This window comes from Mytilus californianus, unplaced genomic scaffold (genome assembly GCF_021869535.1).
Source record: "Mytilus californianus isolate M0D057914Y unplaced genomic scaffold, xbMytCali1.0.p SCAF_4, whole genome shotgun sequence".
Taxonomy (NCBI): Eukaryota; Metazoa; Mollusca; class Bivalvia; order Mytilida; family Mytilidae; genus Mytilus; species Mytilus californianus.
The window spans coordinates 73,908,637-73,974,753 of record NW_026262690.1 but is presented as its reverse complement, the minus strand read 5'-3'; the positions used below and the strand labels follow the sequence as shown (position 1 = coordinate 73,974,753).

Here is a 66,117-nt window from a genome sequence, read left to right as displayed (position 1 = left end):
CTCTCCCGAAACTACAAGGTAAATGTTTTTTTTAATGACTATTGGCCTCAGGGGGGGGGGGATTCCTATAACCAATGTGATAGGACGTGCCACTGGAATAAGACACATTTTCCAACTTGAAAATATTTGAATAGGTGTAATATTTGATACTCCACTTTTCCAACACACCACACGAAACCCAACCAATATGCGAAAAGGTTACATTTTACCTACTCAATATATCAAAAGGCTGGGGTAAAAGAACCCCAGGACACCTCCAATCAATTAAATATTGAAGTGGCCCCCCGAGATTGGCAGACCTTAATTTTATGCTGATTGAATAGAACAACAAGGTGGCAATGATGCCACATAGGTTTCAATTGATTCAAACTGTATTACCAACCTACATATTCATCTTTTCCTCAGGAATGGCTATGCCAAAGCAAATCAAGGAATAATATATATGTAAGATGAAAATATATGGCTGCCAGAGGCAATTTGTATTCAAATTAATAAATTTTTCCTCTTCATCTGGAGCTTAAACTCTAAATCCTTCTAAACATGACAACCTATTGCATGGAAAGTTTGAAGCCAGATACATTAATTCCAAATGAGTCATATGGGAAATCTTTAAAACACACCTTCAGTTTAAATGAATTTACAATGAGATACATGACACTCTCACCATAGCCAAGGGTATTTCTTAATTCTAATCAGCTAACAATGCAAAGAAATCAAAACTAAAACAATCCTGTAAAGATCCAAGCTAAATGGTGCTTAACCTACTGAGATTGTAAAATTCGATTAGTTTAGGAATGGGCATTGATGAAGTTTGTCATAGGTCTAGATAAGAGATACAATTTTTATATAATGTCTAGTTTCGTCAGTGGTTAAGTAATTATTTTGCATACTTTAAAGTCCTATCTAACACGACTGTTTTGTTATTGAAGATAAAGCTTTATTTTACGAGCTAGCATTCTTTCTTTAGCAAATTGTTGACAAACAGTTTTTTTATAATTATTATTAAAGTGCAGTATTTAATAAATGCTAGATACATAGTAATTATGTTTTTGTTAATTGTATGACTATCTCATTGAATGAAAATCAGTATAGATGACTTAGAAAGTTTTTTGAACGAACATAAATGAAAGTAATCAAATGCGTATTTGTTAAAAGTGAAATTATTGTTCCTACTGCTTTTTGTCTTGCCCCAACGAAGTCAATTTAGCGAGATTTATGTGTGCTGTTACAAGCAGCTGCGGTGCCAGCGTCAACAGTGCTTTAGTTTGTGATTAAGTCACAGGGGTTCAAATTTACGTTAGGCAATGGAAGGTCCAGGACCTTTGACCAAAAATACTAAAAGGTCCTTCTTTATACGTAGAAGTTACATTTTTAGTACTGTTGTGCTATTTTGTGGCGGTCAGTTGTTATTGGTGGAAAAAGCAAGAGAGCCTGTTGAGAACCACTGACCTTTAATTTGGTAGGAAACCTGACAATCCTAGTCAATTAAGATTGGAGTCGAGGGCACGTGCCACGTGAAAATGACATATATTCATCTTGTTCTAATTGATGCTGTTCCGTAGGCCTGTTAACATGTCTTTTTATGATTTTTGTAAACAAATGTAATATTATTTCACAGTATTTATGACTGTCTTAATATTAAATTCTGTCCTTCCTTATGCACATAATTTTATTTCCTTCCTTATGCATAGAATTTTATTTCCTTCCTTATGGACATAATTTTATTTCCTTCAATATGCACAAAATTTTATTGTTCTAAAACCCTGTCATGCATTTTTGAGTATGCCCAGTAAGTATCTATGAGGTAAGTCAAAGAGTTAAAAAAACAAAAACAAAAACAAACAAAAACAACACAAAATAATCACTAATGTTCATTGAAACTATTACAGGAAACTACAGTATTTCCTCGAAGAAGTAATTATTGGGCATATTTTAAAATTGATGAAGAAACAGTTTTATTCTTTGTTCCATTTGATATAGATTTCACAAAAGTTTTTCTGAGATTTGTGAATGATGGTTTTTTTTTTAGATGTGCTATTCTTTAGTATTCAATTATTTATAAAAAGTGGAACAGACTTTAATTAGCTTTAGTTTATTATTTGACTGTCCTTGTTTGCACAATTCGTTAGTACATCCTCTTGCAACAACTGAAGTTTTCAAGTATCTTTTAAGCATTTAAAAAAATATTAACCAAAATGTGTATTTTGTTCTATATTCTACGTTTCAAAATCTTCAATGCAAATGGGCTATTGTAAAAAGTTATTTGCTGTCACAAGAACCTCAATTAAAATTTAGCTTCGTCCCTTAAAGAATTCTTTTTGCATTGACACAGAACTTATCATACAAAAAGTTAATTTAACATTAAAATGCATTGGTTTTCACATGTTTTGAAACTCAGTTGCCTAGCATTTTTAAATCTGAAACTGAATTGACAGTTAACACACGATTTAAAAAAATATGTCTTCAATCTTGAGGTCTTAAAGGTATTCAGTTGTTACATCAAAATCCTGCATTAACCATATTAAATGCTGACATTGTTGATGCCGGTGAATATACTTGTTTTGTTATCAGCAGTGCAGGAACTGGACAGCTAATGTAGACACAAGAGTTACTGTTCTAGCACAGAGTAAACAATTGCACAATTTATGTTATACACATTAAAAAATACTAACTTTTTTTATAAAAATATTAAACATTGGAATCACCTTATACAATCTTACATTGTAGTGTCTGGTTTCATATAATACTTCTCCTTAAAAAACCTAGCAAAATGGCAGATCAAATTTTATAAAATTCTTTTATGAATTATGATTCTTGCCTTTATTTGCAATATTACTTATTTTTTTCTCTTAAGTTCGTAAAGATAATTAATTACCCAGTTCATTAATTAGATTTTAGTTTGGGTCAACTAAATTTATACGATATATTTGGTTTACAGTTTGATTTAGAAGAAACACCGACATAGCTAGATAATACTATTAATTATCTAATTACTACCACATTTTATATTAATTAGTATTGTAATTTTCATTGTTATTAATAAATGTTATATGAGTATTTTAAACCAAATCTTGAATTCTATCCTAATTCTCTCCTATTTTGGGGAAATTTCAGAAATTCAAATGTGACGTCACTTTTTTTGTTGCGTTGATCTCTTTGGCTAACTCGGCTGTGAATTTTTATGTGCTGGTTTATGTTGTTTTATGTATCCGTTTTTATTCTGTAGTTAGTCACCACTTCGGTGTTATCATGTATATCTATTATACAGTCATTTTTTTATAAATTTGCTGTTTGCAAAAGTATGAATTGTTCTAAATGCTAAGGATTTTCTTATCCCAGTCATATAACCTTAGCCGTATTTGGCGCAGCTTTTTGGAACTTTTGGTCCTCAGTGCTCTTCGACTTTGTGCTTGTTTTGGCTTTCGGACCTTTTTGATCTGGGCTTCACTGGTTGGTCTTCTGTGGGCAAAACGCGCGTCTTGCGTGTTTAATTTTAAACCTGGTACCTTTTGTTGGCTATTATTCTTATGTTTCTCTGTCCTGTATGTTCTCCCATTTATTTGTATTGTAGTCCTGTCATGTAATGATGTCATTTTAATGTTATATTTAACATTGCCATAAAAGCGGGAGGTTTGGCTAGCCACAAAACCAGGTTCAACCCACTATTTTTTTCTTAAAATGTCCTGTACCAAGTCAGGAAAATGGCCATTGTTATATTATAGTTCGTTTCTGTGTGTTTTACATTTTAATGTTTGTGTCGTAGTTCTCCTCTTATATTTAATGTGTTTCCCTCATTTTTAGTTTGTAACCCGGATTTGTTTTTTCTCAATCGATTTATGAATTTCGAACAGCGGTATACTACTGTTGCCTTTACTATCTCTAAGTAAAAGATACTGATAATTGTTTTTGAAAAACAATACTGTAGGTCTATTTTAACTGTTATTGTTAATTATAAAATTTGTTAATTTCAAATTATTGTCATTTCAGAAGATGTGAGTTTTACAAAAAAAATTAAAAAGATGAAAACAAATAGATTGACCAACTTTAAGTTGTTTTGCTATGTAGTATAAGAAATCCTTTCATTAAGATTCCATTTTCCTTTTAGATTATGTTTTTTTTCGATTATAAGAATACATATCCTCCCATATTTTTCCAATAAAAAGTGAACAAATAATCAATGATAGTAATGTTTTGAAAATTCCAAATTATAACTATTGTGCTGCATGGAATCAATAGACCACCAAAAGTGTCCATGGAGTTGTAAGTGTTATGAGCGATTCAAGTTTTTTTATACTTGAAAATTAAAAGTTGAAAATTTGGCTATGAAAAAGATAAATGAATTATAGTTGTATTTCCTTGATGCATCAGGCATTAACATACAACATTTAAGGAGGAATATCTTTATTTGATAAGCGTAAACACTGATGGCATATATTGTTTTTACCACTTTTCAGTAAAGAGAGATCATAATTTAAAATGTGTTCTTGTTTCCAAGTCTTAAATTCAATTACAAAAACCCAACTGTTTATGATATATACTTAAAATTATGTTAAGTCTATTCTAATACTTGCAAAATGGGAACAATTGATAATTCTTTTGATTTGAAATTCACTGAATCTTGAATGGGTCATGTATTTGACATAGTTTTTCAATTTTTGTTTCATAATTCAGAATAATGATATTTCTAGAAAAAAAAGGAAGTTTCAGATTGAGGTTACAGATTCGATATCTGTGTATTCCAATGACAAAGATATTCTCTGTTTGAAATTTATATTAAAATACCGGTAGTTACTGTTTGTCTGCTAATATCCAACGTGTTTTTAATGTCTAAAACTCAAGTTAACGAACATTCAATAGAATCACATGCCTGTGCAAGTTTAAAAGCATTAAAAAGAAAACCCAAAAAAACATTTGTTTTTAGCATTTGTGTACCATTCCTTAGATTGTACTCACATGGTCCGTTTTTAGCCTATTATTCAATGTATATTGTTTGCCTGTTGATCATCCTTTACTTTTTGAAAAATGTTTGCTTTGAATCTTCCTTAACATTTGGAAATTTGCTTGGATAAAATCCAACTTAGTGTGCACTGTTACAAACCATGATTAAAATTGCATAATTTTGATATTCTTTATGCTTTTTCAGCAAACTTACAAACATTTACTAGACCTAACCTAATCGAAAAGTATTGGTGAAATCACAATGTAGAGTCTTCAAATTACAAATGTATTCAATTCAGAGAAGATTTTTTAATCTGACTCAATCAATTTTTACATTTTTTTTAAATATTCAATATACAGAAAGGCTGTCTTAATTTTTTCATCTCCAAACAAATTGTTAAATTCTAAATGGTGAAGTTGAAATCATCCCTTCGTAAATTTTACGGACGCCATCACGATTTGGTTGACCTTTATGGAATAACCGTTTCACAGATGATATCGGATATGTTCCTTATGACGTAACTACAATACCCTTCCCTTTTCACGAATGTGACTTACCGAATTAGACTATTTACCGGATTTGTAATAACATAAGCAACACGACGGGTGCCACATGTGGAGCAGGATCTGCTTACCCTTCCGAAGCACCTGAGATCACCCCCAGTTTTTGGTGGGGTTCGTGTTGCTTAGTCTTTAGTTTTCTATGTTGTGTCATCTGTACTATTATTTGTCTGTTTGTCTTTTTATTTTTGGCCATGGCGTTGTCAGTTTGTTTTCGATCTATGAGTTTGACTGTCCCTCTGGTATCTTTCGTCCCTCTTTTCTATCCATATTTTTTTTAGTTTCAATCAAAGGTTTTCTGCTGTATAATCTTTACAAAGTAATTGAATAATAAATCCCTTATTTCTGAATAATAAAGGAGAGGAGAAAGATACCAAAGGGACATTATAACCCATAAGTCGACAATTAACTGACAACGGCATGGCTAAAAAATATCAAGACAAACAAACAAACAAACAAACAATAGTAAACAAAACACCACCTAGTTATCTGAAATTTATTGCAAAGAAAATAATGATAGGTACTACAAAAATATATTGTATTGAAAATTGCTGTAGTCAAGTTTGCCCTCTTCAGCCTATCGCAAGTCAGTAGCCATTAGTTCTGTGTTTGTCTTTGGTTCATGTCTGTCATATTTGTTTTTCGTAAATTGTTTTGTTATAAATAAGGCCGTTAGCTTTTCTCAACTGAATTGTTTCATATTTTTCATGTCAGGGCCTTTTATAGCTAACCATTCGGTAGGCTGTACGGTTGCCTATATTGCTCACATGCACTTCATTGGAACTCCTCTTGTGGGTAGTTGTTTTTATTTTACATGACATTTCAGTTTTCATCTTTCAGTCAAAGGTAGAAGATAATTTAAAATTAACATTGGTTAAAGGAAAAGATATGTGATTTGATGATCAATTATGTATTTAATGTTTCTTTTTAGCTGTACCAACAGTTCAAGTTCGACAGCCATCATATACAGTCACCACTAATAGCTCTGTGACCTTGGTGTGTACTGTGACCTCTACACTTACTGTCACCCACGTTTACTGGCAAAGATATATTAGTGGAAGTATAAAACAAATTTCAACCAACACCAACAAATATAGTGGCAGTACAATTGGCGCACCATCTCTCACCATCTATAATGCAGACCAAAGTGATGTAGGGACTTACACATGTTTTGCCACAAACAGTGTAGGAACTGGACAGAGTACAACTACTACACTGTCTGTTACTGGAAGTAAGTAATTTTGTTGCAGGATCACACAGTGATTTAACCTTACAGTGATGATGATATAACAATATTCGTATATTGTAGAAAAATATATAAGTTATTTAAAAAATCGTTAGAAGCAGAGAGAAAATCTATGTTCCTAATCTTTTCAGCTGTTTCGAGTACAAATACATTTTATATTTTCTTACAGTACTCGATGTTAACAGTGTCCAATTTTAAAAGAGGGGCGAAAGATACCAGAGGGACATTCACACTCATAAATCGAAAATAAACTGAAAACGCCATGATGGCTAAAAAAGAAAAAGACAAACAGACAAACAATAGTACACAAAACACAACATAGAAAACTAAAGACTAAACAACACAATCCCAACCAAAAACTAAGGGTGATCTCAGGTGCTCCGGAAGGATAAGCAGATCCTGCTCCACATGTGGCACCCGTCGTGTTGCTTATGTTAGTACAAACCCGGTAAATAGTCTAATTTATAGATATAAGAAGATGTGGTATGAGTGCCAATGAGACAACTCTCCATCCAAGTCACAATTTGTAAAAGTAAACCATTATAGGTCAAAGTACGGTCTTCAACGCGGAGCCTTGGCTCACACCGAACAGCAAGCTATAAAGGGCCCAAAAAATTGACTAGTGTAAAGCCATTCAAACCGGAAAACCAACGGTCTAATCTATATAAAAAAAGAGAAACAAGAAACACTTATGAACCACATCAACAAACGACAACCACCGAACATCAGGTTCCTGACTTAGGACAGGTGCAAACAAATGCAGCGGGTTTAAACGTTTTGATAGGTACCAACCTTCACCCTCACCTGAAACAATAGTGTAACTTCACAACATAGAAAGACATACTATTAAATATCTATTGAAATGGCTTAACTCAATCAAAAGACATATTAACACAAAAGTGAATATACACTGAACGAATAAATTTGATCTATGACACAATGTAAATACAAAATAAATAAAATAAGGGGTGAAATGTTAAACAATTTCAGAAAGAAAAAATAACCTTGAACAAAATGCCGCCAAATACAATAATGTACACAGGTAAATGAAAATAAGTTTGTACAGTAGTGGAGAACGGAAATATTTTTTACAAAATAAATAATTTTGTTGTTCATAGTACGAAAACAGGAGTGAAAATTTATAGTCATACCAAACAATTATCAAAGCTGGTATATTTTAAAAATAGAGAGACGAGATATAACTTTAAATGAGTAAACATTAAATAACAAAAAAGCATTACAAATTGTATCAACAGGTCAAATTAACACGAAAGTACGATTTGAGAGTACTCGCAGTTACTGAAAGCTAGTTAAAAGCCAAAAACAATTATTAATAAAAAATCATACATCAGAGACTAAAATCAACTAAACACATCCCAGGGATTTAGTATTTTAACGTCATGGATAGTCAGAGAAGACATGACTTGTGCAATGCCAAAAATAAAAGTATCGACAGGCAGTAGGATATTTAGGAGTTTACCTCTATATAAAAAATGACGTGAGTGTATATTTATACATCCCGTTTGAAAAGAATACAAAGGACAAGGGGCGATAAGGGTCATTTTTGGACCTACCCCCAAATTTCATTTAATTTGTCATGTTGTAACTCAATAACACAGACCTTCTGAAAATGATGGCATTTTGGGTCTATCTTGTATATTCTGTTGCATAGCAACCAGTGTAATGAGGGAGATAAAGTCATTAAATATGCTAAATATACAGCTTAAATCTATATATATTTAAAATCAAACCTGTTTAACATGCAGGGAATTTTACACGTATACACTGTTAAAATGTAACACAATGTAAAGCACATTTCTTGGCAAAATCATTGTTATTTCTCCCTAGCAACAAATTTTGGCCCATAGCAACGGCAATTTGTTTTTTGTTTTACAAGATTGCAACAAAAAAAATAAATCAAGATGCACAATGTAAAAAGTAACAAACTCCAAAGGAAATGGATAAGAATCAATGTTGAAATATCAACAAACAAAACTACAGACAAACAGTAGTATTTCTTCAAGAGAACGTGGTAATGAAATGCAATTCTAAAGTCCATCTGTGGTGTAAAATAGTGTACCATTGCACTTACAATGAAATTGCTGGTTATTACATTTTTTCATTTATTATTATGCATATACCTTACATATTCTTTTAATCATACCAGGTATAATTGATGACATTAACATATTTTGTCTCTAGTGCTGAGTGGAATCCTTTTAAGTTTTTAATGCCCCCGCCGTGGGGTTTCACTAATTAGCGACGGGAAGAATAATTTAGCGACAAGAAGAAAATCTTAATATTAATTATCTAAAAAGAAGAAATATAGAAACATGCATTAAAGGGTGTTTTCCTTTATATAAGTGTATCTTTATTATAGTACTTATGTAGAGTCGGCAGGGTTGACACGTAAAAGGGAGAGAACGTGAATGGGAGCGAACATGATTTTGGGCGAACGTACCCGCATTCATTACGGTTTACCCTAGTCCATCTGTACATCTCCAAATTGGTTTCCTGTCTCTAACTTTAGTTTGCCACAAGCAAATGTCCTGAAACTTATACACAATCTTTTTTATCACCAAACACAGATCAATGTAGAGTTTAGGTGGCGTTACTTTCACTGTTCTGGAGTAATGCCCCTTTATAAGTGGAAAAATTAGCAATTTTGCGGTTTCCGTTCACTTACTTTACTTTGCCACAACCAAATGTTATGAAACTTGTACTCATTATGCTTATTACCACCAAAGACATATCTACTAGTAATTAGAATTATGGTGGCATCATTTTTAAAATAAATCTCATGTTTCGTTTCTCACCAATTATGTAAAAAGCATCAAATCTTTTAAATCTCTTATCGGTATATTTTGTTTAATGGAACTCATATTCGAATAATTTATGTAGAAAAATCTACTGGGTTTAAATTTTTATTATTTTGTAAATCTGGGGCCATTTTAGGCCATTATAGCCCGTACTCCTTAAGTTATGTTTTAATTTGCTGATGACAAAATCGATATTTTTGCCAATGTAAACTATATTTAAAGTTCTAGTTACAGCATTGGTAAGATAACCTTTAATAATAAGTTTGTTTAAAGGTTCGATGAGTTTACACGGATCACATAGTGATTCCCGCGCTTTAAGTACAATATTACCGTAAAATTTAGGATGTGCAATACCGTTTTTAATAAGTTTTCTACATGTACAGCCAAATTTACTAATCAAATCTTTGTATCTATGAAAGAATTTAGTAAAAGTTTTAAGTAATTTATGGTAACGAAATTCCTGACTTAATAATTTACCAGTGATGCATTGATTACGTTCGTTAAAATCTATGACATCACTACACACATGGGCATAACGAACGAGTTGGGATATATAAACACCGTATAATGGAGCCAAAGGAACATCGCCGTCTAAAAAAGGAAAATTAACAATAGGGAATGAAAAATCGTCTCTTTTGTCGTAAATTTTAGTATGGAGTTTCCCTTTAGAAATTGAAATGTCTAGTCTAGTTTAATGTAACTGTTCGCTCAAAACAGAAGCAGGATACCAACAAAATATTAACATAGACTATACGTTTACCTGTATTTCTATTGTAGAAAGGTTGATCTTTGATGCTATCTTGTGAGTGTGTTTTGTAATCAGTTCCAATTCATTTATTTGTCCAATTCAAAGTTGTTTTTTTTTATTAAGGCCTCACTGATGAGTCTTTCTTAGACCAGACGCGCGTTTGGCGTACATAATTTTAATCCTGTTATCTATGATGGGTTTATATGGATACCATTTCAGACATATACTAGAAAAACCTTCAAAAATAATTTTGATTTTATCTGACTACAATTCTTGCTTTTTGCCACAAAATTATTTTTTTAGTGTGAATTAAGAAATGAAAACATTTGGTTCTTTTCCAAACCATCCAACATATGTTCAGTTTTTTACTGCAACTATTTCAAACATTTTTTTTTTTCAATCAGAAGTTGTTATGCCACTATTTTTCGGTATTTACTTTATAGAAGGACAGATGTTATCAAGATATTTAGTGAAAACAGAAGTTCGTTTGAAAGGCCAAACTTCAAATTGATTTCATGTCCATATTTAGATAGATACAATGCTACAATACATAAAAGAAGTAAAACAAAACATCTGAACTCCAAAGCATATTCATATAGGGAAAGTTCATTAAAACTGACAAAATCAAACGCTATTAAACAACGGAACACGTGAAAAACAACTGCCATATTCCTGACTTGGTAGAGGCATTGTCCGAAGGAAACTGTGGGTTTAACATGGTTTTACAGCTAGCTTAATATCCAACTTGTATGACAGTTGTTTATAGTTCCGTTATATTGAAAAAGAATAGTAAGCAACCCAAATAGAGATAAAAGAGAGGCGTAAGATACCAGAGGGACATTCAAACTCATTCCAAGGCTCTGTGTTGAAGGCCGTAACGCGTACTTTGACCTATAATGGTTTACTTTTTACAAATTGTGACTTGGATGGAGAGTTGTCTCATTGGCACTCATACCACATCTTTTTATATCTATCTTAAGTCGAAAATAAACTGATTACGTCTAGCTAAAAAAGAAAAGAAGACCAACAGACAAACACTAGTACACAAAACACAACATACACAACTAAAGACTGACCAACACGAACCCCACCAAAAACTGGGGGTGATCTCAGGTGTTCCGGAAAGGTAAGCATATCCTGTTCCACATGTGGCACCCGTCGTGTTTCTCATATTAGTACAAAACCGGTAATAAGTCTAATTCGGTATGTCACATTCGTGAAAAGGTCACGGGATTGTAGTTACGACATTAGGAAAATATTTGCTATCATCTGTGAAACAGTTATTCCATAACGGTTAACCAACTCGTGATGGCGTCCGTAAAATTTACGATGGAATGATTTCAAATTCATTACTTGGAACTCTTGGTTTAATGGCTTCCTTGTGAGCAGCAACCATCTATCAAGGAAATACAAGCCCTAGAATATCGTATCAACTGGGAGATATATATACTCCGTATGCAGGCGTTGCTACATAGAAATGGAAATTTCATAATTGGGAAGCTGAAATCATCCCTTTTGTCGTAAAGTTTGGTTTTCAACCGACCCTCATTGTCAATTTCTAGCTGTAAGTCAAGATATGAGGCAGACTTAACTTCATCTGTTGTATCCTTTATCTCAAGTTCGATGGGATAGACGCGTTCAACATAGTCATCAAATTTTGAATTATTTAGTGAGAGAACATTATCTATATAGCGGAAAATAAAGTTAAAGGATACTGCTAACTTCTTTTCTTTCTTTTCGTTCCTGTATGAAGTCAGCCTCATACGAATAACGGAACAAAGTCGGCAAGAAGAGGGACACAGTTGTTTACGGTGGATATGCCGATTGTTTTTATGAAAAACACGTCCTCCAAACTTAACAAATATGTTGTCAATTAAGAAATCAAGCATCTTGATATTGTCAGTTTCAGAGAATTTTTTGTTTGAATCAGAGTGATTTTTTACAAATTAGGATTTATCCCTCCCTAAGACAAGATACTTATATCTACGTTGGCCATTCCTTTTTATGAAACTAAGCAGGACCAACTCTTTCAATTTTTTTTTAGTTTGGACTGGGGCTTACTTGTGTAAAGTGTTGAAAAGTCAAATGTTTTTATACTATTACAAAATAAAAGAGTCTTAGATTGTATGTACTCTAGAAGATCTTTGGAATGTTTTAGTATCCACATCTGATTCATGCCACCTCTAGAATAGGCAGTTTCAGAATAACTTTGAAGCCCGGCTTTGCTTGCTGATGAAATTGATCTTAATAATTTAGAAAGAGTTTTCGTGAAGCACTTGGAAGACCCAGCAATTTACCGTTGTTTGTAAGGACACTTGTGTAGTTTAGGTATCAAATACATTGATGGAAGATCCATTTCTTCATCTTTTGTTGAAATTCATAGGAACATAGAACAGACCTATGATTATCCAGGATTTCCTCTTTAGTAAGTGTCGTGGGGGTATATGTTGAATTGTCATTACATTATTCATTTATCAAGCAGTTTATGTAATGTGATCTACACACAAAAAGATGTTGTTTTAGGGCTCTATCGGCGGGAAGAACAACATATTTGTCATGGAGGTAGGACAAGTTTTTTGCAACAATTGGGTCTTTAACGATGACTGTAGCATGAGTACTAATAGACCCATTCAGTTTCTTAATTCTGATTTGTATCAACGACCTAACAGCCTTAAACCATACGGCTCTATCTGCGGAGAGAACAACATATTTGTCATGGAGGTAGGACAAGTGTTTTGCAACATTCGGGTCTTTAACGATGATTTGAATGAAGCATGGGTATTAATAGACCCATTCAGTTTCTTAATTCTGATTTGTATCAACGACCTCACAGCCTTAAACCATTCGGAACGAGTATCTACGTTCTCTTTCTCACGTTAAACCATTACCTGGCATAATCCTCGACTGAATCCATCAGTATTTTGAAGATTTTTCCATGAAACATTACCATCGGCCTAATGTAAAAAAGTCTTCCAAATCTAGATCGCCCTCTTGGAGCTTTGATGACCTTCCGTCACAACTTCATCATCCGCTAGGGTTACATTACATTAGAACTATTCTTTTTGCACTGCCTGTTAATTTTCTAAAATGTTTGAGAGATTATGCACTTGACAAAGGATGCATAAATACAATTTCTCCAATATACAGACTGGTCAGTATAATTTGTGATGTAGCTCTTTTCCGTCTTTATAAACCAGTAAGGTCGGAACCTTTACACGATGAACAGAGGAAATTCCTTCCTGTTCAGTTTACCAATAAAGGAATTGATGCAATCAACATCAGCAACGTTATACATCACAAGGTAACATCTAAAATTCCATTTTATTTTCAAAATCAGTCTGTTCCTATTTTATCCTACAGTTACACAAAAACCATTGCACCTAAAGTATTTAACTATAAACAAGCATTGCAGGACCTTGATTTAGAACAATACCTAAAAAAACCTCTGACATGTGACTGTTCCCACTCGCCTTATATTTACAGCCCATCTGGCCATGTTATTACTGGGGATCTAAACATAATTCAACATGAACATCTCCGAAAGATGATATCTCATGGTCCTAAATTTAGAGAACCTCAACACCTCAATTGGAACCATAACTTCAAAATAATTATGGATTCCATTGAGGACTACGCCAGAGCTTGGGCTAAACAACAAGAAGTTGAATTGGACACTTTGTCAGATTGGGTAAAAACAATCAGGTCTCTGATAAAACGTCGAATTCATAAGTTGAAAAACTGTGGGAATGACCGACCAAAGTCCGTTTTCAGAGACAAAGAAGCTGTGAAATGTCTATCATCTCTTCACGATAAGTATGTTGTTGTTCCTGCGGACAAAGCTTCAAATGATATTGTCTTTGTATATCAATCGCACTACTACGAGTGTCTTGTAAAAGACTAAGGAATAAATGAGCACTCAGGTAATCCCACATACGAAAACATATCATTTGACAAGGATGAGATTTTGGCGAATCACAAGTCCTTCATGGCTTCAATGAACATTACATTGAACAGCAAATCGGAGGACTTACCTTGTTTATATTGGATACCTAAGCTTCACAAAATTCCGTACAAACAACGGTACATTGCCGGCTCATCTGCATGTTCGAATAAAGAATTGTCCATTTGATTGACAAAAATTCTGTCCGCAGTGAAAGAGGGTCTTCAGAAATACTGTGAAACTGTTTACTCGCGTAGTGCTATTAACCATATGTCGATTCTAAAAAAACTCTAAAGAACTTCTGGAAAATCTCGATCTTTCTCTGAAATTAGTTCTATCAAAACTTTTGATTTTTCAACCCTGTATACCAACATTCCCCATGTGAAGTTGAAAAATCGTCTAAAAGAAATAATCCAAAATGCTTTTCAACATAAAAATGGTAGCATACACTATAAATTTATTACTTTTGGATACCATACGGCATATTTTGTTAAAACTGAACAAAAAGGTAAAACAGGCTACACAGAGGAACAAGTGATAAGTATGCTGGAGTTTCTTATTGACAACATATTTGTTGAATTTGGAGGAAGACTTTTTCAACAAATTGTCGGCATTCCTATGGGAACGAACTGTGCGCCTCTCCTCGTCGACCTCTTCTTATTTTCATATGAGTCGGAGTTCCTTCAGACACTTGTCAAAAACAAGAAGATCAAAGAAGTCAGATCATTAAATTTCACATTCAGATATGTTGATGATGTTCTTTCAATTAACAATCCAAACTTTTCTGATTGGGTTCCAAAAATATAACCTCCAGAGCTATAAATTAAAGAAACAACATACACGGCTTCCACTGCCTCATTTTTAGCTCACCTTGCCCGAAGGTCCAAGTGAGCTTTTCTCATCACTTGGCGTCCGTCGTCCGTCGTTGTCCGTTGTCGTCGTCCGTCGTCGTCGTCCTTAACTTTTTACATTTTGAAGATGGCTGCCATACAAAAGTCTTCTTTTGAAGAACCACTGAATGGAATGAAACCAAACATGGCATGAATGGTCCTAATGATGTGCTGACCAAGTGTTGTTACATTGTAGCAAATCCATCAACCAAGATGGCTGCCAACAGGGGACTTAGTTTAGCAAATGACATAAGGGAAATATATACAAATGTCTTCTTCTAGAAAACCGCTTAATGGATTGAAACCAAACATGGTATGAATGTTTCTTTTGAGGTGCTGACTAAGTGTTGTTACTTTGTAGCTGATTTGTCACCCAAGATGGCTGCCAGCAGGAGGAGTAAGTTTAACATAGGACCCTATGGGAAATACATACAAATGTTTTCTTCTAGAGAACCACTGAATAGAATGAAACCAACCATAGCATGAATGTTCCTAATGAATTGCTGACCAAGTGTTGTTACTTTGTAGCCGAACCATCATCCAAGATGACCGCCAGCAGGGGACTTAATTTAACATAAAACCTTTAAGAAATACATACAAATGCTTCTTCTAGAGGAGCACTGAATGGATTGAAACCAAACATGGCATAAATGTTCCTTATGAGGTGCTGATGAAGACCTTAATACATGTATCTTTATAGATTGAGATATACTGTAATGTAAACTGCAACAATATCAAGAAAAGAAGATCTACACATAAGTCAACATGACCAAATTGTCAATTGAAATCTTGTTGGAGTTATTGTCCTTATAAAGTCATTTTCTAAAATTTCAATGAATTTATTGGTAATTTCTGTAAACTTTACAAAAGTCTTCTGCTTTTGATTAAATTACGGGCCAATATTAAACCATTTTTGGCCTCAATCATTATAAGGGTATCTGTTATGATTTTAATCTATTTTTACATGATTTCGAAAACCAAAGTAGAATCAGGTGATCGACACAGGCTCTTTAGAGCCTCTAGTTAGACTAATACCTCGAATTTGACATAAGCGGTCATCTCAGTACTAGAATCTATGACAAACGAGACGATTTTAATTTTGAAATTATCAATTTCCCCCACCTTAGTAGCAATATACCAACTTCGTCTGCATATGGGATATACATTTCCCAACTCATTCGGTATTCAAGAGCTTGCAGCTGCTACTCAGACTTTGTAAATCGTCATCAGTGTCTGAGCAGAAAGTTGATGAACCAGGGTTATGTCTAAAAAAAGTTCATCGGAAGATACCAAGACCTTGTTGATAAATATTCCGTATCAACTTCACAAATAATACACGATGGTCTTGAAGTATAGATTCTAGGTACTGACGTTGTTTATCATCTTAATTACGTGTTATAGTGTTCTTTAATTTGTCTTTGTATATATTACTTTTACTGTTTAGTCTATTTTTGGGTATATCCATTTGACGTGGCTCGATACTTATACATCCCGCCATTGTGTTATTATGCTATGGTAAATTTTTGTATTCTTGTCTTTCGTTTTTGCTAATGTACTTTGTCTATATGTCTTTTTGTTTTTCTTTGTTGACATATTTGTTTGTTTTTATAGTGATTAAGATTTTAACACAGTGTTGACTGCTATACTCCTATTTTTGACATGTTTACCTATTATGTCTGAACGTTTTGTTCAAACATTGTTGTCAATATAATGGAATTTTATGCGACTGTCATACAAGTGAGAAGTTAAGCTAGCTATAAAACCAGGTTCAATTCACCATGTTCTACATAAGAAAATGCCTGTACCAAGTCGGGAATATGACCGTTGTTATCCATTCGTTTTCATGTGTTTGAGCTTTTGATTTTTCCATTGGATTACGGACTTTCCGTTTTGAATTTTCCTTGGAGTTCGGTATTTTTGTTATTTTACTTTTTTTGTGTACTATTGTTTGTCCGTTTGTCTTTTTCTTTTTTTGCCATGGCGTTGTCAGTTTATTTTCCATTTATGAGTTTGAACGTCCCTCTGGTATCTTTTGCCCCTCTTTTATTGACAATATGTTGGTCACCGGTAATAACGTTGTCAGCCGGATTATATATGAATGGGGAACTTGCACAGGTGCAATCAGGAGGTTTAGACTTGAAGTCGTCAAAATTGAGATCCTGCATCACGTGTTTGTAATTGAAAACTTTAGATGCCATTGGTTTGGTATTAGTATAAGAAATGATAGGTACAGACGATCTTTAAAATAGGGATGTATTTTCGAGTGAACTGATTTATGATGACGGATATTGCCCAAGTTGATGGCATCGAGACCTTTGTTGGCAAAAGAAAGTTTAAGAAAGGATCTTTTCTCTTTTCAACTTTTCCAATGCGAACTGGTTTGAAAAGTCTGTGACTTGCAATTTCCGAAATGATAGCTGTATGTTTATTGGTTTGAATGAGGGTTTGTAATAGTGGTTTCCAAACATAAGTTGTACAGAGAATAAAGTTTTGAAAGGGGTAATGAATAAAGTTTCGTGCGAATGTGATGAATATTCGGCTTTTGTATAAATGGCAGCAGGTCATTAATAGAGACATCATGGATAGTAGGTGGTGTATAATGACGATGACCATGACTGCGTCTGCGTCGAGGAGTAGAGTTGGAAATGTTCATCACATTCACAGAGCTACAGGAGGTACTAGATAGAATACCTATACCATTAATTTAACAGACTACATATACCATCAAAATAGCAGGTTATTGTTACTATAATTGGGACCCAGCAGTCAAAACTGTGTAAACATACATCACAGCAAGAAAAAGCAAGTTTGAAAAATGAAAATGATATGACATGAACCTTTTTCAGTTTCAGGTTTGTAGATTTTTTTTCTTGCCCTTGCAAAATAAAACATAACTATAAATGTTTTGTTCTGATCAATTATCAGATATATAGTCCTAGTGAGTCTGTTCCAAGTTAATACTGTCTAGGCATGGTAAATTTTCAGATATTCCATACATAGTCCTGGTGTGTCAGATCCCAGATTAAATTGTCTAGTTCTGATCAATTATTAGATATCCGATATAGAGTCCTTATGAGTCAGTTCTCAGATAATATTGTCTAGTTTGGTCAATTATCAGATAATCCATATATAGTCCTGGTGATTCAACTCTCAAGTAACATTGTCTAGTTCTGGTCAATTATTAGATATCCCATATGTAGTCCTAGTGAGTCAGTTCCAAGATAATATTGTCTAGTTTGGTCAATTTTTAGAAATCCCATATATTGTCCTGTTGAGTCAGTTCTCAGATAACATTGTCTTGGTCTGGTCAGTTATCTAATATTTAGTCCTGGTGAGTCAGTTCCAAGTTAAAAATGTCTAGTTCTAGCACAAAAAATAAACCACGTATAGATATATACTGTATAAAACCTGACTATTTTCATTGTATTGAATTGAACAAACCATGCTAGCGTAGATCAGAAGAAATTCCTCACGGTTCGGAATATATCGAGGCAAATCCCCATTGTTATATGTTTTATGTCTAGTTCATGCAGAGTTCTATATATTAAAAAAAGCAATATATGTATAATCAAACATGCAACGAACAATTTGCGTTTAACCGTAACAACATGAACGGCATTAAATTCTCCGCCTTTTAATCGAATCGAGTACACCTTGTTGATATAGCAGATATTTGCGTAGTATTTTCCATTCAAACACAGATCTTCTGAATTATTCAACTATCATGCGTTAATTACACCAGCAAATTATCCACATAAAATTACAATGTGTTTTAAAATACACAAAACATACACGAGGTTCAATAGCGGAACAATTGGTTTTAGGTCACACCAAGTGATAGGTACTTGTAATTATTATTTAGGTTGTAAAAAAATGTGTAACAACTATGTATTAACTAAAATAATGAATATACATTTCAATTGTGTAGCAATTTAGTGTTATAAAATTGTTAATTTGTGTCGTGTGTTGAAATTTAAGTACAATTATAAACCTAACTGTAAAATATCTAGAAATTCTTTTTCAAAAAAGGTCAGTGATGATTTGAAAGAACACGGTCTAAGAATACCATACTTGGGAGCGATTTTAATGAGACACTTAAACCAATTGATAGAAAATATATGCGTCCATGTAAATTTACTCAACCCGTACACGGTTTAAAAAATTTGATAACATCTAACAAACTGTCAGATGTTTGGAGAAACTTAAATGAATGTAAACTGCAATTCACATGGAAAAAAGAGATCGGTCGCAAACTAGTAGGATTGACATGATCTTCATGGGGTCAGATTTTTTAACCCTTGTAGAATTTTGTAAAATTAAACCGGCTGTTATTAGGTCTACTGATCACAAAGTATATTTCTCAAATTTAAACCAGGGGTAGCAGAAAGGGGCAATTGGTATTGGAAAATAAATAATTCAGTTTTGCAAGATAAAGATTACCAAGAACTGATCAATAATGTGATGGATAAATATGTTTCGGAAAAGGAAACATTAGATGGTAGATTATTATGGGATGTTTTTAAAATCGCGGTAAGGGAAGTAACCTCAAATTATTGTAAAAATTAAGCAAAGTTAACCAAGGGGCGAAGACATACTTCGGAAAAAGACTTGGAAGAAAAAATTAAATAAGGGACAAGACATACATAGATGCGAATGAAATAGAAAAAGAAATAAATGATATTGAAGAAGAGCTAAATAAGATATATGAAGAGAAGACTAAATGAGCTCAAGTGAGATCTAGAGAAAAATGGGTAGAGTTTGGTGAAACAAATAATTCTTATTTCCTTGGGTTAGAAAACAGAAGACAGGTAAAAAAAACCAATAAGTAAGATGAAGGGAGATAATGGGGAAATAATTTCGGATCAAGAGAAACTTCTGAACAAAATAAAAGATTATAATGAAAATTTGTATAATAAAAAAAGTTTTAACAAAGATTTAACAGACAAATATATCAGTGATACAAAATTAGAAAATAAAGTTGATAAAAATGATATAAAACTTATATGCGATGGGAAAATTACAGAAGAGGAATGCACACATGGTATCTATAAAATGATTTAAAAAGATCTCCAGGTCTGGATGGACTTACAGTAGAATTTTTTGGAATAAACTTAAATTACTACTGGTACATGTCTTAAATAAAGGAAACGATAGAAACAGTCTTTCATATTCACAACGTACTAGTATATTAACTTTGATATTCAAAAAGGGGACCCTTTAGTTTTGGAAAACTATTGTCCAATATCTGTTCTAAATATAGATTTTAAAATGTTGCCATATGTTCTTGCTCAACGTTAAAAAAAGGAACTTCCAAAAATTATAAATGAGGATCAAACTGGTTATGTTAAAAACAGATTTATTAGGTTTAATCTGAGACAAATCCAAGATGTTATAGACTACTCAGAAACATACAAAATCGAGGAGGCAGTTGTTTTTTATAGATTTTACGAAAGCATTTGATTTGTTAGAATGGGATTTTAAGCTTAGAACTTTGAATCATTTTGGTTTTAATGAATCATTTATTAAGTTGGTTAAAACTATGTATACAGACGTTCAAACATGTGTCATGAATAATGGATGGGTATCAGAAAATGTCAAAAATTCACGGGGAATCCGACAACGCTGTCCCTTATCAGTTTTATCTTTTGTTTTAACTGTTAAAATTATGGCGCTTAAATTGAGAAATAGCAACGAAGTAAAAGGAATCAATGTTAAATTAGATGGGAGAAGTCACAGCATTAAGATTTCACAATTAGCAGATGACACAACATTATTTGGAAAGATAGAAACGATGTAATATCTGCAATGAATGTAATAAGAAATTTTTGGCTTGTTTTCAGATTTATTGATAAATAGAAATAAAACAGAAGGGTTATGGATCGGGAAATTGAAATCCGGGATTAATAATGGAGATAAACCTATTAAAGCTTAATGGGTGTTTTTTTTTTGGGCATGATAAAGAGGAATGCAAAAAATTAAATTGGGATTTTAAAATAGAAAAAATCATAAAAATGTTCAAGACATGGGAAAAAAGAAATCTTTCAACTTTAGCGAAAATACTAATTATAAAAGCATTAATCTTGCCTTTATTTACATTCTTGAGAAGTGTTTGCGTAACTCCCGAAAGTTATCTTAAAGAACTAGAAGCACGAAGCTTTAAATATATTTGGGATTGGAAGCCTGACAAAGTAAAAAGTAACCTGATAATTAGTCCATATGAAAAAGGGGGCTTACAAATGGTCGATTTTAAAAGTTATTATATGTTGCTGAAGGCACCATGGGTATATAGACTTGTAAATGATAATTTTGCCAACTTTAAACGTATAGCTTTTAAATATATAAAGGTGTCTAATAATATTTTGTTTATATTCAGCATAAATTTAAATGGTATAAAACATTTAGAATATTTCAAATGTGTTCCAAAATTTTATAAAGAAATAATAAAGTTCTGGATTTTGACTGGGGGTGGGCAAACGAAACAACCAGTTACATATGTTGATATAAGAAAGCAAACAATATGGTGGAATAATTTTTTTACATTTCATAATAAACCAATTATCTTTGAAAAGTGGATTAAGAGTGGTATAATATACTTAAATGACATTCTGGATGACACTATGTCATTATCAGAAAACTATATTTAAAAAAAAATTGAAGTGTAAGGTAAACTGAATTGCTGAATTTCATAAATTGAGACAATCTATTCCACAAAATTGGATTCACATAATTAAAAAGAAGATTCTGTTGAAAGTACAGTTAATGTCCAAGGAAATAAGATCACATGGAAATATCGTTATTTTGAGACTACATGTTTTTCAAATATAACATTATAAATTCACTAGTGAGCAATAAAAAAAAATCGTCAGTAGGGATAAACAGGTGGCTTAAAGTTCTACCAATGCAAGAAGCTCCATATATGAATTTACTGTATAACTTAATTTTTAAACATTTAATTGAAAATAAATTAAAATCTTCAGATGAAAACTACTACAGTTTATTGTACCAACAAAAAAGCTTGTATTACAATGGAAAATAACTAACAATAATATGTGTAAACTATGTAACCTAGAAAAGACTATGCTTATTATTTTTTTAATTGTTTTTATTTGACAAGATTTTGGCAACAAACATACGATCTCTTAGAATAGAAGTAATATAGATTTTGTAATAAAAACTACAACACCTAATATTTGGTAATTACAATACTTAGTTTTTTCTATATATAAGTCATACTATGTATCTGAGCAGAAAACAAAAAAACTTAGATGTCTACAGAATTTTTGTGAATGAATATACTAAGATAAAAGACACCAATATTAATGGACATAAGATAATAAGTCCAATGTTACTAACAATTAATAGAAACATAATCAATGAATAATTTTCTAGTATTGTTATTCTAGTGTTAACTTAACAAAATGTATATGTCAATAAATCTAATCAGCTGATTATTCCCTAGGTAGTCAGTGGAGTGTAACAGGGTACACCAAGAGAAGCTTGGAATCTTGATGGTTTTTGTAACAACCAATATTTGATGAATAAAATTATAGTGTTTATTAAAAAAAATTGTCTAGTTCTGGTCAATTATCGGATATTCTATATATATATTCCTGGTGAGTCAGTTCTTAGATAACATTGTCTAGTTCTAGTCAATTATCAGATATCATATATCTCCTATAAAGTCCTGTTGAGTAAGTTCTCAGATTACATTGTATTGTTTTAATCAATTTTCAAATATATAGTCCTGGTGAGTCAGTTCCCCTCCAAACAAATATTCCTATTCTATCCATATTTTTTTTAGTTTCAGTCAGAGGTTTCTGCTGTAAAATCTTTACAAAGTGATTAAATGTTAAATCCCTCATTTCTAAATAATAATAGAGAAGAGAAAGATACAAAAGGGACATTCAAACTCATAAGTCGACAATAAATTGACAACGCCGTGGCTAAACAAGAAAAAGACAAACAAACAAACAATAGTATACAACGCCGTGGCTAAACAAGAAAAAGACAAACAAACAAACAAAAGTATACAAAACACCACTTACATGTAGTTATCTGTAATTATTGCATGGATTCTTATGTTAAACAATATGTCTGTAAGTTGTATTTCTGAAAATACAAGTTGTTTGGCAACTGGAGACATTTTATAAGCTACAATAAACGTTTTAGGTTTTTCCCTCCAAAGAAAATAATGATTGGTACTACAAAAATATATTGTATTGAAATGTGGTGTAGTAAAGTTTGCCCTCTTCACCCTGTCTCAAGTCAGTAGCCTGTAGTTCTGTGTCGTTGGTTCATGTCTGTTGTATCTGTTTTTCGTAAATTGTTTTGTTATAAATAAGGCCGTTAGCTTTTCTCAATTGAATTATTTCATATTTTTCATGTCGGGGCCTTTTATAGCAGACAATTTGGCTGTACAGTTGCCTGTAAATGTTCACATGCGCTTCATTTGAACTCTGGTGGGTAATTTGTTCATTTGGCAATCGTTCATTTGGCAATCATACAACATCTCCTTATTTTTATATAAGTTGACATTTCAGTTTTTATCTTTCAGTCAAAGGTAGAAAGATAATTAAAAAATAACATTCGTTGGAGGAAAAGATATATGATTTGGTGATCAATTATGTTTTTTTATGTTTCTTTTTAGCTTTGCCAAGAGTTCAAGTTCAGCAACCATTATATTCAGTCTCCACTGGTAGCTCTGTGACCTTAGTGTGTATTGTGACCTCTACACTTAGTGTCACCTTCGTTTACTGGCAAAGAAATATTAGTGGAAGCATAAAACTAATTTCAACCAACACCAACAAATATAGTGGCAGTACAACTGGCACACCATCTCTCACAATCTTTAATGCAGACCAAAGTGATGTAGGAACTTACACATGTTTTGCCACAAACAGTGTAGGAACTGGACAGAGTACAACTACTACACTGTCTGTTACTGGAAGTAATTAATTTTGTTGCAGGATTAGACATAGACAATAACTGTTTAGTGTCTTTAAATATCAGCTGTATTTGTACGATGCTAAAAAACAGGTGTAATGCGAGCTTTAGCGAGCTATTACTCCTGTTTCGAGTCGAGTTCAAATACAGCTGAGATTTAAAGACACTAAACAGCTATTGTCTTTATCCTGCAATTAATTTTGTACATTGTTTTAGCTTTGAAAGACGGAAAACTCACATTTATTGCGTTTATTTTTCTATTTAAAATCCTTCGAGGGCCGCGTAGTAATATTTAAAAAAAAATTACACAATCAGCTGATGACCGGTACGCCGATTATTTAAACAATCTTTAGAAGCAGAGAGAAAATGTAAGTTCCGGAGCTTTTCAGCTGTTTCGAGTACAAAGAAATTTTATATTTTCTTACATTACGAAATGTAAACAGTGTCCAATTCTAATATAACTATTCGCTTTCATCGGAAGCCGGATATCACCAGACTAAAAACGTAAACTATACGTTCATCGCTCCATGTTATCTGTTTACCGGTATTTTCATAGTAGAAAGGTTGATCTTTGATGCTATCTTGTGAGTGTTTTTTTTTTAATAAGATCCAGATGATTTCTGTCTTTGATAGTCTTTTTATCAAAAGCTTTTCTGGACTCATTATAGAACTTTGCATGTTGTATACACCTTTGGACTTCTAGATGTCTTCAAGTTTTTTCTGTCTTATTGAAGTATTCCCACCTTTCCTGCGATTTCATCAATAACAATTGTCATTGATAGTCAATTTTATCAAAAGCCTTTCTAGACTCAATATAGAACTTTGCATTTTGTATAAACCTTTGGACTTCTAGATTCCTTCAATTTATTTTTCTGTCTTATTGAAGTATTCCCACCCATTCTTTGATTCCAGCAATAAACCATTTTTTCAGTTAGACATTGTTATGCCACCACTTTTTTTTTAATTTTATTTATAGAAGGATATATGTTACCAAGATATTCACTAAAAACAGAAGTTCGTTTGAAAGGAAAACTTCAAACTAATTTAATTTCCATATCTAGATAGATACAATGCTACAAAACATAAAAGAAGTATCACAAAAAAAACTGAACTCGAAGGCAAATTTATAAAGGGAAAGTTCATAATAACTGACAAAAACATAACGCTATCAAAAACAGAACAAGTGAAAAACAACTGCCATTTTTCTGACTTGGTGTAGTCATTTTCCATAGAAAATGTTAGGTTTACCTTGATTTTATAGGTAGCTTAACCCCCAACTCGTATGGTAGTTGTTTATAGATCCGTTATATTGACAAAATTAAGTAAGCAACACAAACAGACATAACAGGTTATTGTGACAATAATTGGGATCTAGTAGTCAAAACTGTGTAAACATACATCACAGCAAGAAAAAGCAAGTTTGAAAAATGAAATTTATAAGACATGAACCCTTTTCATTTTCAAGATGGTAAATTTATTTTAAACTTATTACCGGGTTTGTACTAACATGAGCAACATGACGGGTGCCACATGTTGAGCAGGTTGTGCTTACCCTTCTGGAGCACCTGAGATCACCCCCAGTTTTAGTGGGGTTCGATTTGCTCAGTCTTTAGTTTTCTATGATGTGTTTTGTGTACTGTTGTTTGTCTGTTAATCTGTTGGTCTTTTTCTTTTTTTATCCATGGTGTTGTCAGTTAATTTTCGACTTATGAGTTTAAATGTTCCTTTGGTATCTTTCGCCTCTCTTTGGCCTTGCATACATATAACCTAACTAGAAATCTTTAGTTCTATTCAATTATTAAATATGCCATATATAGTCGTGGTGAGTCAGTTCCAAGTTAATACTGCCTGGTTCTGGTCAATTATCAGATAATCCATACATAGTCCTGGTAAGTCAGTTCCCAGATAATATTGTCTAGTCTGGTCAATTATCAGATATCACATAAATCGTCCTTGTGAGACAGTTCTCAGATAACATTGTCTAGTGTAGTAGGAAATACATTTACAAAATATTGCATGTTATCTGTTGTAAGTCCTTTGAAAACTATGTCTCTGTTATTGACAGTTATCCGTAGTAAGTCCTCAAAAGACTGTCCCTATTATTGCTTGGTATCTATAGAAAATTATGCCTCTATCATTGCATGTTATCCAAATAATTCCTAAAAAACTGTCTGATATTGCCTGTTATCCATAGTAAGTCGTCAGAAAACTGTGTCTGTTAATGCCTGTTATCCAAAGTAAGTGTCCAGAAAACTGTTCCTGTTATTGCAAGTTATCCATAGTAAGTCGTCAGAAAACTATCTCTGTTATTGGTTATTAATCATAGTAATTCCTCATAAAACTGTCCCTCTCATTGCAAGTTATCATTAGTAAGTCGTCTGAAAACTGTCCCTGTTATTGCTATTTATTTATAGTAAGTCCTCAGAAAACTGTCCCTGTTATTTCCCGTTATCCATAGTAAGTCCTCAGAAAACTGTGTTTGTTACTGTCTGTTATTTGTAGTAAATCTTTAGAAAATTGTTTCTTATATTACCTGTTATCTGCAGTAAGTGCCCGGAAAACTATGTCTCTGTTTTTGCTAGTTATTTAAAGTAAGTCCTCAGAAAACAGTCTCTGTTATTGCCAGTTAGCCATAGTAAGTCATCAAAGACATGCTGGTGTGTAAAACACAGCAGACAATTGCATTAACTATCAAATCAACAAATATTTAATTTGCCAATCACTGTTTGCAGAATGAGCAGAATAGTTACAATCATAAATTTCAAACATAACATAAAATGAAAATAGTTTAAACAAAACACAAAATGACTTATTTTGAATTGATTGATTCACATCGGACATGTCAGACATTATTAAAGTAAATGAAATAAGTAGTTGTAATATGTTGATTATATTCAAAATATGTTATGACCCATTGTGCATTACTCTGAACCCTTCACTGGACATTGACATCTACTAAACAGTACAATTCAATTTTTTTTTATTTGCTGGATGGTTGTCATATTCCTGACTTGGTACAGGCATTTCTCTATGTACAAAATGGTGGATTTATAACAAGCTAAACCTCTGATTTGTATGACAGTCGAATGAAATTCCATATATTAACAACAATGTGTGAACAAAACAAACAGACATAACAGGTCAAAATGTCACAAATATGGCTACAGCAGTCAATATTGTGTTATAATTTTAATCATTATAAACACAAACAAATATGTCAACAAAAAAACAAAATGGCTTATTAACAAAGCACATAAGAAAAAAGACAAGAATACATAAAATGACCATAGCACACTCAATTACATAATGGAGGGATGTATAAGTATCGAGCCACGGCAAAAGAATATTACCAAAAATAGACTAGAAACAGTAAAAGTTGTTAAATTTTCCCTCGACTGCTCATCCGAATTTGAAGTATTTCATAACTTATTCCTTCATATAAATAAGACAAAACTCTAATATAGGATTGGTTGCTCGCAGTAAACAATGTTTAATAACATAATGATCTAATACGATTAAATAACAATATTCAAATTGACATTTGCATACAACAAAATTGTCCAACACATCATTATATGTAAATGAACATAAACTATATGTCGATCCATATTCCAGACATGGAAAATAAACGGTAAAGTGTACGTTGTACGTGAGCACCATCGATACACTGACAGCTGAACAATTTCTTTATATGATATAATGGAACCCGACCCTTTAAACCGCCAAATTATTTTTATTTGTAAAACGATAAACAATTCTATGCCAAATATAAGAGATTCAAGATAGTATTAAAATTTATTCTTAGACTGTGTAAACTGCAACAACATGCATGGAATCATAATAGATATATTACAATGTTGTAAGAGATGGAGAGTAGTAATATACATATACATGCATTAGTGTTTGTTGCGTTCAACAAATTAAGAGTACAACTGACCTTGACTGGCCTTTAACAGACGAATTATAATAACACGTGTGAAACTGCAGCAGTCCGTGCAGAAGAATAGAATTTTAAATAATATCAGAGATAATTAGTAATTTTTAAGATAGACAAACTTTTCAGGACTCTCTCTTAAAAAAAATCTGGTGTATATATCTCTCTCAAATTTTGATATCCAGACTGATTTTTTATTTTATATTTTTTTTTTTTGGACCAAATGTATATATGCAATTGCATGGACTCGATCATATTATTATCATTAATGTTATTATTGGTTTATTTCTCGATATTTTACTAATATAAAATAAGGAGATGTGGTATGATTGCCAATGAGACAACTAACCACCAGAGTTCAAATGAAGTAAATTAATCTCGTCTGCACACGTATATTAAGCATTCCTGTTTATTCATTCTTCTTATACACTTATACAAATTACTATTTTAACAGTGTGGAAACATCATGATCATAATACTGCAATTTGCAAATATAGTTTCCTGCTTCGTTTTTTGTACAAATTCAGGAACATTTTTATTTTAATATTATAATGTTGACAGATTTATTTTTCTGTTTCCCAATTCTCAATAAAATCAAAATTATATTTAACTTCATTTACTGCTGATTACTGAATAATGGACCTAATGTTGTCCTTGGACTCTAGAAATTCCTTTTGCTGGAAACCCTTGCAATGGCCGTACGTAAATTAACATCATCATCTGTAATATCGGCCTTAGGACATTCCAAGTACTCATGCACTGTATCCAAGTCATGCTTATAATTAAATGCTTCCTTCTTTTTGGTAATCAAATTAGAGACGTCCTCCAACGAAGTCAACTTGTTGGCATTGTCAATTTTGGTCAGCTATTCGGAACGTTGTAGATAAAATTTATGTTGAATACGGTTGCCTACGTTCTTGAAAGTGAATTCTGTAACATCAACACTAGAAGCTTCCTCCGACTTTCTTCAACGGACGGACAAAATGGGAATAATGTTATTCTTCTGTTAGCCTAATTCGTTGTTCAAGACACTTGATAAAAGATAAACTGCACTATCTGTAAAAGATAATTGTAAGCGCTATCAGATTCTATCGTACCCCTAACATCGAGGTGGGGATCTACGTTTGACATGTACAAACACAATAAACGGTAAAGTGTACGTTGTAGTTACTGTGAGCACCTTCGATGAACTGACAGCTGGACAATTTTTTATATAATTTATGGGACCCCACCCTTTAAACCTCCAAAGCATTTCACGTGCATATATAACCAATATATATAAATCCAAAATAACAATAACCCGTTTTACATCTTGTCTAACCAGTTTTGAATATATTTAACTATATTTAACGCAGGTGAAATCCCTTAGGTCAAACGAAAAGAAATATATATAATTACAAAGACAAATAAAATAACACTATAACACTCTCTACTTCAAGACCATCATGTATTATTTGTGAAGTTGATACGGAATATTTATCAACAAGGTCTTGATATTTTCCGATGAACTTTTTTTTAGAAAAAATGACGAGACGTTCTTTGAAATAGCCCTGGTTAATTTTTTTCAAAATCGTTATTTATTTGTCCATTTTAACTTTTTTTATTAGAGCGTCACTCATGGGTCTTTTTTTAGACGAAATGATCGTTTGGCGTAATCAATTTTAATCCTGTTATCTATAATGAGTTTATATGGATATCATTGCAGACCTATACTAGGAAAACCTTCAAAAATAGTTTTCCTGTTACCTGACTACCATTCTTGTTTTTTTTTTCGCAATATTTTTTTTAAAGTGAATTATTTAATAAGAATATTTGGCTCTTTTCAAAACCATTCAAATTAATTCAGTTTTTTACTGCAACTATTTAAAACAATTTTTTTTCAGATAAAAATTGATATTCCACCATTTTTCTGTATTTTATGTATAAAATAATAGATGTTACGAAGATGTTCACTGAAAACAGAATTTCGTCTGAAAGGACAAATTTAAAAATTTATTTCTGAAATTTGATAACATTTCCATATTAAGATAGATACAATTCTACAAAATATAACACAAAATATAATAATAATACTTAACTCCAATGCATATTCATAAAGAGAAAATCTATATACACTGGCAAAATCAAACGCTATCAATCAACTGAACAAGTGAAAAACAACTGTCATATGCCTAACTTGGTACAGGCATTGTCCGAAGAAAATATTGGGTTTAACTTGGTTGTATAGTTAGCTAAACCTCCAACTTGTATGAGTTGTTTATAGTTCCGTTATATTGACAAAATTAAGAAAGCAACTTAAACAGACATAATAAGTTATTGGGACAAAAATTGCAATCCAGCAGTCAAAACTGTGTAAAGATACATCACGGCAAGAAATAGCAGGATGAAAAACGAAAACGATATGACATGAACCCTTTTCATTTTCCGGCTTGTAAACATTTTTTCTTGGCCATGCATACATATAACCTATGCTCAGTTCTGGCCTATTATCTGATATCCCATGTGTAGTCCTGGTGAGTCAGTTCCCAGATAATATTGTGTACTTTTAGTCAATAATCTAATATCCCATATATAGACCTGGTGAGTCAGTTCCTAGATAATATTGTCTAGTTCTGGTCAATTATCGGATATTCCATATATAGTCCTGGTTAGTAAGATTTCTCATATTGTTTTGTTCTTGTCTATTATCAGATATCCCATATATAGTCCTATTGATTCAGTTCTCAGTTAATATTGTTTAGTTCTGGTCAATTATCGGATATCCCATATATAGTCCTGGTGAGTCAGTTCTCAGATAATATTGTCTAGTTCCGATCAATTATCAAATATTCCATATATAGTCCTAGTGAGTCAGTTCTCAGGTAACATTGTCTAGTTCTGGTCAATAATCGGATATCTCATTAAAGTCCTGGTGAGTAAGTTCTCAGATACTACTGTAAACCAACTAATTTTCGAGAGCGATTAGAAATATAACGCGGATATAAATCGTCGCGAATATGTAAAACTTGGATCTTTCCTTATTTAACTATATCAAGTAAATTAGAAAATCGTGAAATTTAATCGCTGCGAAGTGAGTAAGAAAGGGCTAAACGCGAAATAAAGTATACGCGAAAATAAGTTGTTTTACAGTATTGTTTAGTTCTGGTCAATTATCGGATATCCCATATATGGTCCAGGTGAGTCCGTTCCCATATAATATTGTTTAGTTATGTTCAATTATTGTTTATCCCATATAGCGTCCTGGTGAGTCAGTTCTCAGATAATATTGTCTAGTTCTGGTCAATGATCAGATATCCCATATACAATCCTGGTGAGTCAGTACTCAGATACATTGTCTAGTTCTGGTCAATTATCAGATATCCCATATATAGTCCTTTTGACTCAGTTCTCAGATAATATTGTCTAGTTTTTGTCAATTTTCAGATATCATCCCTTTTTCTTCTCCAAAGAGCCCGTTCTCAAATACCATCCCATTGTCTATACCCAGTGAGTCAGTTCTCAAATATCATCCCTTTTTCTTCTCCTAGTCAGTCAGTTCTCAAATATAATCCTATTGTCTATTCCTGGTGAATCAGCTCTCAAATATCATTCCATTGTCTATTCCTGGTGAGTCAGTTTAGCATAAAGAAGAATTGTTTCATGAGGTGCTTATTTTGGCTAAGTTCCTAATTAAGACAACATCGTGAAAATATCCTCTCCCGTAAATTTGATCTATAAGGAATATTACAATCAGGGAAAAGTAAAACGTGAAAATAAATCCTCACAAACAAGTTTGGTCTAAGAAAATACAAAGTCTAAATTGACAAAAATAAAAAACAATAACAGTACATGGATTATAACTGCAATTCACCAGTTATAGATTTATTTTTGAAATTCACCCATTATTTGCGTAATACAAGTTCATATTTAGTTAAACCTCATTGTCAGTAGCTTAGTAAACAATTAGTTGTAGTAGGAAATTGATGTATATAATATTGCCTGTTATCTGTAGTAAGTCCTTTGAAAACTCTTGTCTCTGTTAATGTCCTCAGAAATTGTGTCTGTTATTGCCTGTTATCTGTAGTAAATCATTAGCAGACTGTTCCTATTATTGCCTGTTATCTATCAAAAACTATACCTCTATCAGTTTTTTGGTTGCTGCCTCATTGAAGTATTCCCACGTCTCCCTTAATTCCAGCAATGACCATTTCATTGCCGGCTTTCCTCCTTTATACAAAGAGCTAGCTAAAGAGCTAACTTGACATGTGTTGTAAATGTGTGCACTGGTGATTCCCAAGTAATGAAATATTGTTACTTTTGTATTTTGAGATTTTGTAAAAGTTATATATATACCAGAAGCTATTCCTAGCTTTAAGTATATTTTAATGAGCAATTAAAGTACGTTTTACTTTAAGTTATAAGCTGTATCGATAACGCCAAATATGGCGCAACTTTGTCATGTGTTGTTCAAAACGTTACCGTTGTGTCAATATTCTAAGCGTGAAGCCGAAAGTGTAAACTTATGTACACTTATTGGTTCTTAACTGGAAGAATTGATAAGTCTAGATTTGTTTAGTCACCATAGTTTATTATTATAAGCGTTTTGAGTCGAGGACTCCTATATTTTCTGTCAGCGTTTGACGTTATGTTTTTCTTCCTGCTTAGAATGTTTACTTCTGGTAATTTAAAATAAATACCAGTACAATGTCAAGTTCGTCAGTCTTTGCTGTGTTTACATTTGGCCTACAGCAAGGATCCCGGGGGTTCCTAGAGACAAGAAGCAGCGTCTTTAGCTGTATGCCTCGCCGTGTATTTTATAAGTAAGCGTCGTAGTAAAGAGGTAAGAAGCAGCGCAGATAGCTGTAAGCCTCGAATTTATTTACATTGTAGAATTTAAGATATTCCCGTTTGGTCCGTACAAAAATACAAGAATGTTATTTTAGTAGCTCCGCCCCGTATGAATTTATATTGTTGTTAATAGAACATTGTACATGTATGTAAATGTATCAGCGGTTCCAGATAAACGTATCATTTTCTTCTACAGTTGGACGGCAAACGATTTAATGGCTTATAAGGTCAAGTCATTGGTCACGTGACAAAAGGTCAGAGTTTACGGTGTTTTGGTAAACGTGCATGCCTCGTGATTTTTTGACTCGAATTGTCTTATTTTTACTCGTATATTAATAAAGCTCAAAGTGTTAAATTCTTGAGTGAATAAGCTTCATTATTCTTTATATTTATTACTTAAAAGTGTTGTTAAAGTATTTTAAATTGACGAGTGAAGTGAAACTTTTTTTCTGAAAATTTGCATAGGTCCACGAAAATCCCTAATTATTCCTTGAATAGGTATGGTAACGTATGGAGGGTTATAAAATATGAAGTAAAACCATTTTTTAGGTAAGATATTAGTTATAATCGACCCCAAATTTACCGGACACGCAATTGTGTCAACTTATTCGTGGCGAAGTGGAGATCAAAGGGAGATAACTCCGTACACGCGTCGTAGGAAATTGCAAGTTCACAACAGTAAATTGGAGTAGAAGTAATGATTGTAGTTATATTTCGACACCTTCTTAAATAACTATTTCCATACTTCATGTTCCTGTACTTTTGTAACATAAAATAGTCATGGAATGGTTGAATATGGCATTTTTTCAAGCAATTACTGGTTTTTGAAAACTTCCAAAGAAGAAAATTATAGATAACTTACTTGACCTTACTTTCTTCTGAAACTTGGAACTTATAATCAAATACCCTTTTGATAGATGGAATGATACAAGTCTTTGTTTCACTTTCTTTGTATCAATATTCTTATAAATCATATGAAAATAAACTCAGTGTTTGTACATGTAGCTTGTTTGAACAGGTTTTTTTTTAATATTAATTTCAATGTAAAATTTAGACTTCAATTAAATTGATTTATATTTAAAAAAAAATATCTAAAATAGAAAGTTTTTACTCTGGTGTCCTGAAAAGGTTGCATTAGTAATGAGATTTAACAAAGTTATTTAGACTGAAGAACTTATAAATTCTTTGTCACTTTGTATTGCTGTTCTTATGGGGAAAAAAGAGTGATATTATACATTCTAACACAGCATCAACTGTGAAACAATAGTTCTCTCCTCTTAGACATTTTAATTTTCAAGATGCGAGGCTTGCCGATCAATATACATATTTAAGATTTCACTGTTAAGAGTGAAGAAATAACTTATTGACAGAGATTCTGTATGGGAATGTTTCTCTTGGTATTTTGAAAGAATACATGTATGTTACCAAACTATCTTTGTTTTTCTATGATCTGCAAACAGATGGGTTCTTGCTATGTGACATCAATGATCGTCAGTAATGGTTATTGGTAGCCTTTTTTCCTGATGTAACAATAGCAAATTCAGAGGAAAGAAAGAACCTTTCAGCGGATCCAGGACTTTTGAAAGGGGGGATTATTCCATATAACAGAAAAAATATCGTCGATTTCATGCAAAAAAATATATACATGTATGTTCCAATCTAGAGGGGTTTATCAGCAGAACTCGTGTTACAATAGAATATAACTTTGCATCACATTGAAATACAATAAGGGAAAAAAGAAAATGTAGACAATTGTGAACATTTATATTGAATGGAAAAAAGATAAGTTGCAGTGGACAGAATTTAAACTTTTTATTATACCTGCTTTAAGATTAGAAACTATATAAGATGTAAAAGTTCTGCTGCTGGCTCTAAATTAAGAGAAAGAATCTGAACATCCAAAAAAGCCAGAAAGGGATTTAAAACATTACAATCAACGCTAAGAAAACTGAACAAAAAGCTGAAATGCAATATGATATCATGCAATTCACATTATTTCTGTCATTACAAGTTTTTTTGAAATTTTTTCTTGAATTAATAGTGGAGGCTGAATTTGAATTTTAAAACTATTTATAAAAGAAATATAAGGTTAAAATATTGGTTCGGGCAGGAATTCATGTAAGTTCAATCCAGCAGCACCTGCATAATGAGTATATATCTCCCAGTTGATACAATATTCCGAAACTTGCATTCCCAATCATGATTTCCCTGACACAGTTGCAGCTAATAAGGAAGATTTCAAAATTTTACTGAAGCCATCACGAGTCAGTTAGCAATTTTAATTTGAATATATATTGGCTACACGATCGAAGCCTCGTGAAGAGCAGAATCGGCTTACCCTTTCGAAACACCTGAGATCACGCTCGATTGTTGTGGTGTTCAGGTTATTCAGTGTTTTGTAGACTTTTTCTTTTGTTCCTTTTTTTGTTTTTGCCATGGCGTTGTCAGTTTTTTTTCGACTCACGAGTTTTTTTTATATCCCTTTAGTATTTTCTACCTCTCTTTTATCTAGGTTGTAAATAATCAATATGCGCTACATTACGGAAGTAAATTTTTTTTACACTACGAATTCATAAAACAGTAAATTAGAAATAAAATAAAACAAACAAACAAACAAACAAAAACAAGCAAAAACATGCACAAACAATCAAGCAACTATCAATATTATAAAAAAATGGACTAAAAAAGATAACCTAAAAAACGAATGAAACAAAAGTTCAAAGTATAACTTGATTTTGTTGTACAATATTGTAAAACTGATTTACGAAAAGAGCATAGTGATATTTATCTTAAACTACAACTAAGATTTCATTAGATAATTAAAGCTCTTTTTATAATTTCAATAGTTATAGTAATTTGCAAATTTTGATACTTAGTGTACTGTAACATCTCAAACGAACAAAACTCTATTTACAGGTAATCCCGGGAAACCTTTGATTGCACTGCATACCGATCAAATCGTTGATTTGGGATATTACAGAACAGATCGTCTTCATACATGTACTAGCGATGTTGGTGTACCATCGAAACAGTTGATTATCGAGTTGGTTTATTCCAACGGAAGTGAATACCAAATTAATATTGAGTCTCGATACCTAGAAAGTGGAAACTGTCAAAATAGTGAAACATTAAAATTTGGTATCTCATTCACGTCTGAAATGAATGGTGGTAAAGTGAGATGTAGCATCAATGGGAGTGATGCCAATGCAACTAAGAGTGAAAGTGATCTGGCATTGATTCCACGTAAGATGTTGTCCTAAACTTTTTTGATTAAATTAAATGTTGTTATGCATGCCCCACCTAAGAGAGTATAGGGCATATGCATTCTTTTTTTGTATTCTGTGCGTCTTTCCGTTCGCCTGTTAATGTTTATATCACAGTAGTTCATTATAAAAAGCTGGTAAATACAACTTGAAACTTCTGAGCAAGATATCAACGTTCATCAAACATTGAAACACGTGCTTATTAGGTGTTTCTATGTGAGATTTTTAAGTTATATTAGCAATGTTGAATTCATTTTTTTAACAACAAATATGGTGAGCACTGTTAATACTAACATACACTTTGTACTAATTCGGAAATTTGTTTTTTATATTGTCATGCTGGTTGTATATATTAAGGTAATTTTTCATTTATCAAGACTCAAATTTCCGATATTGTTTCCAATTTTGAAATTAAAAGCAAAGCAAACTTAACAGTAAGAGTATGTTTTTATGTTCATAATAAAATAAAATACATTAATACCAGAGGAGTTAATCATGTGTGAAGTACTGGACCGATTAACTCACATACTGGATAAATATCTGAAAGACTTTTATGTTAAGTTTGCGAGTCAGCGGTCCAGTTAACATATCAATAACCTCTAGAAAAATGTATTTTATCCGGATAATTTCAACCAAATCATTTGGTTTTTTTGGTTTTTGTTTTTTGTTTCGTCTTTCTTGGAAATATTTCCGTTCAAGGTTATAACAGTATCACAGTAAAATCGTTAAAGTGTTTTTTTAAGTTACGAAATTGTTTTTTTGCAACATGTTTTATCGAGATGTAAACCTTTTTTGAGAGCATACAGTATCGTTTTTCCTGTTGGTCCGTTTGTCCGAAGGTTGCCGAATGATAACTTAAGTATCCCTTGCTTGAGGGAAATGAAACTTATATAGGTGGAAGATATAAAAAAGAGAATGAAGCTTATTTATTTTTGGGTAAAAAATCCAAAGGTCAAGGTCACAATAAAAACAGAGAAAAATTAACAAGGATTTCCTCGCTTGATTCGAATGAAACCTCTACAGATGGAAGATGGGAGTAGAAGAGCCCTATTGATATTTTGTTTAGTGGGTCAACGGTAAAGTTTACTGATAACAGTCTTATTAAAGCTGTCACTTGGAGTAAAACATATAAGCTAAAAGTCCATATTGTCATAGATATAAGGTATGTTTTTTATGCCCCCGCCGTAGGCAACGGAGACATTATGTGTTACCCTTGATCGTCCGTCGGTCCCATTTTCGCACTCTAACTTAAGTTTGCCTCATGCAAAATTAATGAAATTCGTACACAACGATAAGAACCCAAAACTCGCAGACAGAGTTCAAATTTGGGCAGTGAGTCACTTACCGTTCTAGAACTTGGAACATTACTATTTTTTTCGTTTCCGCACTCTAACTTACGTTTGTTTCATTCAAATTTTATGAAACTCATATAGAATGTTAACAACCACAACACACAGACTGAGTTCGAATTTAGGTAGTAAGTCATTCACCGTTCTAGAGTTATGCTCCTTTTTTAACTTGGAAAATTGCAAACCTTGAGCGGGGGCATTCTTCTTTATTTTAAAAAGATATTTTGTAATATTTTAATGCTTGCTTTGCTGTCATGTCATTATTTGACACAATAAATTCTCCATTTTGCAGAAATGTAACCTTAAGTTTTTTTTTTAGAAAATATGATAAATTTTGCAAGATTGCAAACTGAAAATATTGGTTTTTTTTCAAATGTTTCTCAATTGAACCCTTTAAGTTCATGCAACTTTTTTGTCCTTTTCTTTGAATATATGTGGGATTTTATTTTTTCGATTTAACTGTGATATATGCATGCATATCAGGATACGCTAACGCTGTCGACGCTCTCAGTTTCATCCTTTTTGAAGTCCTACGATTTCCTCAGTTTGTTTGTTACTTATGATATTTGAACATCATTAAACTACTGTTACGCAACAGTTGCCTTAATTTAACTATGATTTCGTAATGCACTCACAAACACAAAATAATGTCAGACTCTGCATAAAAACTGATCTTGTACTATGCTGAAGGGACCACAGTGTGATCATTTTCGGAGGGCCTCCCTGGAACAATATTCAAAATGTGGAAACATTGTTTGTTATCTTAAGCATAATAAAATTAAGAATGGACATGGGGAATGTGTCAAAAAGACAACAACCCGACCAATGAGTAGAAACCAGCCCAAGGCCACCAATGGGTCTTCAACACAGCGAGAAAATCCGTTCCCGGAGGCGGGCTTCAGCTGGCCCCTTAACAAAAATGTGTACTAGTTCAGTGAAAATGGACGTTACCTATTCTGACATCTGACTCGGACTTCTTTTAAACTTAGTTTTACTGTGCGTATTGCTATGTGTTTGTTTATTCTACATTGGCTAGAGGTATAGGGGGAGGGTTGAGATCTCACAAAACATGTTAAACCCCGCCGCATTTTTGCGCCTGTCCCGAGTCAGGAGCCTCTGGCCTTTGTTAGTCTTGTATGTTTTTTAATTTTAGTTCATTTATATGTTTTGGAATTTAGTGTGACGTCCATTTTCACTGAACAAGTACACAATTTTATTTAGGGGCCAGCTGAGGACCACCTCCGGGTGCGGGATTTTCTCGCTGCGTTGAAGACCCATTGGTGACCTTCGGCTGTTGTCTGCTCTTTGATCGGGTTGTTGTCTCTTTGACATATTCCCCATTTCCATTCTCAATTTTATGTCAATTCATAAATTTTGAATCGGAAACGGCAGTATAGAGAAAAACATCACATGATGCTTAAATGACTTAGTTTTTGTTGTTGAAAAGTTTTGCACACACTTTTAATTTGAAAAGAAAGAACTAAAATAACTTTTTACAACGTGGTCATCTCAAATTTTCTCATTCAGACTGTGAATATTTATATATATGCATTGTGGTAAGAATGTGAACTATAAACTTCAAAATTATAATAATGGACTTTTAAACAGTTAATAAATCATTTAACATTTAATAAGATTTATTCAAACGATATTTTCCTTATTGAATGAAAACCCTAAAAAAATCAAAATTGTACTTGTAAGGAAGGACCATAAAACCTGAACAGGGGATGTCAAAAAAATTGAATTTGGACTTACACCGTATTTTGTAATCATCGACATTGTGTTCAAATGTCAAACTATTTAGTCAAGTTTTACTTTAATTACCCGGAAACCAATGAAATACTGAGGGGCCACAACTCTTGAACAATAAATGTCAAAACCTTTAAATATGAATTTGGGCGTATGACATTTGCGCCGATTTTATAAATTTTTCAATCTTTCATTTGCGCCGATTTGGTTGTTTCATTTGCGCCGATTCAATAATTTCAAGTTCCATTTGCTCCTTTTTGCATTTTAGTGCTTTTTTTATGGCGTAAAGATGTTTTATTGTCCTTTGATATTTTAAAGGCTGTAAATAGATTTTATATCATTTGATATTTTATTGCTATACTCAGTTATTTTAGTTGATGTAAACAGGGTGCTTTTAACCTTAAAATTCACATGTTTTGCTCGGAATCCTACTTCCACCTCCTCATTGTGGACAGGGGGCAACAGTTATATGCAATGTTTTAATTGATAATTCATCACATATGTCTAACTGGCTAGCGGAAGAGGTTTATAATGATAAATAAAAATAGTTTTCACCTGTAATTTACCTGTAAAACAATCGGCGCAAATGAAATAAATAATTGGCTCAAGTGACATGCAGATCGGCGCAAATGCTAAACGCCGATGTATTTGACCTTTATTTTATGATGAATGTTTTGTGTTTAATCTATAAAATATTTTATTAATGGTTACGTTATTATAATTATCATACAACCGACAAAAATCGTAATGTTTAGGTAAGTAAGGGCATTACTGCCAAGCGGTAAATGTCAAAACATCCAACATCAAACTTGACCTGTATTTTATGGTCCTAACCAATGTGTTAAAACTACGTAAGAAATGATCAAGCGGTACTAAAAAAAATCATCCGGATCTAAAACTTGTGACAGATTGACTACAACAAAAATTGACAGACAAGTGCATAACTATATATACTTTTTTAGGGACGGGGTATAATGATACAAACCAACATAAGTAAACGATTAGTCACCTATCCATTTTGTCATCTAGTGACATTTATTCGTATTATATTGTACGAGTTCCTGCAATAAATAAAGTTGAAATGGCGGACTTATTGAGTTTTATCTTTTCTTTTTTCATTTTTAAGAAATTTAATTAATGTTGGCAGAATTGTTAACAAGAGCTCATACGCTAAAAACTGGAATAAATTATAGTCTGTGCACTCAATTTGCACTGACAAATTTTCAATTTGTACGGTGACTGTCAATCGAAAGGTCAAGTTTATCAATATGTATATAGTTTTCGTTTTATACGATATTCCTGAGCTTATGTTTCCTTTCTTGATTTCTATAATAGAGGTCCATTTTCATTGAACGAGTACACATTTTTGTTTAGGGGCCAGCTGAAGCCCGCCTCCGGGTGCGGGATTTTCTCGCTTTGTTGAAGACCCATTTGTGGACTTAGGCTGTTTTCTGCTCTTTGGTCGGGTTGTTGTCTCATATTCCTCATTTCCATTCTCAATTTTATTATATAATCATAATAATAAATGGAAAAATTGAAGTCATACTTTTGATGCTTTTGTATTTTACTTTTGAATAACCGTTCTTCAAAATATGTGTAAAGATATGCTCCATTTAATGATACTAAAATTCCTTTTTTTCTTTATTTTTAATTGTTTCGTCGCCGAACATGTATTTGCCATAAATAAATTGACGAGTATCGCTAGTGATGCGATTCAAACAACGACCTGAATTGACCACCCTTTTGTGCTGTTCGTTTTTCTCAGTCTAGTGTTTTTATTGGCATCGTCTCCAACCTTTTGGATTGAATTAAAACATTCTTTGTTTTCCTATCTTTATCTAATATAGACATCAAGATATTATTACAGTCAATTTATGGCAGCCGGAGCAAAAAAAAAATAGTTGGAACAAACCAACACTCCCTGTTGCAGTATTTTGTTGTCTGATGACCTAATATAAAATTGTTATAGTCATTGTACATGTTTTTATTTATCGTTTAAGCGTATGAAAAAACAAAAAAGTTCATTGTCACCCAGTGTTAAGGTGTGATGAAAAACAAATTATTACTATAAGAAGTCGTTTGCAGTGAATATAAGTGTTTTCGTGCAGTAAGTATAGTTGTTTACTAACGTTAAACGTTCTAAATTGCACCTTATAAGGTATTGAAAAAATGACTTCGGTTGTGTAATTCCAGGCGATATATGCTCTTGTGGTCAGCATTTTGATACTATAGGTCACCCCCAGCGCTGCTATGCCTTTGTGAGATGTGAAAACATTGATGATACTGTCTATCCTTCTGGAATATCATGTCCATCGGAAAAATGTAGAAATAGCATAACTGGAGAATGTTCAACAAATTGCTCACAGGCAGTATGTGGCGAAACTGTTCCTTCAGGTAAATCCTTTTGTTAACTTATAAGATCTGTGGCTATCACAAAAATAGAAAGCTAGAGATTCAAAGAAACATGTGCAATGATATACATATAAGTACTATGTCAACGTGGTGAGTTGTCTAATGCGTTAATAAAAAATGTTTTAACTTGGGCTTATATATGTTATATGCATTTGTAAAGTAGCTGAACTTTCAGACAATTTATACAATGCCTAACCTTGACAGGCATTATATAAGATGACTAAAAATATCTAGTCATTTTGTAAAATGACTGACATTTTGGAATAAATTCAACAAATTGCCTGTTCAGTTTCAGGAAATTTGTTATAATAAAGGATAATCATCATTAAGATGCATATGACGAAAATCACAAATATCTTGAAAAACAAATAACACGGGGTTCGGTAAAATTGAGTTTATTCTTAAAAACCAGATGGGAAATTCTTTTTAGTGAAACTACGTTAAGTATGTACACACTTTTTAATTCAGAAATTAATTTTATGATCTTTTTGTCTTGGTGGCATAATAACAAATTGTTCTAACAGTAGAACAAAGTTTACAAACGAATTTTTAGAAAATCTAGATTTAAAACAGAAGTGTGTAATATGGACCACTGAAAAAGAGGCATGTTTTTTATTGACCTATTGTTATTTGTTTGCATTGAGTAGAAATTATTTTATACATATTTAAGACGAGAACAAATTGATAATAAATCAAAGAGGTAAGTTCTGCTATGGATTTACAATAAACTCATCATAGATACCAGGATTGAAATTTCGTACGTCAGACGCGCGTTTCATGAATATTGACTGCCACTTGAAATCAAGGTATGTTGGATGGGGACAGAAAAACTTGCCTCCAATTTATACATCCTGTACAGTAAAACAGATTCCCATTTATAAGTAGCATGGGTTTCACCATGCAAAACCGTGTTTCTTTGATGCAAATATGTGATTATCTTTATCTTTACTGCTTGAAGGGAATTCTTTGGTCTTTATAATCGGATGAATTAATGCAAACGTAATTAACCATTGTTAAAATCTCGAAAATTGAGCAAGAAGAGACAAATAAAGGTGTATCGACAGGATAAGCGTCTCCAGCTAAGGAGGCACCAACTTACATGCGTAAACCTGCTTCAGTATATTGAATGCTCCGACGAGCAAAAACCGGATCATGCTAATGTGACTTTGAATCAGTTGGAAACAATTGAAATGATAATATTCATATTTTGGAACCAATGTTGATGGTCGAACGTTATGTGTCTTGTTAGAAAAAGTATTGACTAACCTCAATGTGCGATTGTCCAGGTTTCACCAAAAGTGGTTGTAGCCCTCCAAACATTACCGGTATATATGAAATAAAAAATAGTTGTCGAGGTCGGTGCATGTGGGAATTTTTAAGAATCTAGTAGAATTTATTGCCTTTTATTCAAACTCTTAAAATTCCAGCTTTAGTAATTATCATAGATGAAACTGCTCTAGACTGTTGTTTGATACTTTTACTTTCTCAGTTTTTTTAATATTTCATTCTATAGAATAATTTCAGGCATTTTGTAAAATGCCTTTCAATTTTCTCAGGTATTTTCTAAATGCCTAAAAAAGTCAGTCAATATATAAAACGCGTGACTCCTAATGCCTAAAGTTGTCAGGCATTTTACAAAATGTCTAAATTTAGAAAATGGCTGTAACATATATATATATATATATATATATATGCTTCGTTTCTGACCATTACACAAAATACACCAATTTTGTTTGAACTATAAGTGTAAACTAATAAACATAAGTGGAAATATGAAACATTAAATTATATTATAGAAGTCGTTGCATACATTTGTACACTAAAAAAAGTTTTATACGGCATTTAGACAACAATGTTTGTTTTATTAGAATTTTGCTACTTATTGCTACCCTTGATAGATAGTGGGCAATATGGATCATTAATTTAATTAATTAAATTAATCATTTTAAAGAAAAAAACGACTTTTAGATTTTGCAGATTAATTCAGATTTGTTTTATTCTTATTATTTTTACAATTGTTGTTATAAATGCAATCTAACAGGGAAAAGGCTCAGATGTAGGGGTCACAGATAAGGGATTTGTGTAAGAAATATTACATAAAAGAGTAAAAACTAAAATAAGCTGCGAAAATTCAAAACTACGAAATTCAAAGCGTAAACCATATTGGCCGTTTTGTCTTAACGATGAATAAAATGTACAACTACTTTGAAACGCTTTATTCGTACTAGAAGAACACTAGTTTTTCATAAAACGGCGGTTCGATGTTTAAAAACAATGGTTTTATTTGAAAAAGGCTGTAGTTTTTATTAAAGTAATCACTTTCGAAAGAAATCACGAAATGCAAAATATTATATGTTCTCAAAGATGCTTAATTGTGCGCTGGTTTTGAACCTTTAGATTGCCATCCTGCTTGTGGACGAATTTGTACATGTGAAACTAGTTTTAGGGTTAATAAAGTATTTTTTGTTCTTTTGTTTGTTTGTTTGTTTCTGTAAACTAGTTTGAAACTACTGCAAAATCTGTATGTTTATATGTTTATCCAAAAACTTAAACCGGCAACATCAATCAGCAAACACTGATTTCAACGACAGTCTGATCATTGGATTTACCATTATATATTTTTTCATATTACTTAGTTTATTTCACAGACAACAGAATCCATCTTGATCTTTCAACCAGGGTTGATCGAAGAGATTCGCCTCAATATTTTATATTTTTTTCTAATACATTAACTTGTGGGTTTCAAGCCTTCAAAAATTATATTAATGTAATTTAATAATGAACAGGTTATTATAATTTGGTAACTCGGGTACAAAAAAAAACGTCACTTGTGGTGACATTATGATGTCATAAACATGTTGAAATTGGACGTTTTGACAAAAAAAAACTCATTCCGTCCCATAGTTTATGGATAAGATAAATTTGAGAAGATATTATAGTTATTACTCACATTTACATCTTTTTTAAATATATTTTGTAACAAAAGTTTGTTTTTGTAAAGTCTTGGCTTATATTTAAATATACACGACAAAATCTCAAAATAAAGCTTTTTTGATAGTTTTGGAGTTTTTAACTAAATTCTAGAAGTTTGAAGCCCTGTTGCGAATATGTCAGACGTAATTCAAAAATACAAATACATACATCTGGCAAAATGATGACGAATAAACGCTTGAAGAATGTTATTTTATAAATTCATAACATTTTTGATTTTGTTTTTGAATGAGCCAAAAAGAGGCCTTATCTTACATACATGTATACTATCTCCTTTTGTACACTCTGTTATGATATATTTTTATCCATTTGATATGCGAGTTTATATTTTCATTTTACTCATCTCTAAGATGCCTTTGAATTTCGAATTATCGTAATGTTCTCGGATTTGTTTTTGCGAAGATTATGACAATCACCCTCTCCCCCATGTTTTTAGAAACAATATTTGTTGGTTATCAATCAAAGGTCTTACATGTACCAAATTCACAAACAAATGCAAGGCTATTTAAAATATATATATATATATATGAGGACAACAAGCAGAGACGTAAGGTGCGGATGTTTTTATTATTTTCTTTTTCGCAAAATGGTATGATTTTATTCTGCTTATCTGCCTCGATCCGCTCTTAGTTTACATTTAGAAAATACAGTTTTCAAACGGTTAAACATTCTAAATACAGTAATTATCACAAATAACATTCATCTTCAAGCATTACCAACGCCAAATATCGTAGGTGTTATTTCAAATTTAAAGAATTTGTTCATGCTACTTACAAATGTATTTCTAGTAATAGAAAAATTTCTTCTCAAATCTCTGCAAAACATTATTTTTAAAATCAGTATCCCGAAAGGTTATCAATTTAACACAGAGAGACTCATAATCTAATATCTTGAATTGTTCTAATAAGGCTAATGCATATTAAAAAAATTATTAAAAAAATATGTTGAAATCTAGATAATTAATAAAGATTGAGTTATACCATACTTTTGAAGCTGTCACCGTTTGGTTTAACTGTATAGTAGACGAGAAAAAACTCTAGGTTATCATACCTTGAATATTATAAGCCGTAAATAATGTTTTGAAATATAAAAAAAAATCGAATGTTGGAGTTATATAAGAGATTTACGGAAAGTCTCGTTACCGTCTGTTTACACCAACTTCGACAGGAAAAATGAAGGGAATCGTCTCAAAATAAAAATAAGATTGTACTAAATAATTAGCATTTCAAGGTAAAAGTTGCAAATAACTTTTAGAATAAAACAATAAATTGTTATATACAGTTTCACAAGTATTATTTCCCTCCTTTTAGCTCATTGGGTCAAAGGTATATGTGAGCTATTGCCATGGTCACTTGGCATCCGTCGTTGTCCGTTGTATTTTCAGGCTTACAAAAGTATTTGAACCAAACTTAGTGTATGTGTCATTAAATAAAATGTCAAATTTTTAGTACACCACTGCAAACATTTGTATTTTACTATCAGTCCCCGAGGGTATCATCAGCTCAGTAGTCAGTACTTCGGTCTTGACATGATTAATAACAAATCTTTCTAAATTTGTCCGTTTATAAATCTTGAAATTATAAAGAAACTAAGGTTTCAACTCCCTTAGGCAAAGTTGGCCTTAGTAGGGTTTGGCTATCATTTTAGGTCATTTTTTATTATAAAGCTCTTCAACTGTTTCGGTTTTATACATTCTTGGGTTTCAAATATTCGGCTTTGAGCGTTCCTGGTGAAGGTAAATCCAGAAAAACGCTTCGGACGCATTAAATCTATAAGTTGTTGTTTTAATTTTTTAATGAAAGACGTAGTTGTAAGTGTTTAAATGAAAAATTGTAGTATTTATGAGTCTTTAAATCAATTATAAACACGATTAACATCCATTTATATGAGATTAAAACATATTTATGTAAGTTTTTATACGTGATTTATGTGCGTACATGCAGTGTCATATAATAGTTTAAGTAACAGGATAAGGAGAATGGTTTAAAATAGTAACATTTTTTTCAAATTTTGCAATTTCGACAATTTTTTTGAAATAACACATATAGGAATCCTCTTTTGCTGGTTCAAAATTATATCTGACAACCCTATCCAATTTTCAAAATGGCCATCACAGCCTTTGAGCGGTCAACTTCTCGTTTAAAACTACTTAATGTAAGTTTGAAACTAGATGGTAGAAATGTTTCTGGAATGATCCTCCGCAAAAACTGCAAATGATTATTCCGACATATTTATAAACGAGGCTACCATAATCTAAAATTGGTTGACATATTTTCGTCAAAAACTGATAGGTCCATTCAAACCAAACTTGATAGTAATTCCTCTAGGTTGCCATTTTCCCAAATTGTGTCCAATGGCCCATGAAGGTTGTCAGAATTGCCACACAGCCTCTAAGAATAATTGATTGGCACAAATTTTTAAAAAATTGTTTATCAGCATTGATTATCTGTTCCCGCTTCTCCCCCCTCCTCCTGGTTAACTAAACTTCCCTTTATTTTAGTATCTGTGGAACAGGAAATATTTCAATCAGGAAACTGGATTTTTTTTATTTGTACACTATGGCATTATAGCAGAAAAACATTCAAAAGTAAAATTACAAATATACTGAGCTCCGAGGAAAATTCTAAACGGAAAGTCCCTAAGTGAATGGCAAATTCAAAAGCTCAAACACATCAAACGAATGAATAACAACTGTCATATTCCTGACTTGGTACAGGCATTTTCTTATGTAGAAAATGGTGGATTAAACCTGGTTTTATAGCTAGCTAAACCTCTCACTTGTATGACAGTCGCATAAAATTCCATAATATTGACATCGATGTGTGAACAAAAAAACGAACCGACATAATAGGTAAAAATACTTATCTGGTTTCATATATTATGTCTTTGAGCTTGACGATACATCAGATTGAAATGTGCTGTTAATAAAACTGTGAATCCAAATTTTGCTGCTTATTACCGGTGGAGCAATAGACTGGTTTTATTTGCACAAAAATACTTTAGGAATAAAGTGCGCCGTAAAATTCACATTTCAGACGACCCCTTTCATTTTACCAGTCAAAGTCGGTGTCAACAGTCGGTACCGAGACTTTCCGTAAATCTCTATTAAGCCCTACCTTCATGTAGCCCTATTTTTCTTCTTTTTTGACTGCAGAAACGTAATTCAAGTAAAAGCGCTTTTTCTTATAAAACAGAAACCTGGAGAAGACATACGAGAAATGCACTCGGCGTTAGTTTGGCTTTTCTTTGTGCAGTTCTTGTTCTGTTTCTAGCTTTTAGTATATATGCTTTCATTTGAGGATTCTTACGAGGAACAACATAAACAGTTAGAATATTACTAAACCTCTACATTGTATTAATGACAAATCATGTTAATTTTCAGGATTCTGTACAACCCCTGTGCCTATGTTACCAACTGTTGCACCTTCTCAGCGTAAGTATACAAGTTTTCTGTTGTTTAAATTTTTCTTATCAATATTTATATCCTTCATTAGAAACGTTTCTCCCAAAACAGGAAATATGATAGTCCTAGGGTCTATACGGTTTACAATTAATCATTACCGAAAGCAATAATAGGTATATTGAGATAATATGCAAATCGTGGTAATTTTTTTTGAATACGGGTTTAAAAAGCAGGTTTACACCTGATTGTATACAGTTATTTTAATCTTCCAAATGTAATGATGTTGTCTAGATTAGACACAATTACACTTGATATCGCTATCGGATATCCTGAAGACGAAGAATTCCAGAAGTTAATTGTGAACATAAAACATCTAAAGTAATCAAAAGAGAGGCTGAAGATACTAAATGAACATTCAAATTCATAAGTCGAGCCATGGCAAAATGACCAAATGACCTACAACAGTATACAAAACACAATATAGAAAAACAACGATTGAGAAACACGAACCCAACTAAAAACCACTGTGGCATCAAATGTCAAAAATTACATGCGGAATTTTGATTTTTTAATAAAATACACATACATTTGTAATTGTATGCATATGAAATGTACAGACAAAAATATCAGCATATCAAATACAAAACTACTGGACCAAAAATATATACAGTTATATTTTACTAGAAGTAACACAACTATGTTTCTTTTGATGAAATAAAAATAAAGAGGTGATCAATATGTTTTATTTCGAGAGAGACTATGCAAGTGTTCACATATTCTTGCAGATGTCCAAGGAAAGTGATAGTATGTTTAGAACTGTTGTTTTGTTAACAAACAAAAAAAGCTTAAAAATATATTACTGTTACAGATATCCAGTGTTCCGGAAATTCTACACTACAGTATTCAGGGAACGTTCAAATAGTTTGTGTTTTAAATCAAACAGCGTTTTCGTCAATAAATGTGACATTTGAGACCACAACACAATCAAATCTTATTGCGCAGATAGCAAGCAATAGAACTGTAAAAATGGTTGACACGAGTGGAAAAATTGATGTTCGAATATCTAGCAAAATTGTAACAGTAGAACTTCTGAATGCATCATGCATCGATAGCGGTCTTTATGTGGTTGCAGTGGATTTAGAGAGCGAAATAGCTATTGCACAAGGCCAATTAATCATTCAAAGTATGTCTGAATTTAAATTTATGATACAAAGACAATGCAATAAAATGCATGCTTTTTTTTACATTTTAGAAAAAAATTTATAAGTTATTGTTATACGATAACGAACGTAACATTTGTTATCTTTGCAATAGATAAGGCATTAAATTATATTATTATATGACTATAAAAATTCATTTTTCTCATTGGCTAAAAATGTAGGGAATCCTCTTTGATAAAATGTTGTATTCACCGCGGGAAAAGTAACGAGAGGTTAAAATAAGATTTGGAACTGCTATCGTGTACCTATAAATATTGATTTCCAAAAAACGTCAATAACGTAGGCTTATTACGTCATGCTCATTCTCATTTTTCTTCTTCTTTATTTCGCTGTTATCTTTTAAACAAATCTTATTTAATATTTCAACTTATAAAAGTTTGGTAACTGCCAAAGCAGATAATATATTTTGTATAAAAGGAGCAGTTTATATCTTTAGCAAATACTTGAAATTGGAAATGGATAAAAAAAAGTAATATAATAAACTAATTGTTGACTTTTGAAATCAGTTAGTACAATGATTTATCAACCCCATAGATAAGACGTTCACCCTTGGCCGTTGGCCTCGGTGAATATCATATCTCTGGGGTTGATAAATCATTGTATCAACCTCATCAAAAGTCAATAATTATATAATATTGTATTATATGACGTGAATTGTAGCAGGCGGATATCTGCTTTGCAAGTTTGTATACCAAATATTTATAGTTCAGAAAGAAGAAGTCATATAATGATGACAGGGTGTCATAAGAGTTTCTGAAAATTGTTACTTCACATTGTTTCAATTTGTAATTGAAAGTTACATTTTAGAATATATCATATAATCATTTCATAAATTTATAAGCCTCAATACCTCTAAATAGTTGTATCTAAGTTTGTTGGCACGAAGTATTTCTGTATAAGAAAGTTCTGCAAACTTTGATACTGTAAAGTTATTCATTCCCGGTTCCTTCAAATATTGTACTGTCGAATGTTTGAGTAATAGATCGATGCTCTTATCAGATCAACATCTATCTTTCCCAAAACCTCTTTAAATAGGATATATTGTAATGCATTTTCTAAATCTTATGTATTTCCCAAACCATGCTTTATGTAACATAAAATTGAGAGAATGGAAACGGGGAATGTGTCAAAGAGACAACAACCCGACCAAAGAGCAGAAAACAACCCAAGGCCACCAATGGGCCTTCAACACAGCGAGAATATTTGTTTCGTATCTAAACATTGACTAGCTCAATTACATACTCATTCAGAAATTGAAAATGAGGGTCGGTTGAAAACAAAACTTTACGACAAAAGAGATGATTTCAGCTTCCAAATTGTGAACTTTCCATTTCTATGTAGCATCATTCCAGCAGCGCCTGCATACGGAGTATATATCTCCCAGTTCATGATTTCCTTGATAGAGGGTTTCTGCTCACAAGGAAGCTACTAAACCAAGAGTTCCATGTGGTGAAGATGAAATCATCCCTTCGTAAATTTACGGACGCCATCACAAGTTGGTTGGCCGTTATGGAATATCCGTTGTTTCACAGATGATAGCAGATATGTTCAAAATGTCATAACTACAATCCCGTCCCCTTTTTCCCGAATGTGACCTATCGAATTAAACATATCACCGGTTTTGTACTAAGATGAGCAACTCGAGGGGTGCCATATGTGGAGCAGGATCTGCTTACCCTTCTGGAGCATCTGAAATCACCCCAGTTTTTGGTGGGATTGGTGTTGCTCAGTCTTTAGTTTTCTATGTTGTGTTTTGTGTACTGTTGTTTGTTTGTTTGTCTTTTTTCTTTTTAGCCATGGCGTTGTCAGTTTACTTTCGAGTTTGAATGTCCCTTTGGTATCTTTCATCTCTCGTTTATCATATTCTGCACTAAACAAGGAAAATAGGTTAACAGGGGGAATCTGAATTACATGGTTCCAGTTAACTTTTAATGAATATGAAATAGACGGATTTACTACCATTGATTCCTTAGATAGAAAACAGTTCTTATCAGTTTTTTTTTAAATATATTTTCCTAGAGCATCACCAAAGAGACAAAATTGGAAAAATACGTAAGTGATGCTGACATTTTATACAGCAAATGCTATTATAAATTAAGTTCCGACTGTCTTTTTAAATAACCTCATTACTAACCTTTTTGCATTCTTTTGGTGTGATCCGGTTTTTTTATATAGGTATCTGTTCGTTATATTGTTTATTAAATGAATCACCAAAATACTTGGGATAATATTGAAGTCAAATTCGGAAGAATATATGGCAGGATACTAAACCACTAACAGGAGGGATTGTGCTTGATTTTCAAATGATGAAGATATAATCTTTCGATCAGTTTAATTGAGGGTCTGGAGCTGGCATGTCAGTAACTGCTAGTAGTCCTTTGTTAATTTATGTTGATCATTGTCATTTTGCCTAGTTTCTTGTTACCTATTCTAACATTGGACTCGGACTTTTTACTGTGCTTATTGCTGTGTGTTTGTTTGTTCCATATCGGCTAGAGCTGTGGGGGAGGGTTGAAGTCTCACAAAATATGTTTAAGCGACCGTCTCAAGTCAGTTACCTCTAGCCTTTGATAGTATTTAGCGTGGCGTCCATTTCCCTGAATTAGTATAAATTATTGTTTAGTGGCTAGCTGAAGCACGCCTCCGTATGTGGTATTTTCTCGATGCGTTGATGAAACAATGGTGCCGATGGCTGTTTTTAACTCTTTGGTCGGGTTGTTGACTCTTTTACACATTCCCCGTTTCCATTCTTAATTCTATTTGAATGAATGTTCTTATGCAACTTTGTTTGTGTAAATTATATTTGATCAAAACTTATTTGAAATTGTATAAAATTTATTTTCAAAAATAAACAGACTTGGCAATAGGGTTACTACATGTAAGTCAATAACAGTCTTTATAAAACTTATACTTCTAAAGCTGATTTATACACTTTTGCCTGGGGCGTTTCTAGGATACTTGAAAAAAGGGGTCGTAGAATCAAATCTTTCGCGGAGCTAAAAAACATAAAATAATTGTGAAATGCCATATTCTATTTTTTGGGTTTTTTTTTTAAATGTGGGGGGGTGGGGGGGGGGGGGCGTACGCCCATTACGCCCTCACCTGGACCCGCCCCTGTTTGCAGATATTAAATGTAAAAAATCCCTTATGGCACAAAATTTAAATGAACCGATTGGTACGCTGCAAAAATGTCCTTGCAAGAAAAGTTTAACCAAAAATATTTTTTTCTTCACAGTTTTGATAGAATAGCGTGTTTTATCCATAGATAACATGAATATTTTAAGGAGTTATCTTATGAAACATTCAGTGTTTGCTGATTTGACCATGCAAAAAAACAAATTTATTCTGACATTAATCAATTCGTCTTCCTTTGACCACAAACAAATCAATGACTCACGAAATGGCATCTTAAAAAATTTTCAAAATTCACTTCTAAACGTTGTGATTGCATATAATCTTTGTATGAAAGCATAAGAGCTTATTTTGTGTAAACGTAGCTATACGAAAAAAAGTAGATATTTTTGTTTACTTAATATAAAAATAAGAAGATGTATGAATGCCAATGAGACAACTCTCCACCAGAGACCAAAAGACGTAGAAGTTAACAACTATAGGTCACCGTACGGCCTTTAACAATGAGCAAAACCCATAGCGCATCGTAAGCTTTGAAAGGCCCGAAATGACAAATGTAAAAGAGTTCAAACAAGCAAACTGAAACGACATTACTTTGATCTGATCTGCATCTAAGATATATAGATTGTGCTTTATCTTTTGATTTTTATTTAATAACATTTATCAGAAAAGCATAATAATAAATTAAAAACTTATCAAATTTTCATTTTAGCAAAACCAGATAAACCAATACTTCAAGTACCTTTCCATACAGTTGAAAATAAAAATACAACAATCACCTGCACAGGGAATACTGGAAATCCTGCAGGGTCGCTTCAAATATTAATCAAAAGACTAAATGTCAGTGACACCATTACACTTAACATCAGTAGTGATTCTGTACAAGTGATTCAAAAACCTGAAATCTGCAGCCATGAGGAAACAGTTACAATAGATGAAATGCTCACACCTGATTGGAATTTAACAACTATTAAATGTAAAGCTGTCAATCAGGAGACAATAACTGAAGAAGATGATGGTATTTACTACACATCGGAAGAATCACAGATTGTATTAATTGAAGGTAGATGTTTTCAATTTGTTTCATCTAAACTTTTTTTTTAAATGCGACTTTATGTTAAACAGGGTTCAGATAGCTTTGATAATGCTTTTATCTGGTGTATTTCAACTGCAAATGTGTCCGGGAACGCTATTGGACAACTGTAGTGATATGTTTTAAAAAAACGAGCACTAGGACGTTATTTGAGGCATTGATAATATTAACTGATAATTATCATATGGTAAGGTACTTTACACAACAATTATTTTATAACAATGAGCTCAAGTAAAATAAACAGACAATTTCATATGATGTGTCGATAATTTTGAGTGTCCGCAACGTTATTTTTGTGCAGCAATACATTGATAACGGCAACAGTTTTATTCCAGTTGTCTTTGCTTTTTGGTTGACATCAACTATCATTGATATGTTTATTTTTCTGTAAATTTACTGTTTTTAAAATGTTTAGTTTTTCGAAAACTAAGGTTTTTCTGACACAGGGTATATAGATTACCGTAGCTTTTTTGGCACAACTTTTAAGAATTTTCAGTTCATAATGCTCTTCAACTTCGTATTTGATTTAGTCTCCCACCTGATTTGATTAGAACGTCTCCGGTGAATCTTATGTAGACGAAATGTGTATAAATTATAAGCCTAGTGTCGTTATTACCACTGCATGTTCCGGTGTCATTGCTGGTTGAAGTTTCGTCCCCGGGAGTATCACAAGTCCCGTATTCAGCTCATTTGTGTTGACATGCAATATCTTGATAACGGCAACAGTTTTATTCCAGTTGTCTTTGCTTTTTTGTTGACATCAAATATCATTGAAATGTTCATTTTCTGCAAATTTACTGTTTAGAAATAATTATTTTTTTCAAAACGCTTAGTCTAAAATTGAAAATGGAAACGGGGAATGTGTCAAAGAGACAACAACCCGACCAAAGAGCAGAAAACAGCTCAAGGCCACCAATGGATCTTCAACACAGCGAGAAAATTTCGCACCCGGAGGCGGGCTTTAGCTGGCCCCTCAACAAAATTGTATACTCAGAGAAAATGGACGTCACACTAGTAAACTCCGAAACATATAAATGAACCAAAATCTGTATATATTGCCTTATCCTTAATCCGTACAATTTTTAAAATTTTGAATTTTAATGCTTTTCAACGTCGTATTTGAAAGACCAAATTGACCTGATTCGGGCGTCATTGATGAATCTTTTGTAGGACGAAACTCGCGTCAGGCGTACACGGTTATAAGCCAGGTATCTATGATGATTTTTTTCAGACGTTTAAATATTTTTACAACATTTTTTCAAGACAAACATTATGGAGTTCAAATACAGAAATCGTTTTAGAACATACAAAATTAATAATGGCCTAAAGATGACATTCAAAATTGCCTGTTTGAACTTTGTCATAGTTATTTTAACCTTATAACAACGAGGAGATGTTGTTTAATTGCCAACCAATCATGTATAAGATACAATTTAAATATTTTGTCTTGATCAAGTGATAAAATGTTACCTTAAATATCGATGTCTTTCACATTTCAGAAAACTACTGCTCAACCGGCGAAGAATATAAATATCATCCAAAGAGCTGTTATCATTTCGTACGTTGTTTGACTAATGATATGGTCTCAAACAAATGTGCACATCCTCTGTGCTTTTTCAATGCCACGGTCACATGCTCCAATTGTAACGAAGTGCCTTGTCCAGAACCATGAAATAACGTTAAATGTGATCAATTACTCTTGAGTTTTTAATTTCCATGTACAGGTTAACTGAGCTAACGACAGAATTTATGACATTTAAGGGATTATGTCGTCTGTATCTTTGTTTTATTGTTTAGATTGTTGAATATATTCCCCTTGTGATTATACATCTATATTTTATATTGTAACTTAAAAAATAAAAGTAATCTGCGTATGGTGTCTTTTTTTTTTCCATTGTAATTTGCATTAGTTTTGTTCTGTTCTAAGATTTCAAGCACGTACGAAATATCAATAAACATAACCTTTTCAATAAACTGAAAAAAAGTAGTATGGAGGTGGCATGTTAGAGAAATTAGATGTGCTTTGTTAATATACAACAAAGAGCAATTGTCTTGCTTTAAAAATTTAAAAAAACATTAAGTTTTTTCTAAATCTAAAAAGAAATAAAAATAACATAAACATAAACTTGTCTTTATAACACCAACATTTTAAGAAGGATTTTTCTTTTATAAAAGTCGCTGAAAACATTAAACTTGAAATCAATAATGTTAAGTAAACGTAATTTCCTAAATTTATTCATTAAAGAATTAAGGGGTGCACAAATTAGGTCAGATATACAAATGAAGTGTAAAACATATAACATATTTTGCGAGCCTAGAAAAACCAAAGCCAACAAGGATACAAAAAGGAGATGTTTAATGATTGCCAATGAAACAATTATCAACCAGAGTCCAAATTAAGTGGATTTTAGCAAGTATAGGTCACCCTACTGTCTTCAACAATGAGTAAATCCTATACCGAATAGTGAGCTAAAAGGCTCCTACTTGACACAAGACACCAAAATAACGTAGAAGTTAACAGTTATAGGTCACCAAATTAGTTTATTATGAAAACCATTTCTGCCCTTAATTTGAGCAAGGTAAACTATGACGACAGTAGTTTACCGATATTGAAATCTCGCAAATTAATTAAGAGGTGGCAAATCAATTCAAAAGAACAAGCAACAACTGAGGGATACCTAGCAATGCCATGGCAGAAAATCGAAAAACGATCAAAAGACAAACAACAGTATACAAGGTTTGTATTGGTTTTGGTTTTTCTAATATTTTCGCCGCGATCATCACTGAAGAGACATTAATCGTCAAATTGCGAATTTGTTGCGGTAAACTTAGCGTAGTTAATTTTATTAGCCCTACCAAATGTTGATATCCTTGTCATAAGTCAGAAATTTCGTCAGATATACTCTTTTGTACTACCAGTGTGGTTTTCTTTTTATGTTTGGAAAGATTGGTCCTATTGTACTTATAAACTGGTTTTTATCGTTGATGGGGTCTCAGTGGCGGATCCAGAAATTTTCATAAGTGGGGGCCCACTGACTGCCTAAGAGGGGGCCCGTTCCAGTCATGCTTCAGTGATTCCCTATATTATAAACCAAATTATTCCTACAAAAGGGGGGGCCGGGCCCCCTGCCCCCCCCCCCTAAATCCGCCTCTGCATCTGATATTCGCCCAGGCTGAATTTCTTTTATACCTATTTTTCTAAAAAAAGCCTCATACTGTTTTTGTTAAAATTCAATTTCAAAATTTAAAAGATTGACGCCGACCATTGTTATTCACCTGAACGTAATCGAATCCGTTTTTTAATTCATCTGTAAGTTCAAACCCGGTGATAAGTCTAATTAGGTAGGTCACATTTTGGGAAAAGAAGGATGGGATTGTGGTTACGACGATTGGAACATATCCGTTGTCATCTGTGAAACAGATATTCCGTTACGGTCAACCAACTCATGATGGCGTCCGTTAAATTTTCGAAGGGATGATTTCAATTTCACCTCTTGGAACTCTTGGTATACGTTGTTGGCTCACTGGCTCACACGACCCTGTTCCGATAAGGCTTTCACTATGACACGTGCTTTAAGAGAGATAACTCAGTTTATTTTGCGACTGCTTCTTCCCAAAATGTAACCAATCCATCGCACATTCGGATAGATTGACACATTTATAGTTATTGAAGGGAGATGGAACATTTTGAGGGTTATTTTTTCCTATGAATTCATGAAAAACAAGCAATTGCACAATATCTTTACGAATCACATGCTTTAAATTGTATATGAAATACTTTCAGAAAATGTATATTACATCAGCCTTTTTTTATTGTGACGTTATAAGGAATATTTCCCATAGTGTTGCAAACATAGGCAGATTTTAGGAACATTATTTAAATTAAACACAAACTTCGTCCACAAAGGTTTAAACCAATGAATAGATAAATACAAAATACACTTTTGTGCGATTATATTGTTAGTTGACGATTGTGCACTATTATTTTTAAGCATTTGAAAGTCAAGAGGTCAAGATTGTACACAATGTCGGCATTTACTGAATTTACAGCCATTTATCCCTAAACGGGGGGAAACTTTACACCAAAAATTGTAATGTTTTATTCAAGAACAATATTTCAACTTTTGAATTTGAAATATGACACAGTATGAAGTACATTTAATTTTCAAGTCAAAATGGCCTCTCAGCGTACCTTCTCGCAAGTATATCAGATGTGACTAGCCGCGAGATTTCAAAGCCAGCACAACTTTAACAATCAGAACGACTGGTTAGTGCACAGTGTCTGTTCAGTTTAACGTTATAACATAAACACTCTCCCTTCTCCTGGTTCCCGAATATGTAAATACGAAGCATCCGAATTGTGGCTCACATGAGTAGCACCAGGTATAGTATAACGCAGAGGGAGCCGAACTACAAAACCAGTAGCAAATCCTTTGTTTGAGCTTTATAGTCAGACCAAAGGGCAAGACTTTCACTATAATTAAAATATAAGTAAACACTTAGTACGTACTCTGAAACCATGTACTTGAACAGTAGACATATATTCGGTCATTTATCTGATACAACAATAAATGTAAAAGTTTAAGAACAAATCGATCATATACCATATGAATAAAAGTAAGGCGAAACATATCAAAGGGATATTTAAGCTCATAACTCGAAAAGGAACTAACAATGCTATGGTAATAAACAAACAAAAAACCACATACAGACAAACGATAAAATTGAGAATGGAAATGGGGAATGTGTCAAAGAGACAACAACCCGACCATAGAGCAGACAAATCTACAAATCACAACATAGAAAACTAAAATCTGAACAACACAAACCCTACCAATGATCGCGGTGATCGCTGGTGCTCCGGAAGGGTATGCAGATCCTGCTCCACATGTGGCATCCGTCGTGTCCCTCATTAAAGTACAAATTTGGTGATAAGTCTAATTTGGTAGGTCACATTTGAGGAAAAGAGGATGGAATTGTGGTTACAACAACTGGAACGTATCCGTCGTCATCTGTGAAACATATAAATCATAACGGTCAACCAACTCGTGATGGCGTCCGTAAAATTTTCGAAGGGATGACTTCACATTCACCACTTGGAACTCTAGGTTTAACAGTTTCCATGTAAACAACAACCCTCAATAAAATAAATCAGGCTAGAAAATGCAAGCTCTGGAATATTGCATAAACTGGAGATATATCAACAACAATGATCACATTAACCGGATTTTTAAAACAAAATAACATTAGTGTCGTTATTTGTAAACTGCAGTCAGAATGACCGTAGGTGCCAATTGTACGTTCTGTATAAAACAAGTACAAGAAAGTGTCTGAATGTTACTGACAACTGAGTACCCCGTAAAATTGTTATTTAGGTCAACGAAACAGCTGGACCCAAAATCGGAGGGAATAGTGTACAAAACAATGTACCCAGAAAAATTACAATATATACATTCGAATATCGTTGTCTATTATATTGTTTGATATGTAAAATTGTAATTCAGGTGACCGATTTGTATTTACTTGCACTTAGGATTAAACAATGAAAGTATTTAGATTATATCACGAGTTTACAATTTTCATGTAGACGTCTACATGGCGTAATCCGATTTTGTGATAGGACCGAGATAAACTAATTTTAACAATCAAAGTATGTTCCACAGTTTTAAGTATCTCATATCAGATATATATTAACTAAGTAAAGAATACGTATCTCAAATTCAAACAAATTCTGAATTAAGATGAGAACGGATTAATTACTAGTCTAAAGATACAATCCGGGTATGGAATTACACTTCACGAATCACAACAACGTGACAATTCTCTATGGTTTAATCTAGAATAACCAAAAACAGAATTTGAAGTTATGCAGGTCAAGTGAGAAAACGACAAAATTGAGGCTCGTGTGACCAAATTACAGTTATATACATGAACTATGGGGAATAATATTCATAGATTCGCAATAGTCATGCATAAATATGTTTTAACACTGTACATATAAAAATAAGTATCACACTCACACTATTATGTACCTATACTATTTCATAAAACCGCAGATGAGATTAGTATGCCCCGGTTAACAACACTCTTCAAATAAGGGGTTGTAAAGCCTAGTAACAAAGCAAAATCCTTCTAGCAAATGGGATTTGTATACCGTAGTAAAAATAAGCAACACACTGCATACAAAGGGGATTATGATGCCCCTGTACATTGAAAATAAATATTTATGTTAGTTTACGAAGGGATTAGTATTACCATGTAACACAGCATAAAAAATATTAGTATGCCATTGTTAAATTAAAAGGGACACTATTCAGCTAACAGATACACATAAGCAAATGTGTTGATAAGAAGCACTAAACTTCCTCGATATAAAGGATAGTTGGCCTTGTTTAATGATTTTATGAATATGCATATATAGTCTAGTCTGTCTACGGCAAATATTGCATAAATCTAAACAAATTGCAACAGAAATGGTTTCAACGGTTTTATAATACCAAAGCATGACACAATCATATATGAAAAGTCTAGAAAAATCGTACGATCGGAAATCACCATTTTGGGCTAAAAACATTGATTTTAACCAAAAATCGATGAAAATTGTGAAAAAATTTTGAAAATCGAAATTATGGCACTATGTTAGCCAATCAAATGTCAAAAACGAATTCAGATGACTAAAACAACTACAAAGAACATTTCCGATGTAAAATTTACAATCCAGAGTTAGAATTTATTGGTAAATTTATCCCTTTTAATGATAAAATCACAAAAAAAATGCAAAAAAATCCCATATATTTGAGATTTATATATGGCTGTTTTCAAACGTTTTATTTTGAAGGCAGCTTTGAAGGACAACATTAAACACAATTATTTACAATTATTTACGAAGTGAAAAAAGAAAGCAAACGGTTGTTTTAAGGAAAATCTATTTATCTATCAACGAAATTAGTCCAAAATTACCCCCCCCCCCCCCCCCTAAAATGTATTAATGTTAGATTTGTTATAACATTCATTTAATAAATGGCCTAAACTGTTCAATAATTGATTACCACATGCTGGGGAACAGTCTATTCCGTGTTTACGACAGGAGCATCGTTTTGTGTCACAGTTCAATTTGCAATTACATCTGATTACCCTAAGAAGCTTTTCGGGAGCCGGTGGTAGTATTGCTCTAATTGGAAGCAATTTATTGTCCTCAACATGCCAACACCAGTCCTTTGGATCTAATTTATCACCTTTCCCAATCCAAACTTGGGTTTGATGATAAACTCTCATGCAATGTAGCTTAGCAGCGTCAGATTTTGGTGGGAGAGTGTGCACCTGTACATATATATTTCCAACGCAAACTTTGGAGGCGAATATTCTGTAGCGCAGCATATCTAATGTTTCAACATCTTGTAACCCTCCATATAATGCAACACAGATTTGTTCTCCTGCTTTATGAAGGCTCTCGACATTAGACTCCTGGCAAAAGACAGCTGCCTGATCTTGTAATTTAATGTTAGTACTAATTTTCTTGAAAACCGTGCCTTTGCCTTGACCAAAAATTCGAGATGTTGTGTCGCATCTGCTAAAGGCGTGAATGAATGGCAAAATATTGCAAACAAGTGGTCCAATTTTTCTCCTTGTCTCTGTTATGTCCCAAATCTTTATTTTGTGAGTGTTTCGCTTGGCTTCTGATTTGAAGTAAATCTTGTTTATAGTATCTTTTGAATGATAACAGAGCAGTATGAGTAGGTCAGTGTCCTCTCCTTCATGTATGACGGTAGTTGTATGTTGTGCCGACTTTTCTATTGATGTAAGCACAATCTTTAGATCGGCATCGTCTTCTGCATGGATAACTTGAACATGTCCGTCCTTAAGTTTTTCTCCAAGGGTATTGATAAAGTGCTGTTTATTTTCTGAATTTGAAAGAAATTCGTCTTTTTTTGTTTTAATTGGTGTGTCATTGTTAAAATTGATTTTTGGAGATATGATTCCTTTAGTACGTCTGAATTGAGTTACATCTTTTGTAGTTGGAACTGATGGATATCCGTCAAACACAACAGTTGCATCTTTATAGTGATTGCTAACATAATTGACGTAAGTCATACATATGGTGTCAACTGTAGCTCCTTTTGTCCATGGTAAACGGTGTATAAGAGAACCACCATCAAGTACAAAGTGGGTTTCTGTTGGTGCTTTTGGTTTAAGTTCAATCAAATTCCACATATATTCGGCAAGGGTTAATTGTTGTGGTTCTCTTGGAAGGCTCGTGGTTTCAAATATTGATGAAGGAACTCCGCATAATTCAAATTGAAATAATTAATATGTGTAACATGATCGAGAACTCCAACGGCCAAAATGTGGTCTTCAAGTTTTGATGCAAACAAAGGTTATCGTTCCCGTTCGGAAGTTGTTCCAGTTGTAATTGGTTGAGTTCAGTTCTATCAGTTATAAAGTAATGGTATTAGTTCAAAAATTAGCTACCAAATCAAAAGTTAGAAGCCGAATCTGTATATAAGTCAATGTCACTAACTAACGAAATATATTCATCGTAATAGAAAGAAATTATGTCTGGCCATTTAAGCCTTCACAAAACATGAGTAGGCCATCGCTACAGCATTTGGATACTTCTATATAGTAGTGGAGATCATAAACTTTGTTAGATAATTGAATGAAACGGATGATCTATCAGGGCAAATAATTCTGGCGGGAAAACGAAAAGTCCTAATATATGCAATTATTACTTTTGGTGACAGAAAATAGGAAGATATTCTGTTCTAGCCATTTAAGACATGACGCCACACTATAAATGTAAGTGTTATAAGTACCATTGTTTGATTGAATAGAAAGAAGTCATCTGAAATTCTTGTTCATCCCAAAAATATATTCATATGGTTAATCTACTTTCAAAATGTGTTAGTTTATTATGAAGTAAACGTGTACTTCTGACTTCATCTAGTACAATTTATCATTTTAGAATATATGTTGTTTAATTTGACTTAGGTTCATGATGCTTCTCCCAACCAAGCGACGCAAAACAGTTAAAAGTAAGTTTACAAAACAACGTCTCATATGTGTATTGATGCAATTTTACGATATTGTTTATTTTAAATGATGCAATGTTAAGGATCCTAAGTATGAAATATCTATAGAGCAGAGATCTTTGTATTTCAGCCACCTTAGTACAATTTTATTGAACAAGATGCATATTGCAACGATGTGTGTCTCTTCATAAATATAAATAATTTCTATTCAACTTATTCGGCTTTAATGTACAAAAACAAAATGGGACCAATAATTTGATTTGGTCTTCAAATGTTCTTGTATTTTAGCACCGCCGTAAAGTCTTATATAGTATGTAGACGAACCTGCGTTTGTTGTTCCAAATCATAAGCACGGCAATTAATTTTACATAATAGTTTCCAAGGAAACAGTCTGATAGAGGACATGTTATCCTATCGTTTCTTAATAATCTAAGTCTCTTGCTTCTTAATGCCGCGCTTAGCAGACAAATTGATTTGACAAAGACCGGGATCGAACCCAAATATCCGACAATCGAGTCGAGCATGTAACAACAGAGTCACCGAAAATGATTTGAGTCGCCGGAATATAATTTAGCGTAAAAAATGGTTTCTCACAATTAACACAAGGTTATGCCTTAACATTAAAAACGTTTTGTTATATTAATTTCAAAATGGTACTCGAAACTACACTTACAAAAGAAACAGAATACATGATCAAATTGTCACATTTAAACAAATTAATCGTGATTATAGAGCAGTAGCCAAAACGGTTAATTAAGGTAATGGTTTACGTCGAATTTTTTCACTTTCAACCGAACATCAGTACCATCAAAACGTTTAAACCCGCTGCACTTGTTTGCACCTGTCCTAAGTCAGGAATCTGATGTTCAGTAGTTGTCGTTTGTTGATGTGGTTCATAAGTGTTTCTCGTTTCTCGTTTTTTATATAGATTAGACCGTTGGTTTTCCCGTTTGAATGGTTTTACACTGGTAATTTTTTGGGCCCTTTATAGCTTACTGTTCGGTGTGAGCCAAGGCTCCGTGTTGAAGACCGTACTTTGACCTATAATGGTTTACTTTTTTAAATTTCGACTTGGATGGAGAGTTGTCTCATTTGCACTCATACCACATCTTCTTATATCTATATGCATAATTTTCAAATACAGTCATAGAAAATGTTGTGAAAAGGTAACCTTCTATATATAGATATATATATAAATGAAATATGCAAATGAGATTTTCACGAGACTTATACATCAAAAATCAAATTCACAAACACTAGAAAAGATACATGTTGTGCTACACGTAGATGCTTCCCCTTAATTGACTAATCGCCAACACCTCTTCCTTCAACGTATGACTCCCAACAATATTATTTTGTAGTCCATAAGATTCAATTCTACTCTCCAGTGCCTATGCACTCAGACTAACAGGCGTTTGAAATTAATTAGTCGTCGTAACGTAAGAAATATGTGCCATAAAATCTGGTTTTTATCCGTCTAGAATGTACGTAAAAAATCAGGGGTTTTCCCGACTTATTTATACATTCATTTTTTCTAATAAATCTAGAATTATGCCCAGTCATTTTGAATTGTTTAATCTGTTACAAAATTATAAACCTGATAATATCTCTAATGAGATTTTTTTGTTGTTGGTATAATGGTGTTTAAATTAAATAGATGTTCAGAAAATAAGATTGTTATCTCCTATAAGAAATGACAAGGACTCATTTTACGGTCTATAGATATTCTGAAAACACATGAACTTATGGGGACAAGGAAGTGAACATCTCTCAGATGTATACTTAGTGTCTTTTTGTTGTTAGGGTAGAGGGATGGATAAATACCCTGCCACGTCCGGTCTGTGTTTTTGTTTGATGTTTTTCTGCTTTGTATCGATCTGATGAGTTAAGCCTTTTTTTCAACTGATTTTTATAGTTTGTTCTTTCGTTGTGATGTTACACCACTGTCCCAGGTTAGGAGGGGAGGGGTGGTTGAGCGCCCACAAACTGTTTAACCCCGCCACATTTTTATGTGCCTGTCCCAAGTCAGGAGCCTGTAGTTCAGTAGTTGTCGTTGGTTCATGCCTGTCGTACAACTATATTTGTTTTTCGTATATTATTTTGTTATAAATTAGGCCGTTATTTTTCTCATTTGAATTGTTTCATATTTTTCATGTCGGGGTCTTTTATAGCCGACTATACGGTATGGGTTTTTCTCATTGTTGAAGGCCGTACGGTTGCCTACAATAGCTTACATCCACTTTATTTGAACATTGGTGGATAGTTGTCTCATTGGCAATCATACCACATCTCTTTTTTTTTTTTATGATATGTAGATAATCCATAAATGGGTCGATACTTTTATATTGTTTTACCTCAAGGATATCTCTTGTCCAGCACGTTTCAGCAGTAAAGCTTAACTTAGTATTGTAGGTTTTCTTACGGGCCCTTTAATATGAAATTGAGAATGGAAACGAGGAATGTGTCAAAGAAACAACAACTCGACCAAAGAGCAAAATACCGCTCAAGACCACCAATGGGTCTTCAACCCAACGAGAAAATCCCGCACCCGGAGGCGGGCTTTAGCTGACCCCTAAACAAAAATGTATACTGGTTCAGAGAAAATGGACGTCACACTAAACTCCGAAACATATAAATGAACCAAAATAAAAAAAAAAACATGCAAGACTATCAAAGGCCAGGCGCAAAAATGTGGCGGGGTTAAACATGTTTTGTGAGATCTCAACCCTCCCCCTATACCTCAAGCCAATGTAGAATAAACAAACACACAGCAATACGCACAGTAAAACTCAGTTTAAAAGAAGTCCGAGTCCGATGTTAGAATAGGTAACAGAAGAAATTAAGCAAAATGACAATGATAAACATAAATTAACAAAGGACTACTAGCATGCCAGCTCCAGACCTCAATTAAACTGATTGAAAGATTATGTCTTCATCATATGAAAATCAAGCACAGTCCCTCCAGTTAGGGGTTTAGTATCATACTATCAAAAAATATACGAGAAGAATATAACCTGTATCATGAGTTTTTTCTCTATTGTTATGTCACAGTTTTATTCAAATTAAATAAAAGTCGGTCTAAATTATATTGGTTAGAAAATTTAAATGTCACTTTGACAATATATTGCACTAAACGAATTATAAAAACTATCTAAATGTACTGGACAAAATTACCCCGTCAAACCGACTTAAATGAATAGCAATTAATGTTCTTTTCTTGATTTACATAATTCAATTAATATGAAACCTTATCTGCCCCTGTAGAATACTATTACAGAATGGGTACACCATACTAGTACGTTTTGCGGTGAAATTGTTATCGAACACCTATGGTAACACATTGATGAATACTGTAAAATAGCTTTGCTTTTCAGTCACAGAAGTGCTTTCGCCAAATTTAGATGTGGTGTAGCCCACAGAGAATTGAAACTGGGAGATAGAAAAATATTGTTTTAGAAAACAGAGTGTGCCATATATGTGATGGTTTTACTGAAAACGAAGCACAAAAAGTCATGTTTTATTAAGATGTCCTCTTTATGACGATTTTAGAAACCATTTATATTATGTTGCTGAAACTTTTAATGAAAATTTTAATACTTTAGATGATACCCAAAAATTAGTGATTTTATT

At 32.8% G+C, this 66,117-nt stretch overlaps 1 protein-coding gene across 1 annotated transcript; it reads left to right on the top strand.

The window, feature by feature from the left end:
- Positions 1 to 35,768: 35,768 nt before the first annotated feature.
- On the top strand, positions 35,769 to 55,332 carry LOC127738494 (uncharacterized). Its single transcript, XM_052249780.1, has 6 exons — positions 35,769 to 36,089; positions 41,401 to 41,601; positions 47,993 to 48,043; positions 48,882 to 49,196; positions 53,078 to 53,428; positions 54,958 to 55,332. The coding sequence occupies exons 1-6, from the start codon at positions 36,005 to 36,007 to the stop codon at positions 55,128 to 55,130; spliced, it is 1,176 nt and encodes a 391-aa protein (XP_052105740.1). The 5' UTR covers positions 35,769 to 36,004; the 3' UTR covers positions 55,131 to 55,332.
- The last annotated feature ends 10,785 nt before the right edge of the window (positions 55,333 to 66,117 follow it).

Coding starts and splice junctions, on each gene's coding strand:
- LOC127738494 (XM_052249780.1), top strand. CDS start 36,005: ATGAATGGTGGTAAAGTGAGATGTAGCATCAATGGGAGTGATGCCAAT. Junction 48,044..48,881: donor AACTGTTGCACCTTCTCAGC/GTAAGTATACAA, acceptor TTACTGTTACAG/ATATCCAGTGTTCCGGAAAT. Junction 49,197..53,077: donor AGGCCAATTAATCATTCAAA/GTATGTCTGAAT, acceptor TTTTCATTTTAG/CAAAACCAGATAAACCAATA.